We start from the raw sequence: 72089 nt of genomic DNA, 5'->3' as shown, positions 1-72089 counted from the left end.
AAGCCCTGAGACCTTCCTACCTGCATCGGTCCTTCATTGAGAACCATGAGGAACAGAAACTTGTTTACTTTTTAGAGAAAGGAATGTAGTTCCGTGATACAGCACATCAATGAAATGCAGCTTGTCCCAGGATCCATGCCTGGCATAAACAGGCCACCATGGGAGAGACACCCGGTGTCACACCCTGGACAGCAACTGCTATGTACTGAGCTAGAGAAGATCTAATGGCTGACCCAGGATGAGGTTACTTCCTTTCTGGCTTTATTCAGAAGCCGTGAGAACCACAATCCTAGGTAAAGGACGCAAGGAGCACCTGCTTTGCACATGGAAGCCCCGAGGTTCGATCCCCAGATGCATTTCCAGGTAGGAGAGGGGAGGGAAGGGAAGGGAAGGGAAGCCGCTGCCACTCAGTGCAGGTGAGACTGAAGAAGAGGGAACAAAGGTCTGACTTCCTCGAAGGCAACCCCCAAGGTCGCTCAGTCCATTCAAAAATCTGTCAGTGTTGAGTGCAACATGCATTTCAGTATGTTTGATGTTTTTTGTAATAGCCTATTCCTTGCAATAAATATACTACTGACTAACTGTTGATTATTTCAGCCTTTGATTATCGGAGGACTTATCTCTTGGGCTAGAAAACCACACAATTATTGCATGCTACAGAATTCCTTATGCACCCTGCAAAACGCCCGAAGCGCCCAGCCATGGAGATGCTTTGTGTTTCGCAGTCTCAGGTCCCCAGATGCTGTTGCACTGTAACTCCCATTGTCCCCGGCCATGAACGATAGAGGTCTAATAGCTGGGAATGCAAGGCTGGGAACCACTCGTTTAAGTCAGGAGTGGGCAGACTTCGAGCCTGTGAGATCGCCTTCGTTTTTTTACTAGCACCTCAAGGTCCCGCAACCGGAGCTTGGTGCAAAAAAGACACACCCACTTAGAATGAAACTATTCTGAGCCCAAGAGTTTCTTTTCAGCACCAGAATTAAAGGGAGCTCACAGTCCTTGGACACAAGACCCCACTCCTGGCTACCCCGAAGTTTCCTTTGTTTCAGCAGCATAATTTAGGGCGGAAGGGAGTCCTTTGTTGCTGCTGTTGTTACACAACTGGGAGTCGGCAATGCTTGCTGATCCACTGATCACCCAGAGATCTATCAGTAGATCCAGACCTACCTTTCCTTCAATGAAATCGGCTCGGAGGGGCATTTCTTAGTTGTTTTCCAATTCTTAACATGAAACCACATTGCAGCTTTTTTCTGCCTACCCTCCTACTCAAGAGCTCAGAGGGTGGTGAGTTGTCCTCTTAGTGAGCAGGGATGTGGATAGATGACAGCAAACTCTCCACAGGTCACTCCCACCCCAGCTCAGTTCAGAGCAGGGCTTCGTAAAGCAAGCTCAAAATCTGAAAGTAATTTATTCTAAACTCAGTTGCAAGCAGGCCAATCTGCAGTCACTTCACTGGGGGGGGATGAAGGTCCGAACTTTCCCCCCAATCTGCCATTTGGGGCTCCAAATCCCAGCCTCCAGGTTCGCATTCTCTGCCATGCATACATATGTGTGTGCATACACACACCACTTTCCACATCTCTTGCCTTGCAGCAGGGCTTGGCTCTTCACTCCCTGGAAATTTTAGTTCCCAGGGTGCCTGTGACCTTACCACAGCACCACTGATTGTTCCAGAAGGGCAACGGGGAATTCTCCTCTTGCTCGGAATGGGGCTGCAGCTCAGCATGGCAGAGGACATGCTTTGTTTGCAGAAGGTCCCAGGTTCAATCCCCGGCTCCCCCAAGTAGGCCAGGAAACACTCCTGCCTGAAACCCCGGAGAGGTTGCTGCCAGACAGTGTCGACTGTACTGCGCTAGATGGACCCAGGGTCTGACTCACTATGAGGCAACTTCTTATGTCCCTAGCAAGCCAGTGAAGAAGCCTCAAGTCTCTGACTCTCCGCACGGGTTGAAGCCAAATCATGATAAGCCTGGAAGGAGCCCACTAATGTGAAAGCAAAGCAGGCAAAAGTCTATCCCACCTCCCTCTTGTGGAAACTTACAAGGTAAGAGTGAGGAAGTTTGGTGGGGCTAAACTACGGAAGTCTGGTATCAATGAATGAGAATAACAGCCAAGTGGGAAATTCCCACTGACAAGGAGGTCTCCCGGGCTGTGATAGTCTTGCAGTTCCTTCGGCCTGGTCAAGAGGCAGGTGGTGCCCAGCATCCTCTGGGTGGCCTGAGGCAGGAGCCAAAAGAGCAGCAACTCCAGCAGCCAAATCATCAGTGGCACAGAGAGAACTTCCCTCCTCGGTCAGTGACAAAGACAACCTGCAAAACAGCGGAGTTTACAGTCCCCAGCAGTGGAATTAAACCTTAGCAAGAAATGATCGGCCCCCAAGTGAGCAGACATCACCCCAGCCCCACATGGAAGGGCTCAGGGTGTCTTTATATTAAGCACGTTGTCTCCAGGATGTCTTGGTTATTGACTTGCTGGATGGAAATCCATGGGGGATTCCTCAAGAATTACTGTCATTTTCACAATTCCAGGGTAGCGAAATAAACACGGCCCCAGAACACTGAGCTCTCTTTGCACAGCAGAGGGAGGAGGGGAAAGTTTGTGCACTCTTGGCTTCCCTGTGAGGCAGAAGGGCTCAGAGATTTAAGAACATAAGAAGAGCCCTGCTGGATCAGGCCAAGGGTCCATCTAGTCCAGCCTTCTGTTCACACAGTGGCCAACCAGCTGTCCATGGGAAACCCACAAGCTGGACATGAGTGCAACAGCACCCTCCCACCCATGTTCCCCAGCAACTGGTGTACAGAGGCTTACTGCCTCTGATACTGGAGGCAGTATCCAGTTGAGTTGTCATGTTTTGGCCTTGCTCCCATTTGAGACTGAGCACCAAGATGGAGTCTGGGCTTTTTCCAAAGTTTTCTTTTTCACCCAGATGGATGGCTGGGGAGAGGGAGGCAGAGTTGGCTGTGGCAGAGTTCAGTGATAGTTGGAGTTCCACCGTATGCAAGTTCTGTGTATAAGCTTGATGTTGTATAGGTGGTAGGAATAACTGCAAGGATCAGCAGGCCTCAAACACACCTGTTCTTTATTCAGCACCCTCAGAAGTCAGAACTTCGCAGACTCTCCACCCACTGCTGCTACGACCAGCTCTATAGGAGCAGCCAAGGTTCAAAAACAATAACTAACCCACAGTACCCCACCCCCCGATACATAACGTTCCTCCTCCCTTCGCTATCATAGTCTGTATATTAACCAACGAGGAGGTGCGCTTTCACGGCATGGTCTCTGCACTTGACTAGTAGGTGTAGATTGCTCAGATGACTTTCTTTCAGTAACTGCCGTGGGTAAGGAAGGAGTATTCCTCCCACCACTTCGTGGTTCTGGCACTTCAACAGGTGGTGAGAGAAACCAGTCCCAGATAGATCACAGAATCATAGAATCATAGAATAGTAGGGTTGGAAGGGGCCTACAAGGCCATAGAGTCCAACCCCCTGCTCAAGGCAGGAATCCAAGTCAGAGCATCCCTGACAAATGGCTGTCCAGCCTTGTCTTGAAGGCCTCCAGTGTGGGAGAGCCCACTAGGGATGGCGGATAATTTCTCCCCGAAACTTCGGGGGGCCGAGCGCCAACGTGTTCGGCCCCCCGAACATGTTTCGGGGAGAAATCCTCCGCACCCCCCCCCGCACCCCGCACCCCCCCCTGGGACGGGACGTACCTTCACCGAATGTCCCTCCCGGTGGCGGGTCCAGCCGGCGGTTCGTCGGGTGTTCGAGCGAGGCGGGAGCGGCAGCCGGTCTTTCGACCGGCTGCCGCCGCCGCCATTGCAATGAAAGAAAAAAAAAATGCCCCCTGATAGGCTACGTGAAGATTCACGTAGCCTATCACGGCTAGATTTGCAAAGTCAGCCGTGATAGGCTACGTGAATCGTCACGTAGCCTATCATGGGTGACTTTAAAAAAAAAAAAGGAGAGTGTACGGATAATGGCGGCCCCCATAGGGAGCCGCCATTCCCCTTCCTTATTTGGTCGCTGTAGTCTACGCAAATGTTTACGTGGACTACGGCGAAAATAAGGGCAACGCTATTTGCGTTGCCCTTATTTTCGCCGTAGTCTACGTAAACATTTACGTAGACTACAGCGACTAAATAAGGAACGCGAATGGCGGCTCCCTATGGGGGCCGCCATTCGCGTACGCGTTTTTTTTTTTTAAGTCACCCGTGATAGGCTACGTGACGATTCACGTAGCCTATCACGGCTGACTTTGCAGATCTAGCCGTGATAGGCTACGTGAATCATCACGTAGCCTATCAGGGGGCTTTTTTTTGTTGTTTTTTTTTACTTTCGCATTCGCGGCCGGGCGAGGTGAGGCGCCTCCTCCCCGGCCTGAATTTCGGCCGGGCGAGGCGGGAAGCCTCCCCCCCGGCCTGAATTTCGGCCGGGCGAGGCGGGAAACCTCCCCCCCCCCGGCCTGAACTTCACGGGGGGAGCAGCGAAGCGCCTCCCCCCCACCGCGAATGGCCTTCGACGACAGGTAAGTGACTTTTGTCCACCCCTAGAGCCCACCACCTCCCCAGGTAATTGGTTCCATTGTCGTATTGCTCTGACACTCAGGAAGTTTTTCCTGATGTTCAGCCGGAATCTGGCTTCCTGTCACTTGAGCCCATTATTCCGTGTCCTGCACTCTGGGATGATCAAGAAGAGATCCTGGCCTTCTTCTCTGTGACAACCTTTCAAGTACTTGAAGAGTGCTATCATATCTCCCCTCAGTCTTCTCTTCTCAAGGCTAAACATGCCCAGTTCTTTCAATCTCTCTTCATAGGGCTTTGTTTCCAGTCCCCTGATCATCTTTGTTGCCCTCCTCTGAACCCTCTCTAGTTTGCCTGCATCCTTCTTCAGGTGTGGTGCCCAGAACTGGACACAGTACTCCAGATGAGGCCTAACCAGTGCTGAGTAGAGGGGAACTAGTACTTCCCGGGATTTGGAAGCGATGCTTCTATGAATGCAGCCCAAAAGAGCATTTGCCTTTTTTGCAGCCACATCACCTTGTTGCCTCATATTCAGCTTGTGATCGACAACAATTCCAAGATCCTTCTCGCTCGTAGTGTGGTTGAGCCACGTATCCCGCCTCTTGTAACTGTGCATTTGGTTTCTTTTTCCTAGGTGCAGAACTTGGCATTTGTCCCTATTAAATGTCATTCTGTTGTTTTCTGCCCAGCGCTCCAGTCTATCCAGATCACTTTGAATTTTGTTTCTGTCTTCCAAAGTATTAGCTATCCCTCCCAATTTTGTGTCATCTGCAAATTTGATCAGCATTCCCTGCACCTCCTCCTCCAAGTCATTAATACAAATGTTGAAGAGCACTGGGCCCAGGACTGAGCCCTGCGGTACCCCACTCATTACCTCTCTCCAGTTTGAGAAGGTCCCATTGACAAGCACTCTTTGAGTCCAATTCTGTAGCCAACTGTGGATCCCGTTGTTTCACTTTGAGCTAGTTTGCTCATCAGGATATCATGGGGCACTTTGTCGAAAGCTTTGCTGAAGTCGAGAGATATGATGTCTACAGCATTCCCAAAGTCCACAAGGGAGGTGACTTGATCAAAAAATGAGATCAGATTCATCTGGCAGGACTTGTTCTTGACAAATCCATGTTGGCTTTGAGCAATCACGGCATTGTTGTCAAGGTGCTTCCAGAGTGATTGCTTTATCATCTGTTCCAGAATTTTTCCAGGGATTGATGTCAGACTGACTGGTCTGTAGTTCCCAGGTTCCTCCTTTTTACCCTTTTTGAAGATAGGGACAACGTTAGCCCTCCTCCAGTCATCTGGCACTTCCCCCATCCTCCATGATTTCTCAAAGAGAATAGACAGCGGTTCTGAGAGTTCTTCTGCCAGTTCCTTTATGACTGTAGGATGCAGTTCATCTGGCCCTGGAGATTTGAACTCATTCAAAGGAATTAGGTGTTCCTTGACCATATGCCTGTCGATCTCAAGCTGCAATCCTGCCCCTTCAGCCTGTACTTCGCCTTTGCCAGGGGGGTCATAGACCCTCTTTTGGGAGAAGACTGAGCCAAAGTAGGAATTGAGCACCTCTGCCTTTTCTTTGTCATCTGTTATCATTTTTCCATCCTTATTTAATAGCTGAACCACCATTTCTTTCCTCTGCCTTTTACTATGCACGTAGCTGAAGAAAGCCTTTTTGTTGTTTTTAACATCCCTTGCTAACCTCAGCTCATTCTCAGCTTTAGCATTCCTGACGCCATCCCTGCAATTCTGTGCTATCTGCCTGTACTCTTCCTTTGTTACTTGGCCTTCTTTCTACTTCCTATATGTGTCCTTTTTTGTTTTCAGGTCATCCCTAAGCTTTTTGTGAAGCCACATTGGCTTCTTCTGTTGTCTTCCACCTTTTCTTCTTGTTGGAATTGTTTGTGATTGTGCCTTGAGAATTTCCTTTTTTAAAAGCTCCCACCCATCTTGGACTCCTTTTCTCGCTAGCATCGCTTGCCATGTGACCTTACTGATCATTGTTCTGAGTTTATGAAAATCAGCTTTCCTAAAATCCAGGGTACGCGTTTGACTACACTCGGCTTTTGCTTCCCTTAGAACCAAGAACTCAAGTAGAACATGGTCGCTTTCCCCCAGAGTTCCTGTAACTGCTACTTGATCCACTATGTCATCTCTGTTGGTTAGGATCAAGTCAAGGATAGCCGAACCTCTAGTTCCTTCCTCTACTTTCTGTAGGAGGAAGTTATCTGCCACACAAGTCAGGAATTTCCTCGAGGGGCCATGTTTTGCAGAATTTGTCTCCCAACAAATATCAGGGAAATTGAAGTCCCCCATTACTACTACATCATGCTTCCTTAAAACATTGGCTATTTGCTTTTCAAAAGTTTCATCCTTGTCTTCTCCTTGATTGGGTGGCCGGTAGTAGACTCCGACCCCCAGGTTCCTTTTATTCTTTGCTCCATTTATTTCAACCCAGATGCTCTCGATGGGGCTACCAAGCTCCTCCTCCTGTATTTCTGTGCAGAGATATGTCTTTTTCACATACAGTGCAACCCCACCTCCCTTTCTGTTCCTCCTGTTCTTTTTGAACAAGTTATATCCTTCAATTGCTGTATTTCAGTCATGAGAGTCATCCCACCAAGTCTCAGTTACACCTATCAGGTCATAATTTCCCTCTTGTATTAAGAGTTCAAGTTCGTTCTGTTTGTTTCCCATACTCTGGGCATTAGTATATAGACATCGAAGACCATGTGCTTTATAGTCTGGCTTTCTTCCTACATGTGTCTGAAGACTATTATTGGGCGCTATCAGAGCTGTTCTCTCCATTGCAGTGCATGCGCCTATGTCCATTGTTACCCCCAACATTACATCTCCCTTCCCCGCAGGATTCAGTTTAAAGCCCTCCTGATGAAGTTCTTCATGCTGTGGCCAAACACATTCTTCCCATCCTTTGTGAGGTGCAACCCATCCCTAGCCAACAGCCCATCTTCCAGGAAGTATAGCCCATGGTCCCAGAATCCAAATCTCTCTGGTCGGCACCACGTTCGTAGCCAGTCATTCACCCGGAGTATTTTTCATTCCCTTTCTATCCCTCTTCTAACTACTGGAAGGATGGATGAGAAAATTATCTGGGCCCCAAAGTTCTTGAGTTTCCTTCCCAAAGCTTCAAAGTCTGACGTGATCTCTTCGTAGCTCCTCTTGGCGGTATCATTTGTTCCCACATGGATGAGAAGAAAGGGATACCTGTCAGTGGGCTTTATGAGTGCAGGCAACCTTTCAGTCACGTCTCTAATCTGTCCTCCCGGGAGACAACATACCTGGCGAGTCCATGGGTCTTCGCGACATACTTGGGTCTCAATCCCACGCAGCAAGGAGTCTCCCACTACTACCACTCTTCTCTTCTTCTTCTTGTAGGCCTGGGTTTCATCGCCTCTCTTTGAATGACCTTCAGCCTCTTGCTCACTCTCATGCAGGTCCCCTGTGATTCTTCCTCTGCAGGCTGTCCTCCAGTCTCATCCGCAAGTACCTGGAATCAGTTCCACAGCTCCACTGCTTCCACTGGTGCAGAGTGGCGTCTAGTTCTTCTTCTCCTGTCACCCTTTTCCAAGGAGCATTTTTCTTCACCTCAGCATTTCCCACTGCCTCATCTTGCTGTTGCTCTTCAAGCTTCTGGTCTGCCCTTTGCTGCTGTAGTTCCCCCATTTTGTCCAAGAACTCTTCATGTTCTCTTATTCCCCGGAGGGTCGACAGTTGCCGCTCCAGTCCACTTACTTTTTCCTCCAGCAGCGTGATCAACTTGCACTTGTTGCAGGTGTAGGCCATGTTGTTCTCAGGCAAGAAAACAAACATTGCACACACCTTGTAGGTCACCACCACTGGAGAGTCTTGTCCTTCCATAGCCTCTTTTCCCTTTTTGTGTCTAGCTTTGTGATTGTTCTAGACTATCCTGTGCCTGCTCCTCTACTCAGTAGAGGTTAAAAGCAGAGTCCCACTGGTGTGGAAGTGTGTGTTACAAGACAAATAAATGAAAAAAAGTTAGTAAAAAAAAATGTTAGGGGCCTCCCCCTTGACCTCCCCTGCCGAACTCCCCTGGCCAACTCCTGTTTGCTCCCCCTGTCCGCTCGCTCTGTTCGCTCGCTCTCTGGGAGCTTGCCTGCTTCTGTAGTCCCTGGACCAGCTGGAGCAGCTTGCTCTGCTCTGCTCTGCTCAGCTGGGAGGCGGGAAACAGCTACCTCAGCAGCTACCTCTGCTGAAGACAACCCACTCTGGGGAGAACACCTTCTCAGCTGGTCAACATGGCGATGCCGCATTGACCCACCTGCACACTGGACCTCGCATGACACAGGTCCAGTGACCTCGGTGATAGAGGAAGAAACCCATCTCAGTCCAGCACCATAATTCCGAACAAAGACCTGATCTTGTGGGGCAAATGAATGGAGAGTAGGAGCTGAGAAAGCAGCATGCAGAGCTTGCTCCCCTTTGTTTTGTAAGTCTTCAGCTAAATCTGGGTGGAGACAGTGAAGGCAAGATGTTAGATGCCGCCCATAAGTAGGGATGTCAGAGAATTTTGCCACGAAACTCGGGGAGGCCGAATGCCAGTGCATTCAGCCCCCTGAAATTGGTGGCGAAACGGTCTGCCCCCCTTCCCCCCCCCCGGGACGGGATTTACCTTGGGCGAATCCTCCTGGCGGCGGCGGCTCCGGCGGCGGTGCGGTGGCGGTGCGGCAGCGGCCGGTCTTCCGACCAGCTGCCACTGCCACCAGTTCCAGTAAAAAAACAAAAAAAACTAAAAAACCTGATAGACTACATAAAGATTTACGTAGCCTATCACGGCTAGATTTTAAAAAAATACTGTGATAGGCTACGTAAAAGTTTACATAGCCTATCACGTCTGAGTAAAAAACAAAACAAAAAAACCCTGCACGTACGCAAATGGCCCCTTATTTTAGCACGTCACGTCTAGTCTATGTAACCATTTATGTAGACTACGGCAAAAATGAGGGGAACGCAAATAGCGTAGACGTTACGCTATTTGCGTTCCCCTTATATTCGCCGTAGTCTACATAAATGTTTACGTAGAGTAGATGTGCCAAAATAAGGAACGCAAATACGCCATTTGCGTATGTGCGGTTGTTGTTGTTGTTGTTTTACTCAGCCGTGATAGGCTACGTAAACATTTACGAAGCCTATCACGGCTGACTGCAGGGACGCAAACGACGGCGGCTATGGCTGCCGCCATTTGCAGCCCGGCCAGCCAGGATTTGGGGGTGGAGGGACGGAGAGCCTCCCCCCCAGCCAGAATTTCAGGGGGGAGGAACTGAGCGCCTCCCCCCCGGCCAGAATTTCGGGGGGGAGGGACTGAGCGCCTCCCCCCTGCCAGAATTTCAGGGGAGGGACGGAGCGCCTCCCACCCACCACGAATCAAATTTCATTCAAGGTAAGTGTCTTTCGTACATCCCTATATAAGTAACTCTGCAGGACTGACTCCTGCTTAGGGATGTACAAAAATTCCGCCATGGATCTTGGGGAGGCCGATTGCCAGCGCATTCGGCCCCCAGAAATCGGTGGTGGAATGGCGTGCCCCCCCGCCCCCCGTGACGAGACTTACCTTGGGCGGATCTTCCTGGCGGCAGCTCCGGCGGCGGCTCCGGCAGCGGTGCGGCTGCCGCCGCCACCATTTCCAGTTTTGTTTTGTTTTTTTAAAGTGATAGGCTACGTAAAGATTTACGTAGCCTATCACGGCTAGGTTTAAAAAAAAACGTTTACGTAAATGTTTACGTAGCCTATCACGGCTGACTTAAAAAAAAGAAAAACGCGTGTACGCAAATGGCGGTGGCCATGGCCGCCTTATTTGCGTTTCTTATTTTGGCACGTCTTAGTCTACGTAAACATTTACGTAGACTAAGATGGCAAAAATAAGGGGAACGCAAATAGCACAGCGGACGCTACCCTTTATTTTCGCCGTCTTAGTCTACGTAAATGTTTACGTAGACTAAGACGTGCCAAAATAAGGAACGCAAATGGCGGTGGCTGTGGCCGCCGCCATTTGCGTATGCGCTTTTATTTTTTTTAAGTCAGCCATGATAGGCTACGTAAACATTTACATAGCCTATCACTGCTGACTGTAGGGACGCAAACGGCGGCGGCTACGGCCACCGCCATTTGCGTCCCTGCTAGCCAGTGGCCGGATGTCCGGCTGCTGGCGAAGCCAGCCGGCGGCTCCTCAGAATCGCTGCGGAGCACAGCCGGCCAGCCAGGATTCCGGGGGGGGGAGGTACGGAGGTCCTCCCCCCCGGCAAGGATTCCGGGGGGAGGGATGGAACGCCTCCCCCCCAACCATAAACATAATCCGCGAAAGGTAAGTGCCTTTCGTACATCCCTACTCCTGCTGTTTCACATGGAGTAACATGCTGAGCAATGAGAAAGCTGGCAAGCGTGTTGGCCAGTCTTCTCCCGCAATGCACTTTAGGGCATCTATTTTGTCTGCACCACCCATTCAGCTTGGCCATTTGCTCAGGGATGACGAGGTGCAATGGGGACAGCCCGAATAAGGTTCTTGTCCACAAATCTTTTACATTCAGCAGATGTAACAGCCATCCCATGTCTGAGACTACAGGATCAGGCAACCCGTGGCTTGCAAATAAGTGGCGCAGTGCTGTGATGGTTGCAGCGGATGTATGTGATGGTTCTAAGACTACTTCAAGCCACGTTGAGTAAGAATCTACCACAACCAAGAAGTGCTTTCCTTGAAATGGTCCTGCAAAAATCAATATGGATTCTTGACCGGGGATTCTTGGTCACTTCCCATGGAGAGATAGGTGCCCTTCGTAGATTGTGCCTAGTGGCTTGACAAGTATTGCGCTCATTTACAGTGTTTTCCATATCCGAGTCAATACCTGGCCACCAGACATTTCTTCTGGCCAATGCTTTCATACAAATGGTCCCTGGATGAGCTGCATGCAGGGAAGTCAAGATGGTTGATGACCTTTAACTGCAGTAACAGCACAGTTTCCCCATAGCAGACAACCGTTATGGGCAGACATCGCATGCTGATGGCATACGAAGGGCTTAAATTCCTCTGGCAGTTCCTCATCTGGCAATACCCTCCATACCGAATTGAAAACAGGAGCCAGTACAGGATCTCGAGCAGTCAGCCTAGCAATTTGATCTGCCTGAAGAGGTGGGTCAGGAAGGGCTTTGAGCATCAAGACTTCCAGTGGAGGAGGTACAGCAAAATCTGGAATTTGAAGTGGGACCTGACTCAATCTGTCGGCATTAGCTCTTGCCTTTCCTGGTTTGCAGACAACTGTATAATCATAAGCATGGAGCAGAATGGTCCAGTGCTGCAAGTGAGGTGATAGTATGCAGGGAGTAGGCTTACTAGGAGAGAAGATTCCTAGAAGAGGCTCGTGGTACGTGCGTATTTCAAAGGCATGGCCATAGAGACATTTGTGGAACGTTTTGACTCCTGCAGTAACAGCCAGGGCTTCTGTGTCAATTTTTTTGCAACGTTTCTTTCCGTGGATGACATAGTCCTTGAAAAATAAGCAAATGGTGCTTCTGTAGCATCTGGAAATTTGTGGCTTGGCCCAGCACCAACCCTGTAAGAAGAAGCATCAGTAGTATGGATTAGTGGCTCTTTTCCATCATAATGTACAAGCACAAAATTTGAACTCAACAAGTCTCTGACATTCTGGAAAGCATTCTCACGCTGGCCGGTCCATTTCATAGTAGGGATGTACAAAAGTCACTTACTGTTTTGCGGATCTGCTTAGCGGTGGGGGGGAGGCACTCCGTCCCTCCCCCCGGAATCCTCAACGGCTCCCCCCGGAGTCCTGCCCGGATGTCTCCGCTCCGCAGGAATTTCGCAGAGCCGCCAGCCGGCTCCGCCAGCAGCCAGACATCCAGCTGCTGGGTAGCAGGGACGCAAATGGCAGCTGCCGTAGCCACCGCCGTTTGCGTCTCTGTATTCAACCGTGATAGGCTATGTAAATATTTATGTAGCCTATCACGTCTGGGTTAAAAAAAAAAACAAATACGCAAATGGCAGCGGCTATGGGGGCTGCCATTTGCATTCCTTATTTTTCACCATCTAAGTCTACGTAAATATTTACGTAGACTATTACAGAGAAAATAAAGGGGAACGCAAATAGCGTAGTGGGTGCTATTTGCGTTCCTTTTTGATTCACTGTTTTAGCCTATGTAAATATTTACTTGCGTTCCTTTTTCATTGGCTGTTTCAGTAGGGATGTACGAAAGTCACTTACCTTGAACGAAATTTGATTCGCGGTGGGGGGGAGGCACTCCGTCCCTCCCACCCAAAATTCTGGTGGGGGGGAGGCACTCCGTCCCTCCCCCCCAAAATTCTGGCCGGGGGGGAGGTGCTCCGTCCCTCCACCCCCGAATCCTGGCCAGCCAGGCCGCAAATGGCAGCAGCTGTAGCCACCGCCGTTTGCATCCCTGCTGTCAGCCGTGATAGGCTACGTAAATGTTTACGTAGCCTATCACGGCTGAGTAAATAAAACAACAAAAAACCATGCATACACAAATGGCTACGCTATTTGCATTCCCCTTATTTTCGCCGTAGTCTACGTAAATGTTTATGTAGACTAGACGTGCCAAAATATGGAACGCAAATGGCGGCGTCCATGGGTGCCTCCATTTGTGTACGCGCGGTTGTTTTTTGTTTTTTACTCAGCCGTGATTGGCTATGTAAATCTTTACGTAGCCTATCACGTTTTTGTTTTGTTTTTTTACTGGAAATGGCGGCGGCGGCAGCCCGTCAGAAGACCGGCTGCCACAACCGCCGCCGCCGCACTGCCGCCACAGTCGCCGCCGCCAGGAGGATTCGCCCAAGGTAAGTCCTGTCCCGGGGGAGCGGGGGGGCAGACCATTTCACCACCAATTTAGGGGGGCCGAATGCGCTGGCATTCGGCCTCCCCAAGATTTGTGGCGAAATTCTCTGACATCCCTATGTTTTAGCCTACGTAAATATTTACGTAGGCTAAAATGGCGAATCAGAAAGGAACGCAAATAGGGCCCACTACGCTATTTGCGTTCCCCTTTATTTTCACCGTAATAGTCTACATAAATATTTACATAGACCAAGACGTCGAAAAATAAGGAATGCAAATGGCGGCGGCCGTAGCCAACACCATTTGTGTATGCTTTTTATTTTTTTTACCCAGACGTGATAGGCTATGTAAGTCTTTATGTAGCCTATCACGTCTATGTTAAAAAACCCAAACAAACAAAAGACCAGACTGCAAATGGCGGCAGCGGCAGCCGGTCAGAAGACCAGCCACCGAAGCCGTCGAAGCCGCCACTGGAGCTGCCGCCATCCGGAACATCCGCCCCAGGTAAGTCTCATCCCCGGGGGGGGGATCTGCAGGGTTGTCGGGGGGGTGGCAGGCCGTTCCGCCATGGATTTCAGGGGGCTGAATGCCAGTGCATTCGGCCTCACTGAAATCCATGGCGGAATTCTCCACCATCCCTATTTCATAGAATAGTATGGTTGGAAGGGCCATATAAGGGGGGAGGCCCCTAACATTTTTTAAAAAATTTATTTGTCTTGTTACATACACTTCCATACCAGTGGGACTCTGTTTTTAACCTACAGTGAGTAGAGGAGCAGGCACAGGCTACTCTAGAACAACCAGGAAGCTAGACACAAAAAGGGAAAAGAGACTATGGAAGGTCAAGACTCTCCAGTGATGGTGACCTGCAAGGGGTGTGCCATGTTAGTTTTCTTGCCTGATAACATCATGGCCTATACCTGCAACGTGCAAGTTGATCACGCTGCTGGAAGAAAAAGTAAGAGGACTGGAGCGGCGAGTGTCGACCCTCCAGGGAATAAGAGAACATGAAGAGTTCTTGGACAGAAAGGTGGAACTACAGCAGCAAAGCAAAGAACAGAAGCTAGAAGAGCAACAGCAAGATGAGGCAGAAGAGGAAACTGCTGAGGTGAGGAAAAATGAAGTGGAGGATACTCCTTGGAAAAAGGTGACAGGAGCAGAAGAACTAGAAGACACTCAGCATCAGTGGAGGCAGTGGAATGAGGGAACCATTTCCAGGTACTTGAGGATGAGACTGGAGGACAGGCTGCAGAGGAAGAATTACAGGGGAACCTGTATGAGAGCGAGCAAGAGGCTGAAGCTCAGCCAAGCAGAAGCGATGAAACCAAGGCCTACAGTTACAAGAAGAGAAGAGAAGTAGTAGTGGAAGACTCCTTGCTATGTGGGATTGAAACCCAAGTATGTCGCGAAGACCCGCGGACTCGCCAGGTATGCTGTCTCCCAGGAGGATGGATTAGAGATGTGACTGAAGGGTTGCCTGCACTCATAAAGCCCACTGACAGGTATCCCTTTCTTCTCATCCATGTGGGAACAAATGATACCGCCAAGCGGAGCTACAAAGAAATCACATCAGACTTTGAAGCTTTGAGAAGGAAACACAAGAACTTTGGGGCCCAGATAGTTTTCTCATCCATCCTTCCAGTAGATAGGAGAGGAATAGAAAGGGAAAGAAAAATACTCCGGGTGAATGACTGGCTATGAAAGTGGTGCCGGCATGAGAGATTTGGATTCTGGGACCACGGGCTATACTTCCTGGAAGATGGATGGTTGGCAAGGGAGAGGTTGCACCTCACAAAGGATGGGAAGAATGTGTTTGGCTACAGCATGAATAATTTCATCAGGAGGGCTTGAAATTGAATCCTACGGGGAAGGGAGACGTAAAGTTGGGGGTAACAATGGACAAAGGCTCATGCACCACAACCGAGAGAACAGCTCTAATAGCGCCCAATAATAGTCTTCACAAACATGTAGGAAAAAAGCCAGACCATGAAGCACATGGTCTTGCATGTCTATATACTAACACCCAGAGTATGGGAAACAAACAGAACGAACTTGAACTCTTAATACAGGAGGGAAATTATGACTTGATTAGGGATGGCAGAGAACGCCCGCTACGCTATTTGTGTTCCCCTTTATTTTTTCCCTCATAGTCTAGTACATAGACTAGTAAATATTTACATAGATTCAGACGGCCAAAAATAAGGAATGCAAATGGCAGTGGCCATAGCCGCCGCCATTTGTGTACGCGGTTTTGTTTTGTTTTTTTCCCCAGAGCCCCCCGCGGCTGGAAATCCGGCTGTGGATGGCTCTGGGCTGGGCTGGGCCTGGCCGGCTGCTCCGCGGAGCTGCCACGGAGCATAGATGGCCATCGAGGATTCCGGGGGGGAGGAACGGATTGCCTCTCCCCCTGTCGAGGATTCCAGGGGGAGGGACGGAACGCCTTCCCCCCACCATCAACATAATCCGCAAAAGGTAAGTCACTTTTGTACATCCCTAGGCTTGATAGGTATAACTGAGACTTGGTGGGATGACTCTCATGACTGGAATACAGCAATTGATGGATATAACTTGTTCAAAAAGAACAGGAGGAACAGAAAGAGAGGTGGGGTTGCACTGTTTGTGAAAAATACATATCTCTGCACAGAAATACAGGAGGAGGAGCTTGGTAGCCCCATTGAGAGCATCTGGATCAAAATAAATGGAGCAAAGAATAAAAGGAACCTGGTCAGAGTCTACTACTGGCCACCCAATCAAGGAGAAGATGAGGATGAAACTTTTGAAATGCAAAGAGCCAATGTTTCAAGGAATGTCTCAAGGCCAAGCAACAAAGGAAGAGTATAGGCAGGTAGCACAGAATTGTAGGGATGTCAGAGAATTCCGCCCAAATTTTAAATGGGATCAAATTCTGACAAATCCAGTCTGCGGAATCCTCCTCAGAATGGGGCGGCCCGGTCTACCCGGACCGGAGCTGACGTGGACCCATATTTTTTTGTCCACCAAATGGCAGATTTTACGAAAATAAACATGAAAAGAAATCCATAAATCGGAAATGGAGGAAGAAGAACCCGAATGGCTTTACCCTTTTTACGAGGCATTTTCCTGAGGCTTTCTTTCACTGGGACTGTGTCGCGAAGTCCATGGAAATCCTCCATCTTTTCTGTTAATTGTCTGTGGAGGTCAGGTCAGGTCAGGTCAGGTCAGGTCCGGTGAGATCAAGTGAGGTCAGGTGAGGTCAGGTCAGGTGAAGTCAGGTCAGGTGAGGTCAGCTGACCAAAAGTTACGTAGGGAATCCCCACGAAGGGCTTTACCCTTACGGAGACCGATGGTGGGCATGCGAAAAGGATTTTTCGGCAGTACTTACAGAATTATTTACGTAAGTTCAGGAAGCCAAAAAACCCCAGGGGAATCTGGGGCATGCGGACGGCGGAATGGGGTGGCCCTCAGCTCTACGGAATCCTCGCAGAACCGAGATGCTCCGTGAGGATTCCGGGGGGAGGAATGGATCGCCTCCCCCCCCTGGATTCCCCACCGGAACAGATGGTGGGGAATCCATACATCCCTACAGAATTGCAGGGATGGTGACAGGAAGGCTAAAGCTGAGAATGAGCTGAGGTTAGCGAGGTATGCTAAAAGCAACAAAGAAGCTTTCTTCAGCTATGTGCATAGTAAAATCACAGATGACAAAGAAAAGGCGGAAGTGCTCCATTCCTACTTTGGCTCAGTCTTCTCCTGAAAGAGAGTCTATGAGCCCCCTGGGAAAGGCGAAATACAGGCTGAAGGGGCAGGATTGCAGCTTGAGATCGATAGGCATATGGTCAAGGAACACCTAACTACTTTGAATGAGTTCAAATCTCCAGGGCCAGATGAACTGCACCCTTAAGTAGTAAAGGAACTGGCAGAAGAACTCTCAGAACCACTGTCTATTATCTTTGAGAAATCATGGAGGACGGGGGAAGTGCCAGATGACTGGAGGAGGGCTAATGTTGTTCCTATCTTCAAAAAGGGTAAAAAGGAGGAACCTGGGAACTACAGACCAGTCAGTCTGACATCAATCCCTGGGGAAACTTCTGGAGCAGATGATAAAGCAATCCATCTGGAAGTACCTTGAAAACAATGCAGTGATTTTTTTTTCTTGGAACATCCAGTTGGAACCAAGTCATCCTGGCAGTGACTTGCAGAGCTCCGCAGGTTGCTTATCTCGAACAGGTATGAAAAGGTTGAGAAACCTTTTTATCTTCCCCTGGAATTAAAAGGGGAATCTTACAGTACCATCCGGAGGAAATCTTGGAAGAATAGCTGCTTCTGCAGTGTAACGGAGGGTCTGGAATCTAAGGTTAGATGCTGGAGTATCATCTACTGAATGCTGTTTGAAACTCCTAGCATAAGGAGACATAAGGACAGATGACTCCAAATAGTATTTCTGAATTTAAACTACCAGCAATATCTGAGGACTTGCAATTAAATCTGCTTAAGTGTTTGTTTTTCTGTTTCTGCAATCATACTTGCTTGTTGTGCTTTTGAAAGTGGAGGATGGCAGTACCAAAGGAAAAAAAGAAAGGCTTGGGAACACCATCTACCCCCCCCCCCAACTGCTCCCCCGGCAAAGGTTTCTGGAAATGCTGGAGTTGAAGAGGAGTTGCTTGCTTTGATAAAAACTATGGCGTGTTATGGTCCATAGGGTCACGAAGAGTCGGACACTACTGAACGACTGAACAACAACAACAACAACAAATGTCTTCTCAGCTATCAGTGCAGTCAAAGGAGCTTGAAACACTTCAGGACTCAATCATTGCCCTCAAGGGGCTGTGGACTTAATTAATATCACTTTTCAAAAGATGGAATCGAAGGTTAATGCTCTCCAAGATCGGGTTACTGCTCATGAAACTGCCATGGAAGCTTCTCATAATATTTTGTCTGCTCGAATTTCTCAACTGGAGGCCTTCACACATAGAGCGAATCTTTGTATCCTTGGTATTAAAGACGTGGCTACTGGTATATGTTTGGTTGAATTTATGGATAAACTTTTGCATGAGCTATTGGATTTAGCATCTGATTTTCTGCTTGATATTGAGCATGCATATCATGTTCCTGGTTCAATACGTGGCACTACAGGGACTTTTGGGACTGTTACTGTTCAATTTTCACGAGTCTCTATAAAAAATTATCTTATGCGTCTGGCAAGAGAACGAGGTGAGCTTCAGTGAGGATGAGCAAATGACAAGATTATGCTCTTTCCTGATTATGCTAAAGAAATCGCTGACAGAAGAAGGCAATTGACCAAGGCGAGAAGTTTGGCAAACCAAATTAACCTGCAATATCATATTAAATATCCAGCTGCATTTTGCATTTGTTTTGAAGGCCAGATGAAAAGGTTTTTAAATCCTGATGTTGCGGAGTCATTCCTTAGTGGTATTAAAATTAAAACAAGGGAACGAACTCTCTCAGCCTCCGGAGTTCGAATTTAGCCATCCTTACTGTTCTTTTGAAGTGCTGCTTGGGTTATAGTTGATAAGATGTCTTGGCAGTTGTTGTTGTTCAGTCGTTCAGTCGTGTCCGACTCTTCGTGACCCCATGGACCATAGCACACCAGGCCTTCCTGTCCTACGGTCTCTCCCGGAGCGTGCTCAAGTTCATATTCATTGCATCGGTGATGCTATCTAGCCATCTCATCCTCTGCCGTCCCCTTCTCCTTTTGCCTTCAGTCTTTCCCAGCATCAGGGTCTTTTCCAGAGAGTTTTCTCTTTGCATTAGGTAGCCAAAATATTTGAGCTTCAGCTTCAGGATCTGTCCTTCCAATGAGCACTCAGGGTTGATTTCCTTTAGGATGGACTGATTTGACCTCCTTGCAGTCCAGGGGACTCGTAAGAGTCTTCTCCAGCACCACAGTTCGAAAGCAGCAATTCTTCGGCACTCAGCCTTCCTTGTAGTCCAGCTCTCACAGCCATACATTACTACTGGGAAAACCATAGCTTTGATTAGACAGACCTTTGTTGGCAAGGTGATGTCTCTGCTTCTTACTATGCTGTCTAGGTTTGCCATAGCTTTCCTCCCAAGGAGCAAGCATCTTTTAATTTCATGGCTACAGTCACCATTTGCGGTGATCTTGGAGCCCAAGAAAATAAAATCTGTCACAGCTTCCATTTCTTCCCCTTCTATATGCCAGGAAGTGATGGGGCCAGATGCCATTATCTTCATTTTTTTAATGTTGAGTTTCAAACCAGCTTTTGCACTCTACTCTTTCATCCTCAACAAGAGGCTCTTGAGATCCTCTTCACTTTCTGCCATTAGGGTGGTATCGTCTGCATATCGGAGGTTGTTGATAATTCTCCCGGCAATCTTAATTCCGACCTGTGATTCATCCAACCCGGCGTTTCTCATGATGTACTCTGCATATAAGTTAAATAAGCAGGGCAACAATATGCAGCCTTGTCGTACTCCTTTCCCAATTTTGAACCACTCAGTTGTTCCATGTCTGGTTCTTACTGTTGCTTCTTGTCCCTCGTACAGGTTTCTCAGGAGACAGGTAAGGTGGTCTGGTACTCCCATCTCTTTAAGAATTTGCCACAGTTTGTTGTGATCCACACAATCAAAGGCTTTAGCATAGTCAATGATGCAGAAATAGACGTTTTTCTGGAATTCTCTTGCTTTCTCCATGATCCAGCGAATGTTGGCGATTTGATCTCTAGTTCCTCTGCCTCTTCGAAACCCAGCTTGTACTTCCGGTACTTCTTGATTCATGTACTGTTGAAGCCTAGCTTGTAGGATTTTGAGCATCACCTTGCTGGCATGTGAAATGAGCGCAATTGTGCAGTAGTTTGAACACTCTTTGGCATTGCCCTTCTTTGGAATTGGAATGTAAACTGACCTTTTCCAGTCTTGTGGCCACTGTTGAGTGTTCCAAATTTGTTGGCATATTGAGTGCAGCACTTTAATAGCATCATCTTTTAGGATTTGAAATAGCTCAGCTGGAATACTGTCATCTCCGCTAGCTTTGTTGTTAGTAATGCTTCCTAAGGCCCACTTGACTTCACTCTCGAGGATGTCCGGCTCAAGTTCAGTGACCGCACTATCATGGCTATCGGGGACATTAAGATCTACTGATTCTGTTAGGTCCCTGCCTTCTTTGTCCTTTATCATGCCCGTCTTTGCACAAAACGTTCCCTTGAGATCTCCAATTTTCTTGAAGAGATCTCTAGTCTTTCCCATTCTGTTGTTTTCCTTGGATTTTTGCATTGTTCATTTAAGAAGGCCTTCTTGTCTCTCCTTGCTATTCTGTGGAACTCTGCATTCAGTTGAATATATCTTCCCCTTTCTCCCTTGCTTTTCGCTTCCCTTCTTTCCTCAGCTACTTGTAAAGCCTCCTCAGACAGCCACTTGGCTTTCTTGCATTTCTTTTTCTTTGGGATGGATTGAGTTGCTGCCTCCTGAACAATGTTACGGACCTCCGTCCATAGTTCCTCAGGCACTCTGTCTATCAGTTCTAATCCATTCAATCTATTCCTCACCTCCACTGTATATTCATAAGGGATATGACTTAGGTCATACCTGAATGGTTTAGTGGCTTTCTGTACGTTCTTCAATTTAAGCCAAAATTTTGCAACAAGAAGCTCATGATCTGAGCCACAGTCAGCTCCAGGTCTTGTTTTCACTGACTGTATAGAGCTTCTCCATCTTTGGCTGCAAAGGACAGAATCAATCTGATTTCAATATTGACCATCTGGTGATGTCCATGTGTAGAGTCGCCTCTTGTGCTGTTGGAAAAGAGTGTTTGCTATAATCAGCGTGTTCTCTTGGCAAAACTCTATTAGCTTTTGTCCTGCTTCATTTTGTACACCAAGGCCATGCCTGCCTGTTATCCCGGTGATTTCTTGACTTCCTACTTTAGCATTCCAATCTCCTATGATGAAGAGGACATCTTTTTTTGGTGTTAGTTCTAGAAGGTGTTGTAGGTCTTCATAGAACCGATCAACCTCTGCTTCTTCGGCCTCAGTGGTTGGGGCATAGACTTGAATTACTGTGATGTTGAATGGTTTGCCTTGGATTCGTGGTGAGATCATTCTATCGGTGTTCAGTCATGCCGGCCACATGACAACGGAAGCGTCTTAGGACAGCGCTGGCTCTTCGGCTTAGAAACGGGGATGAGCACCGCACCTTAGAGTCAGACACGACTGGTTGGGGACACCTTTACCTTTTTACTGCTTTTCCCACCCTTTTGTTCACTATGTGTGTTACTCGATTTCTTCTAAGGGATTCTTGCCCACAGTAGTAGATATGATGGTCACCTGAATTAAATTTGCCCATGCTTGTCCATTTGAGTTCGCTAATTCCCAAGATGTCAATGTTCAGTCTTGCCATCTCATGTTTGACCACCTCCAGCTTACCTTGATTCATTGATCTGACATTCCAGGTTCCTAAACAATATTGTTCTTTACAGCATCGGATTTTCTTTCCACCACCAGACACATCCACAGCTGAGTGTCCTTTCGGCTTTGGCCCAGCCACCTCACTCTTTCTGGCACTACTTGGAAATACCCTCTGCTCTTCCCCAGTAGTATATCGGACACCTTCCAACCTGAAGGGCTCATCTTCCGGCGTCATCTCTTTTAGCCTTGTGATACGTTCCATGGGGTTTTCTTGGCAAGAATACTGGAGTGGGTTGCCATTTCCTTCTCCTGTGGACCACATTTTGTCAGAACTCTCTGCCATGACCTGTCCGTCTTGGGTGGCCCTGCACAGCATAGCTTATGGCTTCACTGAGTTATGCAAGTCCCTTCGCCCCTAGACCCCCATGAAGGGCATCTTCATGGGGGTCTAGGCAGTATGCCAGACTAAATATTTGCATATTTCTGTTTCCTTTCTCCTTTTTTATGTTATATTGTAATAAAATGCCAGTTTGTGTGTATATGTGTGTGTACACATCTAAATATATTGCTAGATAGGATATTACTTAAAATATACAAGTGGTTTGCTTTTTAAATTTTTTAATCTTTCTTAAAATTCTTCATATTATTATTGTTATTATTATTAACATCATTATGGGATTATGATTATTGCTATTCCTTTCTGGCTAAACCTTTAATGTTTATTAATATGTGTTTATTTTTGTTTTATTTTATTTATTACATTTCTTAATCGTCCATCTGGCTGGTCACTCGACCACTCTGGGTGATGTATAGCAGTACAATTTAAAACAGTAAAATTACACATTAAAAATTATTTTAAAATAACTTAACCCACCCCAAATGCCTGTCTGAATAACCAAGTTTTCAGTGCGTGGAGGAAGCTCATTAACGAGGGGGGTATGGTGGAGTTCCCTAGGGAGGGAGTTCCACAGAGTGGGGGCCACCACAGAGAAGGCCCTCTCCCTCATCCTCACCAGCCTAGCTGTCCTGGCTGCTGAGACAGGGAGAAGGCTATCCAAGGCTAGGGATATAAGAAACCCTTATCTTGCTCCACTGAGAGTCATCTACAGTGGGGGGGAGGCACACCGTCCCTCCCCCTGGAATCCTCGTGGGGAGAGGCACTCCTTCCCTCCCCCCAGAATCCTGCCTGGCCAGCTCCGCTCCGTGGTAAAGCTGTGGAGCCACCAGCTGGCTCCATCCGCCCGCAGCCAGACATCCGGCCTCTGGGCAGCACTGCAGGGACGCAAATGGCGGCTGTCGTAGCCACCGCCATTTGCGTCCCTGTATTGAGCCATGATAGGCTACCTAAATATTTATGTAGCCTATCATGGCAGGGGGAAAAACCCCCAGCATACACAAATGGCAGTAGCCGCCGCCATTTGCGTACGCTGGGGTTCCCCCCCCCCCCGCCGTGACAGGATACGTAAATACTTACGTAGCCTATCACGGCCTCCGCAGGGACCCAAATGGCGTCCCTGTGTTAGCCATGATAGGCTACATAAGTATTTACGTTGCCTATCACGGCTTGAAGAGGAGGAAGTGAATGGCAGCCACAGGACAGCCGCCATTCACAACGCAGCACAGACAGGAGCAGGTGAGTGCTCTGTTTTGCATGCCTTTTGTGGGTTGGGGGGGCAGGGTCTTCGTTCCGCGACAGATTTCGGGGGGCCGAATGCACTGGCATTCAGCCTCACCGAGATCCGTCGTGGAATTCTCTGACATCCCTATCCAAGGCTGATCTTGTTGAGCGGCCTGTCTGGTGTTGCTGGAGGCGCTCCGTGAGATAGGCTGGGCTGGAACTGTATAGAGCTTTAAAGATAAAAACCAACACCTTGAATTTGGCCCAGAAAACAACTGGTAACCAGTGCAACTCCTTCAGCACCGGAGTGATGTGATCACGCTGGCGGCTGCCTTTAATCAAGCGAGCCGCTGCGTTCTGCACCAGATGAGAGGTGACCAGGGCAAGTACTACGATGGGAGCAGATGGTTGGGAAGGTAGTGGCACAGCTGCCATATCAGATGGAGTCGATACAATGCTGTCCACCTCACGGCTGACCCCTGAGCCTCCATGGACAGCTGGGAATCTGAAATGACCCCCAGGCTGCAGACCTGGTCTTTCCAAGGTAGCCATACCCCTTCAACACCAGGTCAACATCCCCCAACCTACTCTTGTCTCCCACCAAAAGTACCTTGGTCTCGTCAGAGTTCAGCTTCAGCTTATTCTTCCCCATCCAGCCACTCACCGTCTCCAGACATTTAGACAGGGATTCTACAGCCAACCCTGGTGAAGATTTGAACAAGAGGTAGAGCTGTGTGTCATCCGCATATTGATGACACCGCACCCCAGACCTCCTGATGATAGCCCCCAGCAGCTTCACATAGATGTTAAATAGCATCGGGGAGAGGATGGAACCCTGTGACACCCCACACGTGAGTGGCCACAGATCCGACACCTCCTCTCCCAGTGCTACCCTCTGGTAGCTGCCGGACAGGAAGGACCGGAACCACCGTAATACGGTGTCTCCAATGCCCATCCCCTCCAGGCGGTCCAGGAGGATACCGTGGTCAATGGTATCAAAAGCCACTGAGAGGTCAAAGAATACAAGGAAGGAGCATTCATACCTATCCAAAGCCCTCCTCATATCATCCACCAAAGCGACCAGGGCTGTTTCTGTCCCATGCCCAAGCCTGAAGCCCAATTGAGATGGGTTTAGAGAATCAGCTTCTTCCAAGTGTGCCTTCAACTGAAACACCACCACCCACTCAATGATCTTGCCCCAAAATGGCAGATTCGAGTCTGGGCGAAAGTTGTTCAAAACTTGTTCAATTACCGTGTTAATGGAATGGTAATATACGGCCAATGGAAATGGATTGTTTGCTCCCATTCCTTTGCTATAAGACTGAGGTTATGACACTGAAAGATAAGGTTTATCGTTGGTGGTGCAGAGGATTGAAGATTTAATAATACCTGCAATGTTTGGAAGAGTGCTGTATAGGTATAATCTGCAAGTGGATTTATATTTGGATATTTGGTTTGCTTTGAGATATAATCTTTTTTTTCTTCTTCTTTTTGCCTTTCTTCTTTTGCTTTCCTTCCCCCCCCCCTTCAGAATATTGTATTGTTAGAAACTGAAGATTCCAATTATGTTGTTGGTATTGTTTATTTCATTTATCAAAATAAAATAAAAATAAAAATAGATTCAAAAGAAAGAAAGAAAACAATGCAGTGATTACTCAAAGCCAGCATGGATTCGTCAAGAACAAATCCTACCAGATGAATCTGATCTCATTTTTTTTTTGATCAGGTAACCTCCCTTGTAGACTGTGGGAATGCTGTGGACATAATATACCTCAACTTCAGCAGAGCTTTCAGCAAAGTGCCCCATGATATCCTGATGAGCAAACTAGCTCAAAGTGGGCTACATGAAACAACGATCAGGTGGATCCACAGTTGGCTACAGAATCGGACTCAAAGAGTGCTTATCAATGGGATCATCTCCAACTGTAGAGAGGTAACGAGCGGGGTACTGCAGGACTCAGTCCTGGGCCCAGTGCTCTTCAACATTTTTATTAATGATTTGGAGGAGGAGGTGCAGGGAACGCTGATCACATTTGCAGATCACACAAAATTGGGCAGGATAGCTAATACTTTGGAAGACAGACATAGAATTCAAAGTGATCTTGATAGATTGGAGTGCTGGGCAGTAGGGATGTCAGAGAATTCCGCCACGGATCTCAGTGAGGCTGAATGCCAGTTCATTCGGCCCCCCAAAATCCATGGCGGAACAGCCTGCCACCCCCCCGCCCCCCACGGATCCCCCACGGGACAAAACATACCTGGGGTAGATGTTCCGGGCGGCGGCGGCTCCAGCAGCAGCTTCGGTGGTGGCAGCTGGTCTTCTGACCAGCCGCCGCCACCATTTGCAGTCTCGTCTTTTTTTTTTTTTTTTACATAGCTATGATAGGCTACGTAAAGACTTACATAGCCTATCACGTTTGGGTTTAAAAAAAAACGCATACGCAAATGGTGGCGGCTGCGGCCGCCACCATTTGTGTTCCTTATTTTTGCCGTCTTAGTCTATGTAAGTATTTATGTAGACTAAGATGGCCAAAAATAAGGAATGCAAATGGCGGCGGCCATAGCCGCCGCCATTTGCGTACACTTTTTTTTTTTTTAACCCAGCCATGATAGGCTACGTAAGTCTTTACATAGCCTATCATGGCTCAATACAGGGAAGCGAACAGCGGCGGCTACAGCAGCTGACATTTGTGTCCCTGCTAGCCAGCGGCCGGACGTCTGGCTGCTGACGGAGCCGGCTGGCGGCTCCGTGGAATCCCCGCAGAGCGGAGCCGGCCATGGAGGATTCCTGGGGGGAGGGTCGGAGCGCCTTCCCCCCACAGCGGATGCCTCGACCAGAACAGGTAAGTGATTCGTACATCCCTACTGGGCAGAAAACAACAGAATGACATTTAATAGGGACAAATGCCAAGTTCTGCACCTAGGAAAAAGAAACCAAATGCACAGTTACAAGATGGGAGATACATGGCTCTACCACACTACAAGCGAGAAGGATCTTGGAATTGTTGTCGATCACAAGCTGAATATGAGCCAACAATGTGATGTGGCTGCAAAAAAGGCCAATGCCATTTTGGGCTGCATTAATAGAAGTGTAGCTTCCAAATCCCGGGAAGTACTCATTCCCCTCTACTCAGCACTGGTTAGGCCTCATCTGGAGTACTGTGTCCAGTTCTGGGCACCACACTTGAAGAAGGATGCAGGCAAACTGGAGAGGGTTCAGAGGAGGGCAACAAAGATGATCAGGGGACTGGAAACAAAGCCCTATGAGGAGAGACTGAAAGAACTGGGCATGTTTAGCCTCGAGAAGAGAAGGCTGAGGGGAGATATGATAGCGCTCTTCAAGTACTTGAAAGGTTGTCACAGAGAGGAAGGCCAGCATCTCTTCTCGATCACCCCAGAGTGCAGGACACGGAATCATGGGCTCAAGTGACAGGAAGCCAGATTCTGGCTGAACATCAGAAAAAACTTCCTGACTGTTAGAGCAAGACGACAATGGAACCAATTACCTGGGGAGGTGGTGAGCTCTCCCACACTGGAGGCGTTTAAGACGAGGCTGGACAGCCATCTGTCAGGGATGCTCTGACTTGGATGCCTGCACTGAGCAGGGGGTTGGACTCGATGATCCTGTAGGCCCCTTCTGACCAGAATATTCTATGATTCTATAAGACCATTGAGACCATTGTTGGCTCATATTCAGCTTGTGATAGACAACAATTCCAAGATCCTTCTCGCTTGTAGTATTCTTCAGCCAAGTATCGCCCATCTTAGAACTGTGCATTTGGTTTCTTTTTCCTAGGTGCAGAACTTGGCATTTATCCCTATTAAATGTCATTCTGTTGTTTTCTGCCCAGCGCTCCAACCTATCAAGATCACTTTCAATTCTGTTTCTGTCTTCCAGGATGTTTGCTATCCCTCCCAATTTTGTGTCATCTCTAGGGGTGTTGGAGAATTCCACCACGGATTCCAGGGAGGCTGAATTCCAGTTCATTCGGCCCCCCGGAATCCGTGGCGGAATGAAGCAACTCCCCCTGGCACCCCCCGAAATGAGCCCAGAACGAAGCCTACCTGTTTGCGGTCGTCCGGTGCTCTGCGAATGGCTGCTGTATCCTATCACGGCTAATGCAGGGACACCATTTGCATCCCTGCAGAGGCCGTGATAGGCTACATAAATATATACATAGCCTATCATGGCAAAAGACAGGGACGTAAATGGCAGCAGCTACGGAGGCCGCCATTTGTGTCCCTGCGCAGCCCAGCAGTGGCAGGGTGTCCGGCTGTGGGCGGCCCCGGCCTGCGGCTCTGCGGAGTCACCGTGGAGTGGAGCCATCCACAGAGGATTTCGGGGGGAGGGATGGAGTGCCCCCCCTCTGCGGATGTCCCTGGACGAAACCAGGTAAGTGTTTCGTACATCCCTAGTCATCTGCAAATGTGATCAGTATTCCCTGCACCTCCTCATCCAAGTCATTAATACAAATGTTGAAGAGCACTGGGCCCTGATCATTGTTTCATCTAACCGACTTTATGCTAGTTTTCTCATCAGGATATCAAAGGGCACTTTGTTGAAAGCTTTGCTGCAGTTGAGGTGTATTATGTCCAAAACATTCCTACAGTCCACCACAAGGAACATTACTTGATCAAAAAAAGATCAGATTAATCTGGCACGATTTGTTCTTGACAAATCTATGTTGGCTTTGAGTCATCACTAGGGATGTACGAAACTGACACCTTTTCGCAGAATCTTTTGCATGGGGGAGGAGTTCCGTCCCTCCCCCCGGAAACCTCGATGCGGGGGGAAGCGATCCGGTCTTCCCCCCCGGAATCCTCGACGGCCGGCTCCGGCCCATCCGCAGCTGGATTTGTGTCCAGCCAGGCAGCCGTGATAGGCTACATAAGAATTTACGTAGCCTATTACGGCTAACCCCACCCCCCAAAAAAACCCCAGTGTACACAGATGGCGGGGGCTACGGCGGCCGCCATTTGTGTTCCCTATGTTTTGCCCATTTATCTTACGTAAATATTTATGTAAGATACAACGGCGAAAAAAAGGGGAATGCAAATAGCGTAGTGGGTGCTATTTGCGTTCCTTTATTTTTCGCCATTCTAGCCTACATAAATATTTACGTAGGCTAGAACGGCAAAAAATAAAGGAACACTAATAGCGCCCACTACACTATTTGCGTTCCCCTTTTTTTCGCCGTTTTATCTTACGTAAATATTTACCTAAGATAAATCGGCCAAAAATAGGGAACGCAAATGGCAACCGCCATAGCCACCGCCATTTGCTTACGCTGGGTTTTTTTTGGGGGGTGGGGGTAGCCGTGATAGGCTACGTAAATTCTTACGTAGCCTATCACAGCTGCAGCAAGGATGGCAATGGCAGCGGCAGCAGCAGCCTGGCCGCGGCCGGCCGGGAGACCAGCTGCTGCCGACGCCGCAACCGCAACCGCCGACGCCGAATCCGCCTCCCCCCCACCACGGACGCTCCGGATTGGAAAGGTAAGTACTTTTCATACATCCCTACTATGCACGTAGCTGAAGAAAGCCTTTTTATTGCTTTTAGCATCCCTCGCTAACCTCAGCTCGTGCTCACCTTTAGCCTTCCTGACGCCATCGCTGCAATTCTGTGCTACCGGCCTGTACTCTTCCTTTGTTGCTTGGCCTTCCATCCACTTCCTGTATGTGGAAGCTAGTTGTGAAGCTTGTTGCAAAGCTTGTTGTGAAGCCACATTCGTTTCTTCTGTTGTCTTCCACCTTTTTTTCTTGTTAAAATTGTTTGTAATTGTGTCTTCAGAATTTCTTTTTTTAAGAACTCCCACCCATCTTGGACTCCTTTTCTTATTAGAGCCACTTGCCATGGGACCTCACTTATCATTGTTCTGAGTTTATTAAAATCAGCTTTCCTATCATCCAGGGTACGCGTTTGGCTACACTCGGCTTTTGCTTCCTTTAGAACCAAGAACTCAAGTATGACATGGTTGCTTTCCTTAAATAGCGTTGCCCTTATTTTCGCCGTAGTCTACGTAAATCTTTACGTAGACTACAGCGACCAAATAAGGAACGGGAATGGCGGCTCCCTATGGGGGCCGCCATTATCCGTACGGGCTTTTTTTTTTTTTTTGAGTCACCCGTGATAGCCTACGTGACGATTTACGTAGCCTATCACAGCTGACTTTGCAAATCTAGCCGTGATAGGCTACGTTAATCGTCACATAGCCTATTACGGGGGCGTGTTTTTTTTTCTTTTATTGGAATGGCGGCGGCGGCAGCCGGTCGAAATACCGGCTGCCGCTCCCGTCCTGCACGAACACCCGCCGAACCGCTGGCCGGACCCGCCGCCGGGAGGGACATTAGGCAAAGGTAAGTCACGTCCCAGAGGGGGTGCGGGGGGTGCGGAGGATTTCTCCCCGAAACTTGTTCGGGGGGCCGAACACGTTGGTGCTCGGCTCCCTGAAGTTTCGGGGAGAAATTCTCCGCCATCCCTACTTTCAGCCTCTTGCTCACTCTCATGCAGGTTCCCCTGTAATTCTTCCTCTGCAGGCTGTCCTCCAGTCTCATCCTCTAGTACCTGGAAATGGTTCCCTAGTTCCACTGCCTCCATCAATGAGCAGTCAGGGTTGATTTCCTTTAGGATTGACTGATTTGACCTCCTTGCAGTCCAGGGGACTCGTAAGAGTCTTCTCCAGCACCACAATTCGAAGGCATCAATTATTTGGCGCTCAGCCTTCCTTATAGTCCAGCTCTCACAGCCATACGTTGGTACTGGGAAAACCATAGCTTCGATTATACAAACCTTTGTCGGCAAGGTGATGTCTCTGCTTCTTACAATGCTGTCTAGGTTTGCCATAGCTTTCCTCCCAAGGAGCAAGCGTCTTTGAATTTCGTGGCTGCAGTCACTGTCTGCGGTGATCTTGGAGCACAAGAAAGTAAAATCTGTCACTGCTTCCATTTCTTCCCCTTCTATATGCCAGGAAGTGATGGGGCCAGATGCCGTGATCTTAGGTTTTTTAATGTTGAGTTTCAAACCAGCTTTTGTACTCTCCACTTTCACCCTCAACAAGAGGCTCTTTAGATCCTCTTCGCTTTCTGCCACTAGGGTGGTATCATCTGCATATTGGAGGTTGTTGATAATTCTCCCAGCAATCTTAATTCCGACCTGTGATTCATCCAACCCGGCGTTTCTCATTATGTACTCTGCATATAAGTTAAATAAGCAGGGTGACAATATACAGCCTTGTCGTACTCCTTTCCCAATTTTGAACCAATCGGTTGTTCCATGTCTGGTTCTTTAGGGATGTACGAAAGCCACTTACCTTTCCGCGGATTATGTTGATGGTGGGGGGGAAGCGTTCCGTCCCTCTCCCCGGAATCCTCCAGGGCCGGCTGTGCTCCGTGTCAGCTCCATGGAGCAGCTGGCCAGGCCCAGGCCAGAGCCGTCCACAGCCGGATTTCCGGCCGAGGAGGGCTCTGGGTAAAAAAAAAAACAAAGCTGCGTATGCAAATGGTGGTGGCTATGGCTGCCGCCATTTGCGTTCCTTATAATAAATATTTACGTAGTAATATTATATATTATATAATATTATATTATATAATATTATAATTATCCTTATAATAAATATATTATCCTTATAATAAATAATTATGTAGGCTAAAACTAGGGATGGGGGAGAATTTCTCCCCGAAACTTCGGGGGGCCGAGTGCCAATGCATTCGATCCTCCGAAGGTTCGGGGAGAAATTCTCTGCCACCCCCCCGCCACCCCCCACTACCCACCCAGGATGGGACTTACCTTTTACGAATGTTGCTTCCGACGGCGGGATCCGCGGGGGGGGGCAGGCCGTTCCGCCACGCAGTTTGGGGGGCCGAATGCACTGGCATTCAGCCTCACCGAGACCCGTGCCGGAATTCTCTGACATCCCTATGGTTCTTACTGTTGCTTCTTGACCCTCGTACAGGTTTCTCAGGAGACAGGTAAGGTGGTCTGGTACTCCCATCACTTTAAGAATTTGCCACAGTTTGTTGTGATCCACACAATCAAAGGCTTTAGCGTAGTCAATGAAGCAGAAATAGACGTTTTTCTGGAATTCTCTTGCTTTCTCCATGATCTAGCGAATGTTGGCAATTTGATCTCTAGTTCCTCTGCCTTTTCGAAACCCAGCTTGTACTTCCGGTAGTTCTCGGTTCACATACTGCTGAAGCCTAGCTTGTAGGATTTTGAGCATCACCTTGCTGGCATGTGAAATGAGCGCAATTGTGCGGTAGTTCGAACACTCTTTGGCGTTGCCCTTCATTGGAATTGGAATGTAAACTGACCTTTTCCAATCTTGTGGCCCAAAAATGTTATGCTAGAGCTTCAGTTTCACATTTCTCCTTCTTTACATGAATGCAGGATGTGTTGGAACAATGTAGGACTTCTTGAAGTCATTCAGCAAGTTCTTCCTCTGTTGATCCCATGATCAGGACATCAACAAAATATAGTACAACACCTGGAATTCCAGAAAGTAGGATTTCCATGAATTGCTGGAACAGTCCAGAGGCCACAGAAATTCCAAATTGCAGACACTTTCGTCGGAATGCCTCTCGATGAGTGATCATTGTTCAGGCACCTGCTGTTGCATCATCAGCGATCAACTATTGATATGCTTGGGCCAGATCAAGTTTTGCAGAGACCTTCCCTGCACCAAGAAGAGCGAGGCGTTGATAGAAAGCAGGCACTGGCTATGCTTATTCACAGTGCCCTTGTAATTAGGGATGGCGGAGAAGGGATGCACTGGCATTTGACCCCCCAAAATCCATGGAGGAATGGCCTGCCACCCCCCCACACCCTGCGGAATCCCCCTGGAATGAAACTTACCTTGGGCTCCAGCGGCGGTGGCGGCGGCTGGTCTTTGGACCGGCTGCCGCGGCCACCATTTGCATCCTGCTCTTTGCCATGATAGGCTACGTAAGTATTTACGTAGCCTATCATGGCAAAGGGGGAAAAAAATGTAGATTTGGTTCACATGCTGCTGAAGCCTAGCTTGTAGGATTTTGAACATCGCCTTGCTGGCATGTGAAATGAGCGCAATTGTACGGTAGTTTGAACACTCTTCGGCATTGCCCTTCTTTGGAATTGGAATGTAAACTGACTGCTCGATCTCTCATCGGCTTTTGATACCATCGACCATGGTATTCTCCTGGATCGACTCCATGGGATGGGTATCGGAGGCACTGTGCTACAGTGGTTCCGGTCCTACCTACCGGGCTGATTTCAGACAGTAACACTGGGTGACTATTCCTCAGACCCTTGGCAAGAGAGCTATGGATACCTGAAAGAGCGCCTTCTTCTTTACCAACCTGCCCGGTCACTGAGGTCATCGGAGGGCTTGCTCCTGGTGGTTCCACATGGACCTATGGCCTGGTTGGATTCCACCAGGAAGACAGCCTTCAGCATAGTGGCCCCCTTCCTGTGGAATTCCCTGCCTTTGGAAGTCAGGCAGGCACCAACATTGTGTTGCTTTTGGCGCCTGTGTAGGGATGTATGAAAGTCACTTACCTGTTCACGGATTATGTTGATGGGGGGGGCGTTCCGTCCCTCCCCCCGGAATCCTCGCCAGGGGGGAGGAGCTCTGTTCCTCCCCCCCCCCGAATTCTCCGAGGCCAGCTGTGCTCCACGGCAGCTCCGCGGAGCAGCCGGCCAGGCCCAGCCCGGCCAGAGCCATCCGCAGCTATGGCCGCCGCCATTTGCGATCCTTATTTTTTAAAAAATATTTACGTAGATTAAGAGGGCAAAAATAAGGAATGTAAATGGCGGCGGCCGTAGCCAGCGCCATTTGCATATGCGGTTTGTTTGTTTGTTTTTAACCCACCCAGCCATGATAGGCTATGTAAAGATTTATGTAGCCTATCACATCGTGTTTTTTTTTAAAAACCTAGTCATGATAGGCTATGTAAATCTTTACGTAGCTTATCACGTCTTTCTTTTTCTTTCTTTCTTTTTTTTTTACCAGAGTGGAAATGGCGGCGGCGGCAGCTGGTCAGAAGACCGGCCGCCGCCACCGCCATCGAAGCCGTCGCCGGAGCCTCCACCGCCCGGAAGATCCGCCCCAGGTGAGTCTTGTCCCGGGGGGGATCTGTGGGGGGGTGGGGGGGCAGGCTGTTCCACCACAGAGATCGGCTCACCGTGATCCATGGCGGAATTCTCTGCCATCCCTATGCTGAAGACATTATTCCAAGAGGCTTTCCCTGAGTGACCAGCCGTGGTTTACTATGTTCAGCATCTGTTCTTTTAAAATGTTTTAATTATGAGATTTTATTCTTTTATCTTGCTGTTCACCACTCCAAAACCTTTGATATGGAGCGGAATATAACTATTGTTATAAGACTCCAAACAGTAAAATAGAGGGAATGGACTCTGATTTTTTTATATATATTTATTATTTATAATATATATATACCACTTAGAGAAAATCTGTGGCCCCTATGGGGGACCGTAGTGTTTCTCAGATTCCTGGATCCAAGGCCAGAGGCGGCACTGTGCCCTCAGGCCCAGGAGTCCAAACTCCCCACCCCTCCCCTCACTGCCGGTGTGAAGAGAACCACAACGGTGGCCTCCCCAAGCTCGCAGAAGTGCCCTCAGAATGGCCGGGAGGGGCCGGTTCAGTGGGCGGGGAGGAGAGGGCCCTGGGAGGTGGGGATAGGAGCTCTCCCCAGCCTCCCCCAGCCTCCGCCCCGCCCTGACCCTGACACTTCAGGTAGACAGACAAAAGCACCCATCTCGCAGGGGGCGGGGGGAGCAGAGACGATGATCCCCCTGCTCTGCAAAGGAAGCCCTCAATTTGTAGGCAGACAGGCATCCAGGTGGGATTGTACCCTTAATGTTTTAAAAAACCTCCTACCCCCATATGGGACCAGAGGTTGATAACAGAGGAAACGGGGAGGGTGACTGGTGTGGAGTTCAACTGGCCCACAGAGAAGAAAAGGGTGGCAGAAATCCGTTTTTCTCTCCCTCAAAGGGTAAAGGCAGTCTAGTGTTCTGGGGCTGTGGTTGTTTTCCTAACTGGGAATTACCAAAATGACAGTAATTGCTGATGCATCCCCTGTGGACTTCCACCCAGAATGTCAGTAACAAAGAAATCCTGGATAAAATAAAATGTGCTTCATATAAACGTGCCCTGAGTCCTCCCATGTGGGACTGGGGCGGTGTCTGACCGCTTGGGGTCTGCTCATTTCTGGCTAGGATCCAGGCAATGGTGGCCATATCGCTGGCGCTGCGGAGCCATCTAGCAGCTCCACAGAACTGCTGCTGGCAGCTCCACAGAGCCAGCCAGGTAGGATTCCGGGGGGAGGGACGGATCACCTCCCCCCCTGCTGACCCTCCCCCCAGACCTGGAGGTAAGTATTTCTAGGGATGGATGAAATTTTTATTATTTTATTTTATTTATTTCATTTCTATACCGCCCAATAGCCGAAGCTATTAAAAATTATAAAAATTATAAGCCGAAGCTTAAAAATTAAGTTTTAATTTTAATTAACTTAATTAACTTAAAAATTACTTTAATTTAATTAAATTAAAGGGACTTACCTTGTCCCACAGCTTGCTTCATGGTGGGGAGGAGGCGCTTCTCTTCTCCCCCCGAAATTCAGGCCGGGGGGGGAGGCGCCCCGCCTCGCCCGGCCGAAATTCAGGCCGGGGGGGAGGCGCCCCACCTCGACCGCCCAAAATTCAGGCCGGGGAGAAGCACCCTGTCTCCCCGGCCGCGAAATAAAAAGTAAAAAAAAAAAAAAACCCCGTGATAGGCTACGTAACGATTTACGCAGCCTATCATGGCTAGATTTCCAAAGTTAGGATTACGTTAGGCTACGTAACGATTAACGTAGCCTATCATGGCTGACTTTGGAGATCTAGCCATGATAGGCTACGTTAATCATTACATAGCCTATCACGGGGGGGGGGTTACTTTACTTGTAATGGTGGCGGCGGCAGCCGGTCAAAAGACCGGCTGCCGCACCCGCCCCCGACGAAAACCCGACGAACTGCCACCGGGACCCACCGCCAGGAGGGACATTTGGCAAAGGTAAGTCCCATCCCGGGGGGGGGCAGAGAATTTCACCGCCAATTTCGGGGGGCCGAATGTGTTGGCACTCACCCTCCCGAAGATTCAGGGAGAAATTCTCCGCCATCCCTAAGTATTTCGTACATCCCTACTTCAAGTAACTGTTTCCTGTAACTGTTGGTCAGGCTGCCACATCAGTTTTGAGGAATTCTGGCCCATTCCTCCTTACAGAAGTGCTTCAACTCAGTGGCATTTGAGGGCTTCCTTGCATGAACAGCTCACCTTAGGTCCTCCTGCCACAACATTTTGATGAGGATTTGGTCCAGAGTTTGACTAGGCCATTTCAAAACATGGAATTTCTTCTTCTGCAGCCATTCTTTTGTAGAACTGCTTGTATTTTAGGATCATCGCCTTGTTGCATGACCCACTTTTGATTCCGCTTCAGCTCATGGACGGATGGCCTCACATTCTCCTCTGCAACCTTCTGAAACACTGCAGACTTCATGCTTGTGTCAATGATGGCAAGCTGTCCAGGTCCTGAGGCAGCAAAGCAGGCCCAAACCATCATATTCCCTCCTCCTTCCTTGACAGTTGGGATGAGGCTCTTCTGTTTGAATTCAGGGTTTGTTTTTTGCCAAACATAACGTTTCTCATTGAGGCCCAAAAGTTCTATCTTTGACTCATCTGTCCAGAGAACATTGATCCAGAAATCTTGGCGATCATCTATGTGATCTTTAGTGAACTTCAGAAGGGCAGCAATGTTCTTTTTAGAGAGCAGTGGTTTCCTTCTGGCTATCCTCCCATGAACACTGTTCTTGTTCAGTCTTTTTCTGATCATTGAGGCATGAACATTAGCCAAGGCGAGAGTGGCCTGCAGATCCTGGGATGTTACTCTGGGGTTGTTTTTGACTTCTTGGGTAATGTGCCAGTTTGTTCTTTGAGAGAGTTTGGTAGCACAAATGCTCCAGAGAAGAGTGGCTGTGGCCTAGAACTGTCTCCATTTCTGGACAATCGATCTGACAAAGGATTGGTGGAGCCCCAAATCCTTAGAAATGGTTTTGTAACCCTGTTTGGACTGTTGAGCAGTGCTACCTGCTTTTCTGAGATCCTCAGAGATGTCTTTTGATCGTGGCATGACATGTTTACACACAAGCGTATGGTCAATACCAAACTCCCAAAGTTTCTGATCCTCATATAGGGTAGGGCCTCCCAAACCCACCCCTGAAGGTCTGCCTAATTACTTAAACACCTGATTCTAATTAATCCCTTTAATTGTGCTGATGCAACCAGGGGTTCAATTACTTTTGCACATCTCCTGACTCTTAAGTACTCATTATATGCCTTATTTATATATTATTTTATTTCACAAGACATGCAATTGGGAAATATAAACTCTATTGGATATTTAGAAAAGGACTGGCTTTGATTGATGAAGGCTATTGTTTTAAAACTATGGGATTTCCATAATTATTGTTAAGATTCACAGACTTTTTCTCGCCACTGTAGATATAATTGACAAGGAACTAGACTAGCAGGGCATGTTCTGAAAGTGATAGTTTCTTTAATTATTTTTCCGTATAAGATGATCCCTGGTGTTGAGATGGGGCCTCAGCACAATAATGTAGCATTTAGGGAAAAAGATGCAACCCAGGAGACCGGCCCCAGAGGCCAGGATGGAGAAGACCTCCACAGCCACCATGGTCTTCCCCTTGGTGCTCAGGTAGGTTGGAACAAAGGAGATCCACACACTGCAAAACACCAGCATGCTGAAGGTGATAAACTTGGCTTCGTTAAAGCTGTCAGGCAATTTCCTGGCTAGGAAAGCCACTGTGAAGCTGATGAGAGCCAGGAAGCCCATGTAAGCCAGGACAGTGTAAAACATGGTGACTGAGCCTTCATTACATTCCACTATGACCTCTCCAGCCAAGGCATGGAAGTCCAAATTTGGGAACGGGGGAGAGGTCATCAGCCAGACAGCACAGATCACAGCCTGGATGAGGGGACAGGCCAGGACAATGGAGTTTGTCAGTTGTCTCCCCAAGAGTTTTCTTGCCATGTTTCCTGGCTTGGTGGCCATGAAGGCCAGAACCACCGTCACCGTTTTTGCCAACACGGAAGAAACAGCTACAGAGAAGGTGAGGCTGAAAGCAGTTTGTCGGAGAAGACAGGTGACCGTTGTTTGTCGGCCAATGAACAGGAAAGAGCAGAAGAAGCAGAACAGGAGGGCGATGAGGAGTACACAGGTGAGGTTTCGGTTGTTGGCTTTGACTATTGGTGTGTCACGGGATTTAATGAAGATTGCCAGCACTACAGTTGTGAGCAGAGACAGGGCAAGGGCAAGAGAAGTTAAAACCAACCCCAGTGTCTCTTGATAGGAAAGGAAATGGATCTTCTTGGAGATGCACTGGTCTTGGTTCCTGTTTGGGTGTCGATCTTCTGGGCATGGGGTACAGCGATCTGCATCTGGAATGAGCAAAAGGAATGGAAGCATCTCAAAAGTGACATACGTACATGTTCTTTATACGGGGCAGTTCAACCCACAAAGAAGGAGATGGAAATATCAATTCCATAGCCTTCTTTACACCTAAGGTACAACCTCCGTTTCATTATTTTATCTTTAAACATCAGCATCATATTTCATATGATAAGCAACAGAAAAGGTACGAAACGCCTTTTTTCTCCTCCATATCATGGCCTCATGTACCAGACTGATGTTTAATATTCTGTAAAGAAGAAACCACGCAAAGCTGTAACCAGAAGTGAGAATCTGGGAACTGTATGAAGTGAACCACTATTGCACACCTGCAGTGCCTCCTGAATGGTAAAGAAATAAAGAAATAATGATCTGTAATTTTCTTCAGCTGATGGACTGTCCCCTTAGGAGATCTGTTGGTGCAATGGCTGGCAAACACCTTGAAGTAATCGCTATCGATAGAAAGGGCAACGTGTTTGAGATTGAGATAACAGACTCCAGTAGGGATGGCAGAGAATTCCGCCATGGATCTCAGTGAGGCTGAATGCCAGTGCATTCAGCCCCCTGAAATACGTGGCGAAATGAAGCCCCCGCCCCCGCAAAAGGCACGCAAAATGGAGCACCTACCTGGTGCCGTTCGCGCTGCTTTGAGAATGGCGGCCGCGTCTGCAGCTGTCATTCACTTCATGATTTTTCGCTGTGATAGATTATGTAAATACTATGTAAATACGCCATTTGCGTCCCTGTGGAAGCCGTGATAGGCTACGTAAATATTTACGTAGCCTATCACAGGGAAAAAAAGGGAACGTAAATGGCAGCGGCTACGGCGGCTGCCATTTGCATCCCTGCGCAACCCAGGAGTGGCCGGATGTTGCTGCAGGCGGCCCCGGCAAGTGGCTCTGCGGAGTCACTGCGGAGCACAGCCGGCCGGTGAGGATTTCAGCGGGAGGGACAGAGCACCTCCCCCCACACTGTTGTCACGAAATGAGACAGGTAAGTAGTTTCGTACATCCCTATGCTCCAGGTGTTCCAAAGATGACCAACCACCTGCCCTGATCGATGTTCTGCCCAAACAGCTTCAGCTCTGATCTCAAAACATTTCAAAATGGAGGTACAGTGTTAAAAAATACAGTATGGAGAGAATGGCCAATGTGAGTATCTAAGAAACCCCAACAGATTCTGTACTTGCGAGTGTTAATAATGTAATGAGAGTCATTGTTTTATTATTTAAATAGAAGGTTTTGTCAAGAAATTGTGAAGACTTTGCAAACCACTAAACCACCGAGTTAGGCAATCACAATAGGATTCATCGAGAAAATATTCCTAGGGAAATGGCTCACTCTTTTTCTTGTCTCTGGTTTTCCTTTGTCCTCACTCGACTCTTGCCCCAGTATATTCTGCACTTTTACATGGCTCGCAAAGTTTGTGGTACCTGTCCAGTTAGAAATTGTCCCTTCTTGACAACGATCACATCTATAGCAGCAAACGGGCTTCCCCTCTGGAACTCTTCTCCAGTGCCCTGGAGAGCACTGCTCTACACACCTGGCAAGGGGTGTCTTCTTAAAGGGAAGAGAGAAATTGTTGAGGTTTTACATGTGATAGGCATCGCACTAAAAAGGACTTGGAGTTACTCAGCCAAGTTTCCCATCACATGATGGATAGGACCACCAGTTTAGGAAGGTCGAATCTTTTATGGACCTGGCCACCGAACACCCCAGAGCTCAATGAGTGCCTGGGAACCCTGCTGAGGACTCATCCGTCCTCCGCTGGATGTCAAGGAAGCCCTTTACAACTGGTGTGGCAGGAAGGACCTCGGCAGCACTCCAGTGCTCTAGCCCTGTCCTCCTCAAGAGTGCTTGGTGGCAGCGGGAGGGGGGTGAGCCATGCTGAGGACTCCAGCAGTCGAGGATTCTGCCTTTGTGTGCATAAAGCACAAAGACTTGACTGCTGGAGTACGTGGCGTGGAAGGGAGGCATGGCTCATGCCGCTCATCGGGGAAACAGGGAGGCTCACCGAGTGGATCCGGGCTGCGCGAGTGGAGGGGGCAGCTTGTCAAGCTCCCTCGCGCCCTGGACAGAGATGTGTCCATCCAACCCTACCTGCAGGTTCTTTAGAACAATCATAATAGATGGTGATATAAAAAATATTCTAAGACAGAAGCAGATCATTGGAAACTCCCTTCTACCGAGTCAGGCCCTTGATCCAACTAACCCAGTATAGTCTGCACTGACTGATAGCGGCTGTCTGGGCATGGAAGGAGAGCCTTTTTCCAATCTTGTATGCCGATGCCATTGGCTGAACCTGGGGGGTTTGCATGCAAAGATTGTTCTTTATCACTGGACTCAATAGGCCTTTGGTCTCATCTAGAAAGGCAACTTCTTTTCTCAAGTGGCAGAACTACGATATTCTTTCCTACTCCCGTGACATTGACTTCGAACTCACCTCCGATGCCCACACAATCCCATCAGAGTGAACGGTGAAATCTTGGCCTGGGGGAGCTTCTGGATCCACCTGTCCAACTTTCCTGGGAGCAAAGGATGTATTTGCGAAGAAAATCCAGTTCTCAATATCGTATCTCTCTCCCTTTTTATAAAAAGAGACTTCCTCTCCAAGGCTGTTGTTAAACCGGACTTTCCTCAAAGAGGCAAGAATCTGAAATGGAAGAGAGAATTAGGAAATGGGGTAATTGTGAGTGAGTTCTGGTGTCTTCCAACATACCTGTCAGAATCAGGCCCAGTCTCCCTGCAGAGACTGTGGAAGAGGAACCCAAGCTTCAGAGAGCTCACAGAGACAGGGAAGGACCTTCCCAAGGGCAGGCTGATCAGTTGGATCGAAGCCCACCATAACTTCTCCTCAGAGCTGCAGAGAGAGGCTGGGTGAGGGGATCAAGGCAGTGGTGAACACCTCTCTTGAGGAGGGAGTGATTCCATCAGCCCTCAAGGAGGCAGTGATAAGACTGCTTTTAAAAAAGCCCTCCTTGGATCCCCAAGTTCTGAACAACTTTTGCCCAGTCTCGAATCTCCCTTTCTGGGGCAAGGTGATTGAGTGGATGGTGGCGATGCAGTTGTAGACACACTTGGAAGAAGCCGATTATCTAGATCCATTTCAGTCGGGCTTTAGGCCTGGGCACGGGACAGAAACGGCCTTGGTCACCTTGGTGGATGATATGAGGAGGGCTCTGGATAGGGGCGAATACTCCTTCCTTGTTCTCCTCAACCTCTCAGCGGCTTTTGATACCGTTGACCTCAGTATCCTCCTGGACCACCTGGAGGGTTTGGGCATTGCAGACACCGTATTATTGCAGACACCTCTCCGGCAGGTACCAGAGGGTAGCACTGGGAAAAGAGGTTTTGGACCCATGGCTGCTCACTTGTGGGGTGCCACAGGGTTCCATCCTCTCCCCAGTGCTATTTAACATCTATGTGAAGCCGCTGGGGGCTGTCATCAGGAGGTTTAATAACTTTACGTAGACTAAGACGGGCCAAAATAAGGAATGCAAATGTACATGGGCCATTTGCGTATGCGCGTGTTTTTCTTTTTAAGTCAGACGTGATAGGCTACATAAAGATTTACATAGCCTATCACGTCTTTTATTTTTTTACATGAGAAATAGCGGTGGCAGCAGCTGGTCAGAAGACCGGCCACCACAGCCACAGCCGCCACCGCCACGCCGCCGCCGGAGCCGCCACTGGAGCCGCTGCCACCCGGAAGATCCGCCCCAGATAAGTTCGTCCCGATGTTACAGAAACAGTGTGAGTCTCTTCTGCTCTTCACCCCCTTCTTAAGGCTCTTCAGGGGAAATGACAGCCATGAAAGAATATCCGTGGGAAATGTCTTTCTTTGGAGCCTTACAGTGGACTAATAGAATTTCTCCCAGGCTTGCTCTTTGCTTCCAGGATCAAGCCACTGAGAAACCACCAAAGCACCTTCTAAAAAATTGCCAAATTTGAAGGAGGACATTACCTGCCATGGCTGGATATTTGGAAGCCACTTGCCTTCCCCCTTCATTCCACGTCTGGGTCCAGATGAGGACACGGAATGTAGTGCATGTGCCACAGAATAGACGGCATTGAAGGTGTTGTAGCTGCGACTGGACATGGTCATTTCCAACTTGTGGACCTTCAGGTCCTGCACCTTCTCCTCCCCAGTACATCTTCTCTTTGCCTTTGGAGATGTTTGGCCTGATTTCAGAAACTGACATTCAAATACCTCTTCCCACCATTGACGGAGAAAGACATCTCCTTGTGGATGGTGTGGATCTAAAGCCCAGAGAAAATGCTTGAATTCTGGCACATCCCTCCTGTGCACTCTGAAGTGAAAAGCACCCTGGAAGAGGTTGGCCAGGTCTGTCGAAGAACTTTCCCAGTGGGATGTCAGGATCCAAACCTTCCTAAATGAGATCTTGGTCTCTCGTTCATGAATAACCAAGAACACTGTTAATATCTTTATAACACTAGGGTCCCCAAAGACAATCATCACTTGAGGGTCAAACCAAGAACGAGGAACAGAGCCAGATAGTGCTTGTTGTAGAAGGAGGCGGTTTCTTGGGTTGAACATTTCGGTGATGGCAACACAGATGTCATTCTGCTTGAGCATTGGTGTCAGTGCCTGGATGAAATGTTCACCAGTGTCATCAGTTAAGGCAACCAGCCCAATCCAGTTCCAGTGGAAATGCAGGAGCAGCTGGACTAAGCCCACATACTGGGAGGTTACACTGGGATCAATCTGGTAGAAGGAAGGAAATTCCATTGTCTCGAACAAGCCATATCCGAGCTGAAGGAAGGAATTTGCTGTTAGTCTGTTCAGTCAGCATTTTGTGGTACTTTAAAGACCAGCAGAAATTTTAATGACTTAAGCTCCCATGGACTGCTACAGCCCACTTCAGATGCATGAAGGGCTATCCAGAGGGAAGCTGTCCATTTTAAAATGGATATCGAAATATAGAGTGAAGCTTGATGAGAACTTTTAGCCCCCTCCTCCTGTGTGGATCTCACCACACATGTCAGTGCTTCTATGGAGGTAACCCAGACACAATTCCTAACTGTTGCAATCAATAGGCCCTTGTGTGTATATTCCAGAAGTGTGACTCTTTGTAAGCTTTCTGGTTTCTTCCCCATAAAGGATAGTTTGGTCACACTGGTTCCATTCTGTGCTGACATACAGCACGACACACACAAAATAAAAAGGTTGACATGAAGTTAGCAGGACTTCATTTGAAATTCCCAGAGTGCCACCGCTCCAAAAACTTTCTGTTTGCATCATAAGGTGTGCGGCTGAAGCAGAAGCTATTTTATATGGAAATGTGTCCCAATACATGAAACACTGACACATTTTATCTTGCTGGGGTAGGGGGCTCCCTCCAATCCCCGGAGGGGAAGCTGCGTTAGTCAACTTCAGCAAGAACAACAAGGAGCCTTTTGGCACCTTGCACGTTTTTTGATTTTCGGCTTAAATTGAAGAACGTAGGGAAAACCACTAAACCTTTCAGGTATGACCTAAATCATATCCCTGATGAATATACAGTGGAGGTGAGGAATAGATTTCAGGGATTAGACCTGATAGACAGAGTGCCTGAGGAACTATGGACGGAGGTCCGTAACATTGTTCAGGAGGCAGCAACGAAATCCGTCCCAAAGAAAAAGAAATGCAAGAAAGCCAAGTGGCTGTCTGATGAGGCTTTACAAGTAGCTCACGAAAGAAGGGAAATGAAAAGCAAAGGAGAAAGGGGAAGATATACCCAACTGAATGCAGAGTTCCAGAGAATAGCAAGGAGAGACAAGAAGGCCTTCTTAAATGAACAATGCAAAGAAATCGAGGAAAACAACAGAATGGGAAAGACTAGAGATCTCTTCAAGAAAATTGGAGATCTCAAGGGAACGTTTTGTGCAAAGACGGGCATGATCAAGGACAAAGAAGGCAGGGACCTAACAGAAGCAGATGAGATTAAGAAGAGGTGGAAAGAATACATAGAAGAACTATACAGGAAAGATCTGAATGTCCCTGATAGCCATGATAGTGCAGTCACTGAACTTGAGCCAGACATCCTCGAGAGTGAAGTCAACTGGGCCTTAGGAAGCATTAGTAACAACAAAGCTAGCGGAGATGACAGTATTCCAGCCGAGCTATTTAAAATCCTAAAAGATGATGCTGTTAAAGTGCTGCATTCAATATGCCAACAAATCTGGAACACTCAACAGTGGCCACAAGACTGGAAAAGGTCAGTTTACATTCCAATTCCAAAGAAGGGCAACGCCAAAGAGTGTTCAAACTACCACACAATTGCGCTCATTTCACATGCCAGCAAGGTGATGCTCAAAATCCTACAAGCTAGGCTTCAGCAGCATGTGAACCGAGAACTACCGGAAGTACAAGCTGGGTTTCGAAGAGGCAGAGGAACTAGAGATCAAATCGCCAACATTCGCTGCATCATGGAGAAAGCAAGAGAATTCCAGAAAAACGTCTATTTCTGCTTCATTGACTACGCTAAAGCCTTGGATTGTGTGGATCACAACAAACTGTGGCAAATTCTGAAAGTGATGGGAGTACCAGACCACCTTACCTGTCTCCTGAGAAACCTGTACGAGGGTCAAGAAGCAACAGTAAGAACCAGAAATGGAACAACCGATTGGTTCCAAATTGGGAAAGGAGTACGACAAGGCTGCATATTGTCACCCTGCTTATTTAACTTATATGCAGAGTACATCATGAGAAATGCCGGGTTGGATGAATCAGAGGTCGGAATTAAGATTGCCGGGAGAATTATCAACAACCTCCGATATGCAGACGATACCACCCTAATGGCAGAAAGCGAAGAGGATCTCAAGAGCCTCTTTTTGAGGGTGAAAGAGGAGAGTGCAAAAGCTGGTTTGAAACTCAACATTAAAAAAACGAAGATCATGGCATCTGGCCCCATCACTTCCTGGCATATAGAAGGGGAAGAAATGGAAGCAGTGACAGATTTTACTTTCTTGGGCTCCAAGATCACCGCAGACGGTGACTGTAGCCATGAAATTAAAAGACGCTTGCTCCTTGGGAGGAAAGCTATGGCAAACCTAGACAGCATAGTAAGAAGCAGAGACATCACCTTGCCGACAAAGGTCCATCTAATCAAAGCTATGGTTTTCCCAGTAGTAATGTATGGCTGTTCGAGCTGGACTATAAGGAAGGCTGAGCGCCGAAGAATTGATGCTTTCGAACTGTGGTGCTGGAGAAGACTCTTACGAGTCCCCTGGACTGCAAGGAGGTCAAATCAGTCCATCCTAAAGGAAATCAACCCTGACTGCTCATTGGAAGGACAGATACTGAAGCTGAAGCTCCAATATTTTGGCCACCTAATGCGAAGAGAAAACTCCCTGGAAAAGACCCTGATGCTGGGAAAGACTGAAGGCAAAAGGAGAAGGGGACGGCAGAGGATGAGATGGCTAGATAGCATCACGGATGCAATGAATATGAACTTGAGCACGCTCCGGGAGAAAGCGCAGGACAGGAAGGCCTGGCGTGCTATGGTCCATGGGGTCACGAAGAGTCGGACACGACTGAATGACTGAACAACAACAACGTTTTTGATTCTTTAAGGTGTCGCAAAACTCCTTGTTATGTCTCTCAATACAAAACCTTTTGAACAGACTGATTGCTGGCTGGGATTAGACACGCAGTAGCCACTTGAGATTCCTAGCCACCACCAAAGCTATTGCGTGGCAGGTTAGCCAGAAGAAGAAGGGCCCTACTCCTGCCACCCAGAATCAAAGCAACCCACACACTGCACAGGCAGATCTGTTTTCAGATATTTGCCTTTGCACCTTAGTATCCCTGAGCTCTGCAGGCCCTCACATCTATCCCCAGGTGAATCCCCTCACCTGTGGGATCTTGAAGATTCCCATGAAGGACGCAATCTCCCTTGAGGATTTGGAGTCCAGACCCCCAATAACAGAGAGCAGTTGATCATGCTTGTGACATTTATAATTCGGAAACATTTGGCCCCGTGTGGAGAGGAGAGACAGACTGTTCAAGTAGATCCATCTTGCAATGTTGCTGTGGTCACAGATGCGGAAGCCAAGAGTACAGTTGGGTAGGAGAACAGGATCCTTGTTGAGCTCCTTGATGGTGAACGCCAAGGCCAGGAGTTCCTGGTAGTACTTTTCTATCATCCTGCAGTGATGAGAGTGACATTGGGAGGTGGGTGAGGATCCCAAAAGAACTGCCAAGACGTGGAGGGTTAAAACGTCCATCTGGTTTAACCCGTTTCTACAGACACAAACCTTCTAGACCACAGACATCGACACAAAGGATTCACAGACAAATTCAAGTTTTTCTTTTGACTCAGAGGGACACCAATTATTGCTGGATGCATTTCACAGGAACACCTGAAAAGCCCTGCTGGATCAGAGATCTAATTCAGCTCATTTATAATTTTTTTTTTACCATATATTTTCATTATTGATGTTCCACCTTCCAGGATACAGATGTTTCCAAGGTGGCTTACACATAAAAGCAAAGCGCAAAAACAATATATATAAACAATTTGACAGGGTCCTTCCCACTGTGCAGCTCTATCAGGATTAAGAATAGCAAAGTGTTCTCAGTTCAACCAGCCTTCTCCATGAATTGCTTGAAGAACATAGTTTACTTAGAAGAACATCAGATGAGCTCTGTTGTATCAGACCAAGGTGGTTCCCTCTAATTCATCATACGTTTTCCAACTGTGGTCAACTTAGATGCTTCCTGGGTGCCCCACAAGATAGATATGAACATAGCAGCCATAATTTCTTCTTCTCCCTCCCTCTCAGCAGCTCCTGAATGATCAGTGGTAGAATGCCACCAACAGTGGAATCTCTATTTAGCTATCCTGTTTCCGAGCTGCCAGTAGGCCTGTCCTCCAGGAACTTGTCCGATTCTTTTACAAGCAAAGTTAACCCAGGATTCATCACTACATCTCCAGTAACTCTTTGTAGTGAAGCAAGATTTTACACATGTGATTCAGAACTACTGTGGAGAAGGACCATAGCTCAGTGGTCAAGGCAGCTTTAGTCCCTGGAATCTCCCAGTAGGACTGAGAAAGAGCCCTCTCTGGAACCCTAGAGAGCCACTGCCAGTCAGTGCAGGCAAGATTGACCCAAAGGTGCCAAAGCCCTGACATGGCATAGAACACCTTCCTACTTAAATCAGTCCTTCATTGAGAACTATGAGGACCAGAAACTTGTTTAGTCTTTAGAGGAAGGAATGTAGTTCAGTGACAGAGCACCTCAATCAAAAGCAGCTGGTCCCAGGATCCATGCCTGGCATATACAGGCCACCATGGGAGAGACCCCCAGTGTCACAACCTGGAGAGCAACTGCTACATACTGAGCTAGAGAAGATCTATAGGCTGACCCAGGATGAGGTTGCTTCCTTTCAGACTTTATTCGGAAACCATGAAAACCGAAATCTTAGGTAAAGGTCCCAAGGAGCACTTGCTTTGAACATGGAAAACCGCAGGGTCAATCCCTGAAAGCATTTCTAGGTAGGAGAGGAAGGAAAGCCGCTGCCACTCAGTGCAGGTGAGACTGAACGAGAGGGAACAAAGGTCTGACTTCCTGGACTTCCTTTTTTTACTAGCCCCCCAAGGTCCCGCAACTGGAGCCTGGTGCAAAAAAGACACACGAACATAGAATGAAAGTATTCTGAGCCCAAAAGTTTCTTTTCAGCGCCAGAATTAAAGGGAGCTCACAGTGCTTGGACACAAGACCCCACTCCTGCCTACCCCGAAGTTTCCTTCATTTCTGCAGCATAATTTAGGGCAGAAGGGAGTCCTTTGTTGCTGCTGTTATTACACAACTGGGAGTCAGCAATGCTTGCTGATCCACTGCAGATCACCCAGAGATCTATCAGTAGATCCAGACCTACCTTTCCTTTGATGAAATCAGCTCGGAGGGGCATTTCTTAATTGTTATCCAATTCTGTTGTTATCCAGTTAACCACCAAGAAATGGTGGTTCAGCTATTAAATAAGGATGGCAAAACGATAACAGATGACAAAGAAAAGGCAGAGGTGCTCAATTCCTACTTTGGCTCAGTCTTCTCCCAAAAGAGGGTCTATGACCCCCCTGGCAAAGGCGAAGTACAGGCTGAAGGGGCAGGATTGCAGCTTGAGATCGATAGGCATATGGTCAAGGAACACCTCATTACTTTGAATGAGTTCAAATCTCCAGGGCCAGATGAACTGCATCCTAGAGTAATAAAGGAACTGGCAGAAGAACTCTCAGAACCGCTGTCTATTCTCTTTGAGAAATCATGGAAGACGGGGGAAGTGCCAGATGACTGGAGGAGGGCTAACGTTGTCCCTATCTTCAAAAAGGGTAAAAAGGAGGAACCTGGGAACTACAGACCAGTCAGTCTGACATCAATCCCTGGGAAAATTCTGGAGCAGATGATAAAGCAATCCATCTGGAAGCACCTTGAAAACAATGCCGTGATTGCTCAAAGCCAACACGGATTTGTCAAGAACAAGTCCTGCCAGACAAATCTGATCTCATTTTTTGATCAAGTCACCTCCCTTGTAGACCGTGGGAATGCTGTTGACATCATATACCTCGACTTCAGCAAAGCTTTCGACAAAGTGCCCCATGATATCCTGATGAGCAAACTAGCTCAAAGTGGGCTAGATGAAACAACGATCCGGTGGATCCACAGTTGGCTACAGAATCGGACTCAAAGAGTGTTTATCAATGGGACCTTCTCAAGCTGGGGAGAGGTAACGAGTGGGGTACCGCAGGGCTCAGTCCTGGGCCCAGTGCTCTTCAACATTTGTATTAATGACTTGGACGAGGAGGTGCAGGGAATGCTGATCAGATTTGCAGATGACACAAAATTGGGCAGGATAGGTAATACTTTGGAAGACAGAAACAAAATTCAAAGTGATCTGGATAGACTGGAGCACTGGGCAGAAAACAACAGAATGACATTTAATCGGGGTAAATGCCAAGTTCTGCACCTAGGAAAAAGAAACCAGATGCACAGTCACAAGATGGGGTATACGTGGCTCAACCACACTATAAGCGAGAAGGAACTTGGAATTGTTGTCGATCACAAGCTGAATATGAGCCAACAATGTGATGTGGCTGCAAAAAAGGCCAATGCTCTTTTGGGCTGCATTAATAGAAGCATAGCTTCCAAATCCCGGGAAGTACTAGTTCCCCTCTACTCAGCACTGGTTAGGCCTCATCTGGAGTACTGTGTCCAGTTCTGGGCACCACACTTGAAGAAGGATGCAGGCAAACTGGAGAGGGTTCAGAGGAGGGCAACAAAGATGATCAGGGGACTGGAAACAAAGCCCTATGAAGAGAGACTGAAAGAACTGGGCATGTTTAGCCTTGAGAAGAGAAGACTGAGGGGAGATATGATAGCACTCTTCAAGTACTTGAAAGGTTGTCACAGAGAAGAAGGCCAGGATCTCTTCTTGATCATCCCAGAGTGCAGGACACGAATCATGGGCTCAAGTGACAGGAAGCCAGATTCCGGCTGAACATCAGGAAAAACTTCCTGACTGTTAGAGCAATACGACAATGGAACCAATTACTTGGGGAGGTGGTGGGCTCTCCCACACTGGAGGCCTTCAAGATGAGGCTGGACAGCCATCTGTCAGGGATGCTCTGACTTGGATTCCTGCATTGAGCAGGGGGTTGGACCCAACAGCCTGGTAGGCCCCTTCTAACCCTACTATTCTATGATTCTATGATTGTATGATTCTATGATTCTTAACATGAAACCACATTTCATCTTTTTTCAGCCTACCCTCCTTGTACTCAAGAGCCCCAGAGGGAGGTGAGTTATCCTCTTAGTGAGCAGGGATGTGGACATATGACAGCAAACTCTCCACAGGTCACTCCCATCCAGCTCAGTTCAGAGCAGGGCTTTGTAAAGCAAGCTCAAAATATGAATATAATTTATTCTAAACTCAGTTGCAAGCAGGCCAATCTGCAGTCACTTTACTGGGGGTGGACGAAGGTCCGAACTTTCCCCTCAATCTGCCAGTTAAGGCTCCAAATCCCAGCCTCCAAGTTCGCGTTCTCTGCCATGCACGCGCACACTCACACACGCCGCTTTCCACATGTCTTGCCTTGCAGCAGGGCTTGGCTCTTCGCTCCCCGGAAATCATAGCTCCCAGGGTTCCTGTGACCTTGCCACAGCACCACTGATTGCTCCAGAGGCGCAACGGGGAATTCTCCTCTTGCTCGGAATGGGCCTGCAGCTCAGCGTGGCAGGGGACATGCTTTGTTTGGAGAAGGTCCCAGGTTCGATCCCCGGCTTCTCTGCGTAGGCCAGGAAACACTCCTGCCTGAAACCTAGGAGAGCCGCTGCTGCCCGTCAGTGTCGACAGTACTGGGCTAGATGGACCAAGGCTCCAACTCAGTATGAGGCAGCTTCTTGTGTTCCTAGGAAGCCAGCAGAGACCCCTCAAGTCTCTGACTCTCCGCATGGGTTGAAGCCAAATCGTGATAAATTGTTTGCGTAGCCTATCACATCAAAAAACAGGGACACAAATGGCATAGTGGACGCCATCTGCAGCTGTAAACCTGGTCTATTAACCTGAATGCAGCAGTAAATGGCTGCATTTAGGCTAATCTTCCAGCTTTACGGCCACAAATGGCGCCCACTATGCCATTTGCGACCAGAGACTTACTTACAGAGATACGGCACGGCAATGGCTGGCGTCAGTATCGACATTCGCCAGGGATGCGGAGCAGGCTCCTCAGGATCAAGGCAGCGATGGATCCGGCCCAGACGGATTCTGCGGGGAGGTGAGTGCTCCGTTCCACCACGGGTCCCAGTGGGGCCGGATTCTTGGAAAACGGCCTCTTTGGGGTCTGTGGCAGAATTGTTCCCCATCCCTAGAAGGAGCCCACCAATATGAAAGCAAAGCAGGCAAATGTCTATCCCACCTCCCTCTTGTGGAAACTTACAAAGTAAGAGTGCGGAAGTTTGGTGGGGCTAAACTACGGAAGTCTGGTATCCTTGAATGAGAATAACAGCCAAGTGGGAAATTCCCACTGACAAGGAGGTCTCCCGGGCTGTGATAGTCTTGCAGTTCCTTCGGCCTGGTCAAGAGGCAGGGGGTGCCCAGCATCCCCTGGGTGGCCTGAGGCAGGAGCCAAAAGAGCAGCACCTCCAGCAGCCAAGTCATCACTGGCACAGAGAGAAACTCCCTCCTCAGTCAGTGACAAAGACAACCTGACAGAGAGCGGAGTTTACAGTCCCCAGCAGTGGAATTAAACCTTAGCAAGAAGTGATCAGCCCCCAAGTGAGCAGACACCACCCCAGCCCCACGTGGAAGGGCTCAGAGTGTCTTTATATTAAGCATGTTTTCTCCAGGTTGTCTTGGTTACTGACTAGCTGGATAGAAATACATGGGGGAATCCTCAAGAATTACTGTCATTTTCACAATTCCAGGGTAGGGAAATACACACAGCCCCAGAACGCTGAGCTCTCTTTGCACAGCAGAGGGAGGAGGGGAAAGTTTGTGCCACTCTTGGCTTCCCTGTGAGGCAGAAGGGCTCAGAGATTTAAGAACGTAAGAAGAGCCCTGCTGGATCAGGCCAAAGATCCATCCAGTCCAGCCTTCTGTTCACACAGTGGCCAACCTGCTGTCCACAGGAAACCCACAAGTGGGACATGAGTGCAACAGCACCCTGCCACCCATGCTCCCCAGCAACTGGTGTACAGAGGCCTACTGCCTCTGATACTGGAGGCAGTATCCCGTTGAGTGGTCATGTTTTGGCCTTGCTCCCATTTGAGGATTTCCTTTCCGCGGATTATGTTGATGGGGGGGGGAGGCACTCCGTCCCTCCCCCCCCGAAATCCTGGCTGGCCGGCTGTGCTCCACAGCGATTCTGCAGAGCCGCCGCCCAGCTCCGCCAGCAGCCGGACATCCGGCTGCTAGCTAGCAGGGACGCAAATGGCGGTGGCCGTAGCCGCCGCCATTTGCATCCCTGCAGTCAGCCGTGATAGGCTATGTAAATGTTTACGTAGCCTATCACGGCTGATTTAAAAAAAAACAAGCGCGTATGCAAATGGCAGCGGCCATGGCCGCCGCCATTTGCGTTCCTTATTTTGGCACGTCTTAGTCTATGTAAACATTTGCGTTCCCCTTATTTTTGCCGTCTTAGTCTACGTAAATGTTTACGTAGACTAAGACGTGCCAAAATAAGGAACGCAAATGGCGGTGGCCATGGCTGCCACCATTTGCGTACGCGCGTTTTTTGGGGTTTTTTTTAAGTCAGCCGTGATAGGCTATGTAAAGATTTACGTAGCCTATCACGGTGTTTATTAAAATCTAGCCATGATAGGCTACGTAAATCTTTATGTAGCCTATCATGTTTTTTGTTTTTTTTTTAACCTGGAAATGGCGGCAGTGGCAGCCGGTTGGAAGGCCGGGCGCCGCAGCCGCTGCTGCCAAACCGCCGCCAGAGCTGCCACCGGAGCCGCCACCACTCAGGTCGACTCAGCCCTCCATCCTTCCGAGGTTGGTAAAATGAGTACCCAGCTTGCTGGGGCACAGGCAGTCACGACTGGGGAAGGCAATGGCAAACCACCCTGCTACAGTTTGCCATGAAAATGTCAGCGAAAGCAGCATCCCTCTAGGCGTCAGCAATGACTCGGTGCTTGCACAGGAGGAACCAAGATGGAGTCTGGGCTTTTTCCAAAGTTTTTTTTTCACCCAGATTGATGGCTGGGGAGAAGGAAGAGGAGTTGGCTGTGGCAGAGTTCAATGATATTTGGAGTTACCAGCATATGCAAGTTCTGTGTATAAGATGAATGTTGTGTTCAAAAACAATAACTAACACACAGTACCCCATCCCCCGATACGTAACGTTCCTCCTCCCTTCGCTATCATAGTCTGTATATTAACCAACAATGAGGTGCCCTTTCCCAGCATGGTCTCTGCACTTGAATAGTAGGTGTAGATTGCTCAGATGACTTTCTTTCAGTAACTGCCGTAGGTGAGGAAGGAGTAGCGATGTCAGAGAATTCCGCCATGGATCTCGGTGAGGCCAAATGCCAGTGCATTCGGCCCCCTGAAATCGGTGGCGGAACGGCCTGCCACCCCCCCGCCCCCCCGTAGATCCCCCCTGGGACGAGACTTACCTGGGGCAGATCTTCCGGGCGGTGGCGGCTCCGGCGGCGGCTCCAGCAAAGGCTCCAGCGAAGGCTCCGGCGACGGCCAGTCTTCTGACCAGCTGCCGCCGCCACCACTTCCAGGCTTGTGAAGGGGGGAAAAAGAAAAAGACGTGATAGGCTATGTAAAGATTTACGTAGCCTATCATGGCTAGGTTTTTAAAAAAAAGGAAAAAAAGACGTGATAAGCTATGTAAATCTTTACGTAGCCTATCATGGTTGGGGGTGGGTTTAAAAAAAAAACGTGTACACAAATGGCGGCGGCTATGGCCGCCGCCATTTGCATTCCTTCTTTTTGGCCGTCTTAATCTACGTAAATATTTACGTAGACTATGACGGTAAAAATCAAGGGGAACATAAATAGCGTAGTGGGCGCTATTTGTGTCCCTTTTTCATTCACCATTTTAGCCTACATAAATCTTTACTTAGGCTAAAATGGGGAATCAAAAGGCTATTTGCGTTCCCCTTGATTTTCGCCGTCATAGTCTATGTAAATATTTACATAGATTAAGACAGTAAAAAAAAGGAACGCAAATGGCGGCGGCCGTAGGCGCCGCCATTTGCGTACGCGTTGTGGTTTTTTTGTTTTTTTACCCAGAACCCTCCGCGGCCGGAAATCTGCCGGCCGTTTGAAGATTCTGGGGGGGAGGAACGGAGCACCTCCCCCCCGGCCAGGATTCCGGGGCGAGTGACGGAACGCCTCCCCCTACCACCATCAACATAATCCTCGAAAGGTAAGTCACTTTTGTACATCCCTAGGAAGGAGTATTGCTCCCACAACTTAGTGGTTCTGGAATTTCAACCAGTGGTGAGAGAAACCAGTCCCAGATAGATCTTCAGCAGCTACCTCTGCAGATGACAACCCACTCTGGGGAGAACGCCTTCTCAGCTGTTCAACATGGCGATGCCACACTGACCCGCCTGCACACTGGACCTCACATGACACAGGTCCAGTGACCTCAGTGATAGAGGAAGGAACCCATCTCAGTCCAGCCCCATAGTTCCTAGCAAACACCTGATCTTGTGGGGCAAATGAATGGAGAGTAGGAGCTGAGAAGGCAGCATGCAGAGCTTGCTCCCCTTTGCTTTGCAAGTCTTCAGCTAAATCTGGGTGGAGACAGTCAAGGCAAGTTTTTAGATGCTGCCCATAAGTAACTCTGCAGGACTGACTCCTGTTGTTGCACAAGGAGTGACATGTCGAGCAACAAGAAACCTGGCAAGGTGTGTTGGCCAGTCTCCTCCCACAATGCACTTATTTTCGCCATAGTCTACGTAAATTTTTATGTAGACTACACGTACGCACTTTTTTTTCCCCAAAGTCAGCCATGATAGGCTACGTAAGAATTTACATAGCCTATCATGACTGACTGCAGGGACGCAAACGGAGGTGGCTATGGCCGCCGCCATTTGCGTCCCGGCCGGCCAGGGGGATTCGTGGCCGGAGGGACGGGGTGCCTCCCCCCTGGCCAGAATTTTGGCTGGAGGGATGGGGCGCCTCCCCCCCGGCCAGAATTTCGGCGGGGAGGAATGGAGCGCCTCCCCCCCACCGTGAAGCAAGCTGCGGGACCAGGTAAGTGACTTTCGTCCATCCCTATGGTTAACTGTCTTCCCAATAGTTTTCTTGCCATGTTTCTCTTTTTTTCTTACTTCCTCTTTTTTTACATTAGACATGATATACTGTATAATAAAATTCCTGTTTGTGTGTGTATAGATATGTATACATTCATATATAGATTTAGAAATGACAGTATCTAAAATATAGATAGCATAAAATTTATTAGTGATTTGTTATTATTATTACTTATCCTTTTTAATTTCCTTCCTTTTTATTATTATTACTATCATTATTGTGAGACTTTGATTAGTAATATTTTGGCTGGTTAAATTGTTAAGCTTTACTATTATATGTTAACTGAAGGGCAATATATGGTTATTGGAAATGAATTGTAGGCTTGCTCCCTTGCTGTAAGACTGATTATATGATAATGAAATGTAAGGTTGATTATCTATGCTGTACTGAATTGTAATATTGGCAATGTTATAGGTATAACTTTTAAGTAGAATGATATTTGAAGTTTGTGTGTAATGGAGTTTAAATTGAATCCTTTTAAGTAACTTTTTAATATTTTTTCTTGCTTGCTTTCTTCTTCCTTTTCCTTCTTTTTTGTTTTGTTTTTTCATTATTGCTGTGTCCTCCTAAGAATACTGTATTCTTGGAAACTGCAGATAATGACTAGATTGTTGGTACTGTTTATTTCATTTATAAAGATAAAAAATAGAATAAAAAGTATTTTTTTAAACCAGTTTTCTTGCCATGTTTCCTGGCTTGGTGGCCATGAAGGCCAGAACCACCATGACAGTTTTTGCCACCACAGAAGAAACAGCAACAGAGAAGATGATGCTGAAAGCAGTTTGTCGCAGAAGACAGGTGAACTTCGTGGGTTGACTGATGAACAGGAAGGAGCAGGAGAAGCAGAGCAGGAGAGAGATGAGGAAGATGTAGTTGAGGTCTCGGGTGTTGGCTTTGACTATTGGAGTGTCTTGGTGTTTAATGAAGATGGCCAGCACTAGGGATGTGATCAGAGAAAGGAAAAGTGTGAGAGAAGCTAAAATGAACCTCAGTGTCTCTTGACAGGAAAGGAAGTGGATCTCCTTGGGGATACACTGGTCTTGAAGTTGGTTCTTGTCTGCGTGTTGGTCTTCTGGGCATGGGTCACAGCAATCTGCATGTGGAATGAGCAATAAGTATTGCAACATTTCAGACATGACACAGATGTTCTTTCTTAGGGCTGGCAGTTCATGCCTCAAAGAAGATGATGTACATATCCATTCTTTAGCTTATTTTACACCTTGGATTATTTTTTGTTTAACATTCAGCAATCTTCAGTTGAAAGTCAGAAAGCTACAAAATACTCCGCTACCCCCATATGACAGCCCTCTGTACCAGACAACATCAATATTCTGCAAGGAATCAAATTCTGCATCTAGAAACGAAAACTGGGGAACTGTAAGAACTGAACCATGACCTTTCACTTGTAGTGATGAGCAAAAATGATTGAAAAATGATCCAATCCAAAATTGGATCCAGAATCTCATTAAAATCACCACCAATTATCAAATGATCATACGGAGTAGTAGGCAAGTGACTAAGGGTCTCATGAAACATAAAAGGTCATCTGTTCATTTTGTACTAAACAATGAACATTTAGTACAAAATGAAAACCGCATACACCTAAAACAATGTTTGCTGTACACTTTGTTTGAAGTGTATTGATCAGCTATAGGTAGTTAACTGCCAGCCAAAGGCTTCCTAAATACTGGAACTAGAGATTGAAAACACTCAGCAAAGGCCAAATCCATAACAGTTGACCCTGCTCAGCCTATTCCCATAACCCAATAATTCATAAATTACAATGATAAGATTTGCTTTCTAGCTTTTTAACCTTAGACTTCAAAATAAGATTAGATCTCTGAAAAGAAGACAATGCAGTTTCATTAGCTCCAATTTTATCTTCAGGCTGTGGAACTCTAGTTTCCAGAAATGCAGCCTCCCTATCTTTCTGGCAATACACTCCTGTGACATTTCTATAGAGGTGTTAATCATGCCCTCTCCCTCTGAGCAGAGCCCGGCCAGCTCCTTGGTATACACCTGAGCTGAGGGCAATGAAGCAAGAGGGGAGATGGCTAGAATGCAGGTGGAGGAAAACTTGTGCTGAGTCTGACCGAACACAGGTAAGAGCCCACTATCGAGCCTACTCTGTGGCGGTGAGGGTGGCAAAGAGACAGTTCTTTTCCACCAGCATTGCATCTTCTCAGTGTCGTCCAGTGGAGCTTTTCCGAGTGGTTCGCGGCCTGTTACATTCTGGGCCAGGGAGAGAGATGGTGGAACCCTCGGTAGCACGCTGTGACAAGTTTGCGCAGCACTTTGAGGATAAAGTCGCTCAGATTCACCATGAATTGGACACCACCATTAATGCAGTTCCATTGGTAGAGGCGTTCAGAGCACCATCTGGTCCAGTTTTATTGGATGAGTTTCAGTTACTGAGGCCTGAGGATGTGGACAAGGTGCTTGGCCAAGTCCGATCGACCACTTGTGTGCTTGACCCTTGCCCTTCATGGCTTATTAAATCAAACAAGGAGGGGATGTCCGGCTGGGTCCAGGAGGTTGTAAATTCCTCCTTAAGAGAGGGAGTGGTGCCTGCCGCTTTAAAAGAGGCAGTAATTAAACCACTCCTGAAAAAGCCTAGCCTGGACCCAGTGGATGTTAACAATTATAGGCCAGTGGCCAACATCCCTTCCTGGGCAAGGTGCTTGAGCGGGTGGTTGTAGGACAGCTCCAGGCACTCTTGAATGAAATGGATTATCTAGATCCATTTCAATCGGGCTTCAGGCCTGGTTTTGGAATGGAAACTGCCTTGGTCGCCCTGTGGGATGACCTCTGCCGGGAGAGGGACAGGGGGAGTGCGACCCTGTTGATTCTCCTGGACCTCTCAGCGGCTTTCGATACCATTGACCATGGTATCCTTCTGGATAGGTTGTCTGGGTTAGGAGTTGGAGGCACTGCACTACAGTGGTTCCGCTCCTGCTTGGATGGCCAATTCCAGAAGGTGGTGCTGGGGGATTATTGCTCTGTGCCATGGCAATTGTGCCATGGGGTTTCACAGGGCTCTATTTTATCCCCCATGCTGTTTAACATCTACATGAAACTGCTGGGGGAGGTTATCCGGAGGTGTGGGCTGAGGTGCCATCAATATGCAGATGACACCCAGCTCTACCTCTCTTTCTCATCAAACCCAGGTGAGGCAGTGGCTGTTCTGAATCAGTGCCTGGGCACGGTAATGGACTGGATGAGGGCTAATAAACTGAAACTCAATCCAGACAAGACGGAGGTACTGTTAGTGGGTGGTTCGTCTGCCCGGCTAGGTGATATTCAGCCCATTGTGGAGGGGGTTGCACTCCCCCTAAAGGATCAGGTTCGTAGTTTGGGGGTGCTCTTGGATCCAGAACTGTCACTTGAGGCACAGGTGAACTCAGTGGCACAGAGCACTTTTTATCAGCTTAGGCTGGTCTACCAACTACGCCCTTATCTGGACAGAGATATCCTAGCTACAGTTATCCATGCTCTGATAACTTCTCGTCTGGATTACTGCAATGCGTTATACATGGGGCTGCCTTTGAAAACAGTCCAGAAACTTCAGCTGGTCCATAATAGGGCAACAAGATTGTTAAAAGGGACTGGCCTGCAAGCTCATATTACGCCAGTACTTTTCCAGCTGCACTGGCTGCCAGTCCATTTCCGGGCCTGATTCAAAGTGCTGGTGTTAATATTCAAAGCCCTTAACGGCTTGGGGCCAGGTTACCTGAAGGAGGGGCAGATCCAAAAATCGAAAAGACATGGTATAAAAGGATCGAAAAGACATGGTATAAAAAGAAAAGGGATAGGGAGGGAGGAGGGAAAAAAACCAATTCCCCCCCTCCTAAAAAAAAGAAAAGAAAGAAAGATGTGGACTCCCTTTCCACATGAAATGTTCCACCTCTCCGTCTAAACTTTGCTGTTTTCTTAAGCAGGACTACCTCCATGCTGCCTGTCATTTTCAGAACACTGGTCCACAAGGAGCATGGGGGGAAGAGCATGTCCTATATTTGGATATCCTCAAAATGTAAAGTCTGCTCTTGCACAAAAATCCCAGCATGTATTCATCTGAAACCCGACAGAGTAGGTCCCCACAGAAGAGGAAACAATCCCTGGAAATATCATCCCATTCTGCCAAGAAATAAAAATGTCATTAACAGTGTCCGTAAACCCCAAACGCCCAAAATATAATCGGGCATAGCACACACACACAAAAATCAGAAAGCCTCAGATATACACATTTTCTAGGGATGTACGAAAGTCACTTACCTTTTCAATGGGTGACATTCACAGTGGGGGGGAGGCGCTCCATCCCTCCCCCCGAAATTCTCTCCAGCCGGCTCCACTCCGTGGCGATTCCGCGGAGCTGCTGGCCGGGGCCGCCCACAGCCGGACATCCAGCTGCTGGGCAGCCTGCACAGGGACACAAATGGCGGCTGCCGTAGCCGCCATTTGCATCCCTGTATTTTGCCGTGATAGGCCATGTAAATATTTACGTAGCCTATCACGGCAAAAACAAAACAGTGGACGCAAATGGCGGCGGCTACAGCGGCCATTTGCGTTCCCTTTTTTTTGGCCATGATAGGCTATGTAAATATTTACATAGCCTATTATGGCAAAAGAGATGAGCACAAATGGCATCCCTGCATTAGCCATGATAGGCTACGTAAGTATTTACGTAGCCTGTCATGGCTATAATGAAGAAGCAAAGGGTGGCTGTGGCTGCGGCCACCATTCACAAAGCAGCGCGAACGGCAGCAGGTAGGTGTCCTGTTTTGTGCACCTTTCGCGGGGTGGGGGGGCAGGGGGGCTTCATTCCGCCACGGATTTCAGGGGGCCAAATGCACTGGCATTCAGCCTTACCGAGATCCATGGCGGAATTCTCTGACATCCCTAACATTTTCACATTTGACTTTTTTACAGGGGAAAACTGTGCATTTTGTGTGTGCACTTAAAAATGTACACTGAAATGCGTACTTTCCTCAGTCAAAAGGAGTAGGGAAGTGCTCATGTTTTGGGAGTGGGAATAAGATCAACTGAGCTCTGAGGTGGAAATCAGAAAATCTGGATGAGCTCAAGCCTCACTGATTCTTCCAGCCATCTTAGAACCTAAGAACTCATGCCTGAGTTTTGTTTCTGGCAACTAAAATAAAGAGACAATATAATGAGAAAAGGAATATTAGAATTATTGCACTATTTTATTTATCTTATACAAGTCACAGTAATTGCAACATATTAAGCACATAGTTGCAGAATGAGACTTCAACTGCAATCCTATACCCACTTTCCTGGCAGTAAGCCACACGGAGCTCAGTGTGACTTACCTCTGAGTTGACATCGATAGTATTGCATTATTACATTCCTAATATTCAATAAAAGTTCCCTAATGTTGAAGGAAATGTTATGCTGTTGTTTCTTCTCTCAACTTAGTTACCTGTTGTTGTTTTTATCATAGCATACTCATGCATTTTACATTCCCATTTTGCAAATATGGGAGGAGCAACAATGGGGCACCTGAGAAACATGAGAGAGGTATCAGCATGTTTAGGGGGAAATCTCAGGTTTGTAGAAGAACCCTCATCATAAAATATAAAACTTTTACCACCCAAAAAGGCCCAATGAGAAGAACAGAGAATGCCCTATAGCCAGAGAATGTTGTGTCAATTGGCAGAGAAAAACAGGAAGCTGGTATGTCATGGGAGAGAGAAAAAAATGCTCTCCTTTCAGGCAAATCAATCTCCATACAAAATACACTATCACAGAAGAAGGCATGACTGACAGGTAGGAAACCTGAACCCTTAGGAGATGAACATAAAGTGCAACATTTTATTGCAGTGCCATGTGTCACATAAAACACTAATTCTTGATAGTGCATGGTCACCATTTTAAAACACTTCAGCCATTATAAGGTTTAGATGGGGAATATACTGCCATACAAACAAACTTTTTAAAGCCACTTCAAGTTGCCTGGGGAAGAGCAAATGGCTCTGCAATGGGCAAAGGCTCCAGTGTGGAACATACCTCATTGTTTAAAAAATAAGTTAGCACATTAAATTTTGAGTAATTCTATTGGTGTTCCTAACTAGATATACTTGACAGGAAACTAGACTAGCAAGTCATGGTCCAAAGCATTAATTTTTTTTCCTTAGAAGTTGATCCTTTGTATTGACATTGGGCCTCAGTATAATAATGTAGCATTTGGGGAGAAAGATGCAACCTAGGAGACCAGCACCAGAGGCCAAGATGGAGAAGACCTCCACAGCCACCATGGACTTCCCTTTGGTGCTCAGGTAAGTGGGCACGAAGGAGATCCAGACACTGCAAAACATCAGCATGCTGAAGGTGATAAACTTGGCTTCGTTGAAGCTGTCTGGCAATTTCCTAGCTAGGAAAGCCACTGCGAAGCTAACAATGGCCAGAAAACCCATGTAACCCAGGACAATGTAAAACATGGTGACCGAGCCTTCGTTACATTCCACTATGATCTCTCCAGATAGGGAATGGAAGTCCAAGTTTGGGAATGGGGGAGAGGTCACAAGCCAGACAGCACAGATCACACCTTGGATGAGGGGACAAACCAGGACAATGGAGTTTGTCAGCTGTCTCCCCAAGAGTTTTCTAGCCGTATTTCCTGGTTTGGTGGCCATGAAGGCCAGAACAACCATGACAGTTTTTGCCAGAATGGAAGAAACAGCAACAGAGAAGAAGATGCCAAACACAGCTTGTCGAAGAAGGCAGGTGACCTTCACGGGTTGGCCAATGAACAGGAAGGAGCAGAGGAAGCAAAGCAGGAGGGAGATGAGGAGGACGTAGGTGAGGTCTCGATTGTTGGCTTTGACAATTGGTGTGTCACGGCGTTTAATGAAGGTTGCCTGGACTAGAAATGTGATCAGAGAGAGGAAAAGAGCTAGAAAAACTAAAACAAACCCCAGTGTCTCTTGATAGAAAAGGAAGTGGATCTTCTTGGGGCGACACTGGTCTTGGTTCTTGTTTGGGTGTTGATCTTCTGGGCACGGGGCACAGTGATCTGCATCTGGAATGAGCAACAAATATTAAAGCATCTCAAACATTTATTTATTTATTTATTGCATTTATACCCCGCCTTTTTTCCTCTTGCAAGGAACCCAAGGAGGCTTACATTATCCTCCTCCCCTCCATTTTATCCTCACAACAACAACCCTGTGAGGTGGGTTGGGCTGAGAGTCTGTGACTGGCCCAAAGTCACCCAGTGAGCTTCCATGGCCGAGTGGGGACTAGAACCCGGATCTCCCGGCTCCTAGTCCAACACTCTTGCCACTACACCACACTGGCTCTCAACATGACACAGATGTTCTTTTTTAGGGGGGCAGTTCATATGTCGAAGATGATGTACATATACATTCTCTAGCTTATTTTACACCTTACTTAGATTTTTTTTTGTTTAAATGTCAGCAATCTTCATATGAAAGTCAGAAAGCTACAAAATACTCCCCAACCCCCATATGACAGCCCTCCGTACCAGACTCAACTTCAATATTCTGCAAGGAATCAAATTCTCCATCTAGAAATGAAAACTGGGGAACTGTGAGAACTGAACCACAATGAGCTGTAGTGATGAGCAGCAATGAATGAAGGATTTCAAATATTACACAGATATTGATTATGTGGTTGCTAGTTCAGCCAACAATGAACGAACAAACAAACAAGCAAAGAAATACCATTTACTTTGGAATATGAACTCAGAGTATGTATTGATAGAGAGAGTGGGAAACTGTGGTTACAGAAGCCAGTATCTCCCCCCCCCCCCCGGCATTGTGTTTTGGACTGGAGTGAGGGACTGTGAAAAGGAAGATGGACCACTTAGTGAAGTATTTCAAAGATGACACAGATGTTCTTTTTGAGGGACCCAGTTCAGCCCACAAAGTCAAAGATGGAGTTAGCATATCTGCATGTTATTGTGCACCCAAGAGTGCAACTGCCCTTTGATCACTCTCTCTTTCAGCTTCAACCACTTATATCTTAAGGAGAGAGTATGGAAAGGTGGAAACCGCTTTAAAAACAAAGAAACATGTCATCCCCCTGTACAAAGCTCATGTTCTGTATGCTGCAAGGGGGAGGGATACAAAATTGTGCTACAAGTAATTGAACAAAGATGTCCATTGTCTTCTGAATGAGGAAATAAATAAACAAGTACATATGTCATTTTATTCAGATTATGAATACCCTTCAATCAATGGGAGAAGAACATGTACATTTCAAAGATGCCCACAATTGATCATTTGCTGTTGTTATTGTTCAGTCATTCAGTCGTGTCCGACTCTTCGTGACCCCATGGACCATAGCATGCCAGGCCTTCCTGTCCTGCGCTCTCTCCCGGAGCACGCTCAAGTCCATATTCATTGCATCGGTGATGCTATCTAGCCATCTCATCCTCTGCCGTCCCCTTCTCCTTTTGCCTTCAGTCTTTCCCAGCATCAGGGTCTTTTCCAGAGAGTTTTCTCTTCGCATTAGGTGGCCAAAATATTGGAGCTTCAGCTTCAGTATCTGTCCTTCCAATGAGCACTCAGGGTTGATTTCCTTTAGGATGGACTGATTTGACCTCCTGATATGGATTTGAGCCGGAACAAGTTTTGACATGGAATTTGGAGAATTTGGGTGAGCTCATGTCTTGCTGGTTCACACATCCCAAATGTTCTTAGTCTTAACTCAAAACTGCCCCTAAAACCTTTGAGCCTGATGCCAAAACAACTGAGTTTGGAACTGTGGTGTTGGATCCAGATTGAGTCATATCTCGTTGATCAGACTCATTGAAAACAGTCAGACTAACATCAGTGAGACTTGCTAAACATGACTAATTAAAGTCTCAGCGATTTCAATGGGCCTCTGCTAAGTATGGCTAATCTCAATCCAACCCATGTTAAAAAAAAATGCAAGGGAAGGTGAGAAAGATGCATATGGAAGAAAGCCAACAGAAAGAGTCGTTGCTCATAAGTGTTAAAAATTTCCTGACTAGTTTTTATTGCTATTGTTGAGCATAATCATAATCAATTAGAACATTTCTTCAAAAAACTACGAAATCTTTGTAAACAAGTGGAACTCCGAAACTGGAAAACAAACGAACACTGAAACTGAGTGTCATCCATAGAGGAAACTGCGTCCTCTGCCCCTCATTCATGATCTGCACCTCTCCTGTCCCATTTGTGTCCCAGGTTGTTCCACACTTGAATATTTATTTATTTATTTATTTAATTTCTCAATCGCCCATCTGGCTGGTCACCCAGCCACTCTGGGCAATGTACAATACAACAGTTTAAAACAAAATTCTATATTAGAACATCGTATTTCTAAAAATACCCTAGCCCACCCCAAATGCCTGCCTGAACAACCACATTTTCAATGTGTGGTGGAAGTTCATTAAAGAGGGAGCATGGCAGAGTTCCCTAGGGAGGGAGTTCCACAGAGTGGGGCCCACCACAGAGAAGGCCCTCTCCCTCGTCCTCACCAGCCTAGCTGTCCTGGCTGATGGGACAGAGAGAAGGCCATCCGAGGCTGATCTTGTTGAGTGGCCTGTCTGGTGTTGCTGGAGGTGCTCCTTGAGATAGGCTGGGCTGGAGCCATATAGGCTTTTAAAGGTCAAAACCAACACCTTGAATTTGGCCCGGAAAACAGCTGGTAACCAGTGCAACATGGCAACTCTCAAATTTTCAGCTACCTGTCTCGTTAGAAAAGGTCCCTTCTGGACAACGGACACATTCATAGCAGCAAACTGGCTTTCCCTCTGGAATGTTTCTCCGGTGTCCTGGAAAGCAGCTCTCCACACATCTTGCAGAGGGCAGCTTCTGAAAAGGAAGGGAGAAATAGTTGAGGTTTTCCACACAACAGGTCTCAGAGTTACTCAACAGCATTTCCCATTTCATGGTGAGGAGAATCGCCCATTTGGAGACCCAAACCTATTCTGGAGATTTGCAAACATATCAGAAGAGGCTCATACAAAATACTGAGACAGATATAGGAGCACCGGAAGCTGCCTTATAACAAGTCCCTCTAGCTCAAGACGGTGTTCTCTGACTGGCAGCTGCTCTCCGGGGGTTCAGACAACGGTCTTTGCCAACTCTAGCTTGAGATCCGGCATTTTAAGCATGCACACCAGGTGCTCTGCCACTGACTAATGGCTCCATAAAAATAAAACAAGATTCCAGTCCTCATCTTCATTTATTTATTTAATGAATTACTTGGTTATTACCTGGTCACAGTCTTCCCCGCTATGGTGAGACGTACTGATCTCGGAAGCTAAGCAGGGTCAGCCCTGGTTAGTACTTGAATGGGAGACCGCCTGGGAATCAGGCCTCCTGCACTGAGCAGCAGGTTGGACTCGGCGGCCTTGTAGGCACCTTTCAACTCCATGATCCTATGACTCTATACTGGATTAAATTTATGATTTGCCAAGGCTCTCAGGCAGCAGCACACATAATAAAAGCAAACGCAATAAAACCAATTCTAACACATTACAAGGTTTATGAGAAGAAATGATAATTTTAAATACTATATAATGAAGAGACAAATCCCAAGCATCTAAAACATGAAAAAGGGTGCTTTTAAAGAATAGCATGAACTATATCCTTAAAAATTAAATAAGCAGCAGTTTAAAATTCTTTCCAAAGTTCTGGAAGAATAAAAAGGGACTTTGGTGTCAAATAGTTGACAAAGTCGGTGCCAGGAGGACTAAGCTAGACAGGATATCCCGCAAGGGGGGGGGACTACAGAAAAGGCCCCACTCATGCATAGCCACCATGGATCGCAGTATGTGAGAACACTTGGAGCAAGGCCTCAGATGATGATCTCAGAGCATGGGCAGGAAGATGAGTTCCTTTAGATACTGTGGCCCCAAGCCATAAAGGGCTTTTCAGATTAAGACCAATACCTTAAACTGGGCTCAGAAACCAACTAGCCAGAGTCTGTGAAAAAAGATAGTGAAGGTAGTACTAGACAGGCGTAATATGTTCCCAATGCCCAGTTCCAGTCAGTACCCCAGCTGACATATTTTTACTAACTGAAGTTCCTGAACCATCTGCAAGGGGAGACCCACATAGGACGTGTTGCAGTAGTCTACCCAGAAGGTTGCCTGATCACTGAAGCCTGGCCAGTAGTAGCTCCATCTTGCCTAGATTGACCTAAAGTTTATTGGAGCTTACCCAGTCCATTAAAGTCGCTAGACTGTGATTTTGAATAAAAGGCCAATTAAATAGGAACAAAGGAAGCGAGTGCCATATCAATTCCTAGCCCTAGCTGGATCAAACTTTTTGCATGCAACACCAGTGCTTTACCACAGGGCAGCAGCACTTCCCTGGACTCCACAGACCTCTGGAATAATCTAGAAAGACATCTTCTGTTCGCAAGGCATAGAGCTGCAACGTTCTTTATTTCTCCCATGACCCCAGGACATTCACTTCAATCCCACCTCTGTAGCCCACATGATCACTTCTGAGCGAATGCTGAAGTCTTGGCCTGGGGGAGCCCCTGGGTCTATCCATCCAACTTCCACAGGATCAAAAGACCCATTTGGGAAGAAGACCCAGTTCAGGATATCATATCTTTTGCCATTTCCCTTAAAAGAGACTTCATCTCCTACGCTGTTGTTAAACCGGACGTTCCTCAAGGAGGCAAGAACCTGAAATGAAAGAGACACTAAGCAAACGGGGTGACGGGTTGTGACTGTGAGTGGTGTCTGGTGTATTTATGTAAATAAATATTTATGTAGCCTATCATGGCTAAAGCGGGAATGCAAATGGCGTAGGGGATGCCATTTGCGTCCCTGCTTTAGCTATGATAGGCTACGTAAAAATATACGTGGCCTATCATGGGCTTGCATGGGGACGAAAATGGCATCCCCTACGCAGGACGCTATTTGTGTCTGCAGCAGCCTGGCAGCAGCTAGAGACCCCGCTGCAGGTTGGCCCAGCTGGCGGCTCCGTGGCCTGGCCGCGGAGCGGAGCCAGCCAGGCAGGATTCCGGGGGGGAGGAACGGATTGCCTTCCCCCCCCCTGTCGAGGATTCCGGGGGGAGGAACCTATCCCCCCACCTGCGGAACCTGGCGGAGCCAGGTAAGCGGGATTTCGTACACCCCTATCTCAGGTGGGTGGGTGGGAGCTTAGCTAGCTTCTACTTGCTAGAAGACACTCTCACATCTTTGGGTCGGGGCTGGAGAAGATTGGCTCATACCAGGAGGGAGACCAATATCTCTGACATTTTCAGCCAGCTTGCACGAAGGAGCATGGGGGGGGGGAGGTAGAGAGCTGCATGTAATTTGATTCTGCCAGTTGGTGGGGGGACAAATACTGTTTCATAGACAAGGACTGCATGTTTGGGGGGCTTCATTGATTCCTCCCTTATTAGTCATAGTTGTAAATACATAAGTAATACAGAACCATTATAATACTCTGCTATTCTTTACTGAGACCATGTCTGCACAACAACGGAAGGAGAAGTGAATGGAAGAGTACCAGATTTGTTTTTTAAAGGAATCAGCTTTGCTGCACCTTGGTCCATGAAGGGCTCCATGAGCCAGTAAACATCACTTCACAGAAAATACTTGGTGGTGGGGGTGAGGGCTGGCGTGAACATCATCTGACTGGCAAGGGCTGCTCAAGCAGTAAGAGAGGCTCCCCGCCGCCCACTCTCCCCTGAAAGTCCGGATGCACCGGCATTTCAGGAGCAAGCCTCATTGAGCACAGTGGGAGTTCGTTCCGAGTAGACGCACATATGCTTGTGCTGGGAAAGAGGTGGGGGAGGTGGGGGGAGGACACACACAAGGATGGGGAACCAGCCCCCTTTCTAAGCAAAGGATCTCTGTAATGAAGGTGTGAAATAGCTACTTCCCTAGGCAATGAACCAAGTCACGGAGAATCGCAGTTCTGATAAAGCGCTTTACCGGCTTCAGGGAATCGATGCTTTAAACTCTGTATTCAATTCTGGGGGATCTCTGTAAATTCTGATGTGTGCAAGCCTCACTGAGCACAGTGGGAGTTACGGCTGAGTAGACACTAACTGGGAAACACAGGGGACAGCAAACACCCCTTGACCAGGGTCCAGGCACACCCCTGGGTGGGGTAGCAGACCCGAGGTAAATGCAGGGGTTGGGGCACACAATGACTGTACCGTGGAGAACCCGACTTGGAATCGGACTTTAAGCAGTGTCAGGAAATCCGTTTTTTCCCCAGTAAGCTCTGGGGTGGCTGCTGGATGGCCACAACGTCATGTATGCCTAATGACCTCAACATACAGCCAGCTCAGAGTAAATAGCTGGTGGAGACACCCCCTGACTTTCTATTGCTTTTTAAGGGAAATCATGGCAGTAGAAGAATATCCTAAGGCAATCTTTCTTGGGATCTTTAGAATGGACGGATAGCTCTTTTCTAAGAGTCACTCTTTGCTTCCAGGGTCTGACCTTTAAAAACAACAACTCCAAGGCACTTTTTAGAACACTGCCAAATCTGGAGGAGGGTGTTACCTGCCATGGCTGGACCTTCAGAAGCTGCATGTCTTCCCCCGTCATGGTACGTGTGTATCCCAAGATGGACATGGCATGTAATGTGTGTGCCACGGAATAGATGGCATTGTAGATGATGTAGCTGCGACTGGTCAAACTCATTTCGAACTTGGGTCCTGACAGGTCCTCTAGCTTCTCCTTTCCGGTACACTTTCTATATCCACTTAGAAATGTTTGACGTGAGTTTGGAAACTGACAGTCAAATACGTTTTCCCACCAGTCACAAAGAAAGACGTCTCCTTGAGGTCGTAATGGGTCTAAAGCCTGGAGAAAAGGCCTGAATTCTGGCACATCCCTTCTGTGGAGTCTGAAGTGTAAAGCACCATGGAAAGGTTTTAGATATTGCCAGCCAAACTGGGACCCAGTTGCAGCAATTTCCCAGTGAGATGTCAAGATCCAAACCTTCCTTAATAGGCTGTTGGTCTTTTGGAGATAAATAAACAATGATATAACTTCTGCTTCCCCAAAAAGAATAATAACTAAGGATTTCAGCCAAGAACTAGGAATATACATATCCTTAAATTCTTTCCCCATCATTAGGACCCCGTCAGCAGGATCCAGCATTTTAGAGAAGACCATACAGATGTCATTCTGTTTGAGCAATGGTGTCAGTGTCTGGATGAAATTATCACCTCTTTCATCACTGCGGGAAACCAGCCCAATCCAGTTCCAGTGGAAATGCAGGAGCAGCTGGACTAAGCCCAGGTACTGAATATTTTCACTGGGATCAATCCGGTAAAAGGAAGGAAATACCCTTTTCTCGCTCTGACTATGTTCAAAGAAGCCATAACCAAGCTGAAAGAAGGAATTTCGAGAGGGGTAGTCCCGTTAGCCTGTTGCAGTAAAAACAATACATTTTCTGGCACTTTACTGACTCACAGCTTTTCTCTGGCATGAACATTCATGGACTCCTCCAGACAACTTCATCAGAAGCATGACATTTTATCCTGAGGGAAGTTTTTAAAAATCGATTCCTGAATGTAAACGGAAGTTCTATGGTGATTGCCCAAAAGTGAGGGCTGCCATGGAGGAGGTAAGCCTGACACACTTGTCTGAAACAAGAGCTATTTTGTATGGAAATGTGTCCCAAAACAATCCATACGGCATCTCTACACCTGCAATTTATCACACATTCATGATTGGCCACTTACGGAAGTTCGCAGGTCCATTACATGACATCCTAATCCTCCAGTGATTTTCCCATCATTTCCCCCACCTATCCCATGTTATCCCCAAAGGGAAAACACACAGTATTTTTTTCAGCCCACACAATGGGAGTGCCATGGCCTGCCTGCGTACTTCTCCCGTCGCGCAACAAAGCCCTGCCTCGTTTGGGGTTGTTGGGGGTGCGGTCCTGATGCCGGTGGCAGTGGCATCAGGGTGGTGGATGTGGCGGTATACTGACCTGTCAGCTTGCCACCATGCTGGCTTGCCACCGTACCGTGGCTAAATGCAATGCACCGACTTTTGCTCCCAACTCCGGCTGCTTACTCCACAACACAGAATGGCCACCATGCCTGCATTCCAGCAGTTCGCCGGACAGCCGGTGCCTGTGGGGGCAGGGGGCGGGCAGTTTGGGGGAGGTTGCTGTCCACCTGCATTACGCGTCAATCACGACAAAACCACCCGTAATATGCGAGGGGAGGGAAAGGGGCAGGAACCAGGGAGGACATTTCACAACACCCCCGCCGTGTGTAATGGCTTTGTGAGGAAAAGGAGCCACCCTGTGAAAATGTAGTAAAAAGGTAACCTAAAAGCCACTGTATGTGTCTTAAGCAGCACACAGTACTGTAAGAGCTGCGCATGCCTGGAATGAGCAGACTGTAACCCTCAGATAAGGTTGCTAGGCAAACCGCTGGCAACCAATCAACAGTGACACGCTGGCTGAGGAATGCAAGCTAAGCGATGAAACTGCAGCGCGGGGGTGCCCAGGGTCGACTCTGCTTTGAGCGTGAGCTCCTCTGTCCAACTGTTTGCAAACAATAAAATCGAGTTGGACCCAGCCTGAAGTTGACTCTCCTCTTTGGGGCAAATTGGACTCGCCTGCAGGGGGCGAAACTAGCATTTTGTGCAACAAAAAGGTAAGGAACAGAATATAACTAGATAGAAACCACTGTGTTTAGGATCCCGATCTAATCCCGCACTGAAACCGGATGGAGAAAGCCCCGGTACTGGCGCGGATTTCTGCCCCCATGTGATGAACCTGATTGGACCATACAGATGGAAGGGGCCATTTAACCCATTGAGTCCAACCCCTTGCTCGGTGCAGGAATCCAGTTTAAAGCATCCCTGACAGACGGCTGTCCAGTTCTGCAACGGAGAGCCCACCACCTCCCTAGGCAGTCAGATCCATTGTCTGACTGCTCTGACATTTGGGACGTTTTTCCTGATGTTCAACCAAAATCTGCCTTCCTGTAATTCAAGCCTGCAATCTTGGATGACACAGAAACGTTGTGGCCTTCTGTGTGACAAAGCTAAACAGACCCAGTTTCCCAAACCTTTCCCCACAGGACTTAGATTCTAGTTCCCTGATCATGTTCGTTGCCCTTCTCTGATCTCGTTCCAATTTGTCTGAATCCTTCACACAGTGTGATGTATAGAACTGGACACAGTATTCAAGGTGAGATCTCACCAGTGCAGAGAAGAGTGGAACTATTACTTCCCATGGTTTAGAAAATATGCTTCTTTTGATGCAACCTGAAATTGCATTTGCCTTTTTTGCAGCCACATCTTCCTTCGCTCAGCCTTCCTTATGGTCCAGCTCTCGCAGCCATAGGTTACCGCGGGGAATACCATTGCTTGAACTATGCGGACCTTTGTTGTCAATGTGATGTCTCTGCTCTTCACTATTTTATCAAGATTTGTCATTGCTCTCCTCCCAAGAAGTAAATGTTTTCTGATTTCCTGGCTGCAGTCAGCGTTTGCAGTAATCTTTGCTCCTAGAAAGACAAAGTCTGTCACTGCCTCCATGTTTTCTCCCTCTATTTGCCAGTTATCAATCAAGATGGTTGCCATAATCTTGGGGTTTTTGAGGTTGAACTGCAACCCAGCTTTTGCACTTTCTTCTTTCACCTTCATCATAAGGTTCCTCAGCTCCTCCTCGCTTTCAGCCATCAAAGTGGTATCATCTGCATAGCGGAGATTGTTAATGTTTCTTCCAGTGATTTTAACTCCAGCCTTGGCTTCATCAAGCCCAGAACATCGCATGATGTGTTCTGCATACAGGTTGAATAGGTAGGGTGAGAGTATACAACCCTGCCGTACTCCTTTCCCAATCTTAAACCAGTCCGTTGTTCCGTGGTCTGTTCTTACCGTTGCTACTTGGTCATTTACAGATTCCTCAGGAGGCAGACAAGATGATTTGGTATCCCCATACCACCAAGAACTTGCCACAATTTGTGATGATCCACACAGTCAAAGGCTTTAGAAGAGTCAATAAAACAGAAATAGAAGTTTTTCTGAAACTCCCTGGCTTTCTCCATTATCCAGCGGATATTGGCAATTTGGTCTCTAGTTCCTCTGCCTTTTCTAAACCCAGCTTGCACATCTGGCAATTCTCGTTCCATGAATTGCTGGAGTCGACCTTGCAAGTTCTTGAGCTTTACCTTACTAGCATGTGAAATAAGTGCCACTGTTCGATAGTTTGAACATGTAGTAGATGTTAGTATGTGAGTCTTTAAGGTGTTGCTAGAATGTTTGTTGTTTCCCCAGTTGAAAACCTTTCCTTACATAAAAGACCTGCTGCTGGGATTGGCCGTGCAACAGCCTCCTGACGGTCCTCATTCTGGATTATCGCCAAGGTTATTGCTGAAGTTGGAAGGCCATTCCTTCCTGCCACCCAGAATTTCAGCAACACAGCTGCACCACACACCCACTGCGTTGCTTCCAGAAACTGGCCCTTCCATCTCCATGTTCCTGAGTCTTGCAGAAGCCCCAAACACATCTC

At 47.7% G+C, this 72089-nt stretch overlaps 1 protein-coding gene across 1 annotated transcript; it reads right to left on the bottom strand.

The window, feature by feature from the left end:
- Positions 1-59799: 59799 nt before the first annotated feature.
- Positions 59800-69695, bottom strand: LOC146355637 (vomeronasal type-2 receptor 26-like). The gene is made up of 4 exons (XM_084831044.1): positions 69549-69695; positions 68105-68450; positions 64310-64436; positions 59800-61651 (listed from the first exon to the last, which is right to left on the bottom strand). The coding sequence occupies exons 2-4, from the start codon at positions 68243-68245 to the stop codon at positions 60750-60752; spliced, it is 1170 nt and encodes a 389-aa protein (XP_084687170.1). The 5' UTR covers positions 68246-68450; positions 69549-69695; the 3' UTR covers positions 59800-60749.
- Positions 69696-72089: the final 2394 nt, after the last annotated feature.

This window comes from Heloderma suspectum, chromosome 2 (genome assembly GCF_057233095.1).
Source record: "Heloderma suspectum isolate Gila_16-S chromosome 2, 16-S_ref, whole genome shotgun sequence".
NCBI lineage: Eukaryota > Metazoa > Chordata > Lepidosauria > Squamata > Helodermatidae > Heloderma > Heloderma suspectum.
Note: the sequence above shows the minus strand (reverse complement) of the source record. Positions and strands in the feature narration are given on the sequence as shown.

Coding starts and splice junctions, on each gene's coding strand:
- LOC146355637 (XM_084831044.1), bottom strand. CDS start 68,245: ATGAGTTTGACCAGTCGCAGCTACATCATCTACAATGCCATCTATTCC. Junction 64,437..68,104: donor TGAAGGTCCAGCCATGGCAG/GTAACACCCTCC, acceptor CTTCCTTTTCAG/AAGCTGCCCTCTGCAAGATG. Junction 61,652..64,309: donor GACCTTTTCTAACGAGACAG/GTAGCTGAAAAT, acceptor TGCTCATTCCAG/ATGCAGATCACTGTGCCCCG.